The sequence below is a fragment of the Amblyomma mixtum genome, chromosome 1 (genome assembly GCF_055824585.1).
Source record: "Amblyomma mixtum isolate Tamu chromosome 1, ASM5582458v1, whole genome shotgun sequence".
In the NCBI taxonomy this organism is placed as follows: Eukaryota; Metazoa; Arthropoda; class Arachnida; order Ixodida; family Ixodidae; genus Amblyomma; species Amblyomma mixtum.
Genome location: NC_143012.1, coordinates 33764797 through 33836885, shown reverse-complemented (window position 1 = coordinate 33836885; position 72089 = coordinate 33764797). Strand labels below are relative to the sequence as shown.

The 72089-nt window shown below is 46.8% G+C and overlaps 1 protein-coding gene across 1 annotated transcript; it reads right to left on the bottom strand.

The window, feature by feature from the left end:
* Nucleotides 1-33599: 33599 nt before the first annotated feature.
* Nucleotides 33600-71189, bottom strand: LOC149365977 (uncharacterized). Its single transcript, XM_089569513.1, has 7 exons — nucleotides 71172-71189; nucleotides 69310-69382; nucleotides 68400-68450; nucleotides 63220-63325; nucleotides 57793-57865; nucleotides 55366-55545; nucleotides 33600-33785 (listed from the first exon to the last, which is right to left on the bottom strand). The coding sequence occupies exons 1-7, from the start codon at nucleotides 71187-71189 to the stop codon at nucleotides 33600-33602; spliced, it is 687 nt and encodes a 228-aa protein (XP_089425639.1).
* Nucleotides 71190-72089: the final 900 nt, after the last annotated feature.

Below are 72089 nucleotides of genomic sequence, written 5' to 3'. Positions count from 1 at the left end.
TGAGGGCGAGTGGACGAGAGTGTGAGTGCGAGTGAATGGATACGAGTATGGGTCGTCATAAGTGTGAGTGAGTGGTTGTGAGGGCGAGTGGACGAGAGTGTGAGTGCTAGTAAATGGATATGAGTATGGGTGGCCATAAGTGTGACTGAGTGGTTGTGAGTGCGAGTGGATGAGAGTGTGAGTGCTAGCGAATGGATACGAGTATGGGTGGCCATAAGTGTGAGTGAGTGGACGAGAGTGTGAGTGCGAGTGAATGGATACGAGTATGGGTGGTCATAAGTGTAGTGAGTGGTTGTGAGTGCGAGTGGACGAGGGTGTGGCTGCGAGTGAATGGATACGAGTATGGGTGGTCATAAGTGTGAGTGAGTGGTTGTTTGTGCGAGTGGACGAGAGTGTGAGTGCTAGTGAATGGATATGAGTATGGGTGGTCATGAGTCTGAGTGGTTGTGAGTGTGAGTGGATGTGAGTGTGAGTACGAGTGAATAGATACGAGTATGGGTGGTCATAAGTGTTAGTGGTTGTGTGTGCGAGTGGTTGACAGTGTGAGTGCGAGTGAATGGATACAAATATGGGTGGTCATAAGTGTGAGAGTGAATGGATGTGAGTGTGAGTGGACGAGAGTGTGAGTGCGAATGAATGGATATGAGTATGGGTGGTCATGAGTGTGAGTTGTTGTGAGTGTGAGTGGTTGTGAGTGTGAGTGGACGTGAGTGCGAGTGAATGGATGTTTGTATGGGTTGACACAAGTGTGATTGAGTGACTGTGACTGCGAGTGGACTTGAGTGTGAGAGCTAGGGAATGGATATGAGTGTTGTGTTGAGGTCTCGTGGACTTCTGCGGAGCTCGTCACTCCCTTGAGTCCTCGCTGCTGCCTTGACGCACTTTTTGATGGCAGGGCCAGGTTCAAAGCACGCTTCTGGTGGCGTCGATGTTGCAGACGTTGTCGTCAGCACTCCAGAGTTGCAGTCGGCTGTCAAACTTCTGAGGCTGCGACGTAGCTGCTGATCGAGTGGGTTTCTGTCGGCTGCGTCGATGTTGCAGACGTTGTCGTCAGCACTCCAGGGTTGCAGTCGGCTGTCAAACTTCTGAGGCTGCGACGTAGCTGCTGATCGAGTGGCTTTCTGTCGGCTGCGTCGATGTTGCAGACGTTGTCGTCAGCACTCCAGGGTTGCAGTCGGCTGTTAAACTTCTGAGGGCTGCGACGTAGCTGCTGATCGACTGCTTTCTGTCGGCGTCGTCGATGTTGCAGGCGTTGTCGTCAGCACTCCCGGGTTGCAGTCGGCTGTCAAACTTTTGAGGCTGCGACGTAGCTGCTGATCGAGTTACGGCAGTTGGTCACGTCGCTGGAAACGTTACGGCTGTACAGCTCGGATGGTAAAGTGTACCGGCTGTACAGCTCGGATGGTCTGCCATCGACGTGCTTCAGGAGAAGTGTGACTATAGGTATCCATAGCTGACTTCTCCGGGAGTCTTCGGTGTGACCAGCACGCGAGCAGTCTCGAAGGTGTCGGTCCGCATAGCGTCAGGAGGAGCGCGTGCTTCTTTTCTTCGTCGGAGACATCGTTTGCCACGAGGTAGAGTGTGAGGCGCTGAATCCACGATCCACGAAAAGGCTCGATGACACAGTGCAGTCCTCCAGTAGCCATCGGCGACACCTCGAACTGCGTACGCTCTACATCCCATCCTCGTCGCCAGTGTTAATGGCGCGTGTTAGTTCGGGGCGTGGGAGCCCCGCATGCGAGGAACCTCTCAAGGCGGTTGCTGATCGGAGACTGGGGTTTATTTCTTTAGAGGGAGAGAGAGAGAGAGGGCGAGTGTACAAGAATGCACTTTCGCTGCTGTAGGAATGCAGACGGTCACGGTAAGGGAATTGGGAATGCGTCAGTCGACGGGGCCGTGGGGACCAGATGCCGTCGGGGGAGACGCCTGCTAGCTTTTGTGGGTGCTAGCTTTTGTTGGAGCGGCCGGCCCGCGCTTGTTTCTGGGAAGCGGGCGGCGAGTATGCGCGGAGGAGGCAAGGGTTGCTGGAGCGGCCTGGCGTCGCTTGGTCGACGAACACAACATCCCTTCCTCCTTAGTTGTGGTCACCGTATCGGTCGGGCGGGCGCCTTTCACGCTGGGGTCTTAGCGCTTGCTGTTGCGTGGAACCGTTGAGCTGGTCTCCGCCAGGTTCTGTCGCACTGTCGTCCAGACTGGCCGCCGGTTCTCCATGTTTGGAGGGGGGCGCTGTAGACAGGTCGAGCACAGGCGAAGTCTCCGCTGGTAGCGTGATCACGAACGTAGCTGGCACAGTGTATTGTTTACTTGCTGCTGGTCCGTTCGTCCGATCGTGTGGCGGCGGATCTTCCGTCGGGTAGGCTGCTGCACCTGGTTTAATGTGACCAAGGTGCCTACGAACCGTTCCGTTTCTGTGTTGAGGTCTCGTGGACTTCTGCGGAGCTCGTCACTCCCTTGAGTCCTCGCTGCTGCCTTGACGCACTTTTTGATGGCAGGGCCAGGTCCAAAGCACGCTTCTGGTGGCGTCGATGTTGCAGACGTTGTCGTCAGCACTCCAGAGTTGCAGTCGGCTGTCAAACTTCTGAGGCTGCGACGTAGCTGCTGATCGAGTGGCTTTCTGTCGGCTGCGTCGATGTTGCAGACGTTGTCGTCAGCACACCAGGGTTGCAGTCGGCTGTCAAACTTCTGAGGGCTGCGACGTAGCTGCTGATCGACTGCTTTCTGTCGGCGTCGTCGATGTTGCAGGCGTTGTCGTCAGCACTCCAGGGTTGCAGTCGGCTGTCAAACTTTTGAGGCTGCGACGTAGCTGCTGATCGACTTGCTTTCTGCCGGCGTCGTCGATGTTGCAGGCGTTGTCGTCAGCACTCCCGGGTTGCAGTCGGCTGTCAAACGTTTGAGGCTGCGACGCAGCTGCTGATCGAGTTACGGCAGTTGGTCACGTCGCTGGAAACGTTACGGCTGTACAGCTCGGATGGTCAAGCGTACCGGCTGTACAGCTCGGATGGTCTGCCATCGACGTGCTTCAGGAGAAGTGTGACTATAGGTATCCATAGCTGACTTCTCCGGGAGTCTTCGGTGTGACCAGCACGCGAGCAGTCTCGAAGGTGTCGGTCCGCATAGCGTCAGGAGGAGCGCGTGCTTCTTTTCTTCGTCGGAGACATCGTTTGCCACGAGGTAGAGTGTGAGGCGCTGAATCCACGATCCACGAAAAGGCTCGATGACACCGTGCAGTCCTCCAGTAGCTATCGGCGACACCTCGAACTGCGTACGCTCTACATCCCACTTCTCGTCGCCAGTGTTAATGGCGGCGTTGGTGCGGGGCGTGGGAGCACCGCGTGCGATGAACCTCTCAAGGCAGTGGCTGGGTAGAGACTGGGGTTTATTTCTTTAGAGGGAGAGAGAGAGAGAGAGAGGGCGAGTGTACAAGAATGCACTTTCGCTGCTGTAGGAATGCAGACGGTCACGGTAAGGGAATTGGGAATGCGTCAGTCGACGGGGCCGTGGGGACCAGATGCCGTCGGGGGAGACGCCTGCTAGCTTTTGTGGGTGCTAGCTTTTGTTGGAGCGGCCGGCCCGCGCTTGTTTCTGGGAAGCGGGCGGCGAGTATGCGCGGAGGAGGCAAGGGTTGCTGGAGCGGCCTGGCGTCGCTTGGTCGACGAACACAACAATGAGTATGGGTGGTCATGAGTGGTGAGTGTGAGTGAGTGGTTGTGGGTGCGAGGGGAGGTCAGTGTGAGTGCGTGTGAATGGATTTAAAGGTGACAGAAGTGTGAGTGTGAGTGAGTGAATGTGACTGCGAAGGGACGTGAGTGTTAGTTCGATTGAATGGATATGAGTATAGGTGGTCATGAGTGTGAGTGGTTGTGAGTGTAGTAGACGTGAGTGCGAATGAATGGATGTGAGTGCGGGTGGTCATGAGTGTGAATTTGAGTGAGTGGATGTGGGTGAGAGTAGAGATGAGTTTTGACTGGACGTGAGTGGCGAGTGAATGTGAGTGTTGGGTGGACGCGACCGCGAAGTTGGTCGCGTATATTTCACGACGACAGTGTCTGCTTAGCTATTTTAAAGTTGGTGACAGCCGTGAGAAGCAAATATTCACTACCGAGGGCGCTCGAGGCAGCATAAGGCATCATGCTGGTGCCTTAAGACAACCGAGGCAGACGGTTCCGCTGACGCAGGAACGCCAATCTTGCGTTGCTGTTCGGTTTTGCAGTTCACCGCTGGTACGGGCGCTGACCCTTCTCGGGTGCGATGCGCCGATATGAGTTTTATCAGATACTTTGGTCGAATTTTCGCATTGCCGCTGTTAGGATGGTAGATGTGTCTTGTCCCGCTTCTCACACGGCTCGAGCTCATATACGCAAAGGTACGTTGCTTGCTGCTGAAACAACAACTGTCCGCTTCTTGGCAATAACTAGCGTAAGGTGGGATTTCCAGTACTGCAATGGACGCTTAGGTTTTTTTCGGTTGCCCGGGTGTGCGCAATGTAGAGCTCTGCTCTGGCCGTAATTTTCTGATTGGGCCGGACCCACGGCAAACCTGACTGACTTGGTCCACCCCTTGAACTACCACAACTCGGCTCAATTCCGGATAAAAGCGACGGCCAAGTGCGCATTTAAGTAACTCCAGAGGATTCTCGTTTCTATCATGTGCTTGAAGGAGCCCTGCGTCGCAAACCAACCATGTGGTTTTTTATTTTTTGTATCTATATCATAAGACATGGTGATGATGCCTTTGACGCCCAAGGAGATATCCAAAATGGTAACATTTAATATTTTAATTGCTCCAGAAATGATTTTTTGGTGCCGACGATGATGAAATGTTGCGGCGATTATCGGCAGCGGGTATGAGGTGCCAACCAAATTGGCCGCACCCTTTTTGATCGTCTGGACGTACAGTTACAACTTGAACGACGGAAGCCAACAGTAACTGAAAGCAGGGGGCTTTGGGGATGTCTTTTTAATTTTGTTGTTTTTATCAATAGGAGATTAATAACAGCCGAAGAAACAACAACCTCGTGCCCCCGTTGGTGATCCTAGCCCACGACCTTCGAATTTCGCATGCGGTGCTCTACCAACTGAACTACGGCGACGGCTGTCTAACCTGCTGCTTCCCCTTCCCCCAGGTTCACCCTGCGCCTCATCCCCTTCCCCCAGGTTCACCCAGCGCCTCATCCCCTTCCCCCAGGTTCACCCAGCGCCTCATCCCCTTCCCCCGTCGCAGCCCCTTCAAAGCCTTTTGTTCATTATACACCCCCCGGATATAAGTTGTTCCACTATTGCAGCCTATTGCAACGAATCATGATTCACCTCCCTCCCCTTCCTGACACGCATCCCCTCCCACACCACTTTTCTTCCCCACCCCCGGGGCCTTCCTCCTCGGAGCGAAGGCCCTATTTAATCCCTGCCGATGATGAACGCTTTGCCCAGACGAAGACAAGTCCCCTTGTCGAAACGTTGGCTCTAGCAAACTGAGGTTTTCCCCTCCCTTGTTCATTTTGTGATCGCCAAGGACCATCTACCGCACCCTCTCTCTACCATGGACTGCTGCTTAAGCGGTATTTATGGGCAGTGTAAGCGAACCTTGAGAGTGTTCACCAGCGCCACCCTCGGCCATAGCGACGGATGTAAAACGTACTGTATTACAGCGAGTGCTACGTAAGAACGTGGTCGAAAACTCAGGGCGGAAGCTGTGTGATGCTATCTACGACATCAAGACTGCTAGATTCGAGGCCCCGTCGCCGTAGCTCAGTTAGTAGAGCTCCAGACGCGAAATTATGAGGTCGTGGGTTCGGATCCCGTTGGCGGCATCTGGTTGTTTTTACTGCGAAAGCAATACTACGCCAGGTCTAACCGCTCGGCGCGTGGTCCGTGGCCCGTGGACCCCCCTGCTCCTTTTGCTCCTTTCGCTACGAGAGCAACACTACTGAAGCCCAGCTCGGGCCGTCGCGTATGCTCGTGGCGGTGCGGCTACCAAACGATCTTGTGCCGTTGCCTAGCAACCCGAGTTACTACCCGAGCTTACACGAGTTACTCGGGTAAGCTCGGGTAGTAACTCGGGTAAGTTCGGACGAGCGTCGTGGCATCTGCGCGAGAGGTTCCTCGGGAAGAGCAACATGGGTCGCAAAATCCCGACGGGTGGCAGGGATACAAACAGCTACCTGCCACTGCAGTGGCGCATCACTCAACCGCTGCGCCACTGCGCTAGTATTTCTTATGCATGTATTAATCTCCCATTGATAAAAACCACAAACAAAAAAAGACATCCCCAATGCTCCTTGGTTTGTTGTTGACTTGCGTCATTTATGTCATAACGAGCACCTCTTTCATTGCTCTTGTCTGCTGAATAGTTCATCGAGCCCCTCGAATCTGGGGCAGTCTTGATGCCGTCTAAGGTATCAAGAATTTAACGGATCTTAAATAGAATGTCGTTGAGCATTGCTACCTTTTCGTTGGGGAAAACAACTACAAAAGAAAAGGGTTACGAGCGAATAAAAGCTAATAAGAATCAAGCTAGGCGACAGTTTTCGTTTCGCCTGAAAGTGTCGTACAAGCGAGTGCTGCAGTTCAACCTCAAACTAAAGAAGGCAGAGAAGTAAAAACCGTCTGACGGACATGATAACCAAAAAAAATTGGCAGTGGTTTAGCTCTGGTTGAACCTGGAGGATTGCGAAAGCTACGAGGAGAGAGAGAGAGAGGGGATGGAGAGCGCGCGGCAGCGGCCCCGGCATGCTAGCGCGGCAACGGCGGCGGCACGCCAGCTGTGCGCCGTGTGACGTCACTGCTCCTCGCGCATGCGCAGTATAGCCTTTCCTCAGCTCCTCGAAATGGCTCGGCGACTCGCGTAGTGTTGCTTTCGCAACAAAACGTGACTAGGAAAGAACAGGAAATTGAGGACGGGGGGTGAGGGGGGAGGGGAGCGATGTGACAAGTTTTCGTCTGGGTGAAGACAACACCGCTTGTTGAAATGTTGGCAAACACATCGAGGCTTTCCCCTCCCTTGCTCACTTTGTGAGTGTCAAGAAACCATCCGCTTACCCTCTCTCTACCCCATATTCCTCTTCCGATGTTACACATGACTATAGAAACTACACCTTTATAATATCTCGTATATTTTGCAATTCCATCACATTGAAATGAATGTTTTACTCATTCCTCATCTTCGGGCTCCGTTTCGGCTGTAGAGGCCTATGTGAGAGAAGGTTTGGGGTGGGAGGTGGGTGCGCTGCGCTGAAACTTGGTTCCCCTTCATGGAGAACCCTACGCACGTCTATAGACACCATTAAAAAACGCGTCTAAACATCTTATCTTCTGACGCTGAACAGGCACTCATTGTCTCAGCAGCAAGCGCGGGAGCACACGTGCGTAACGTTGGTTCGGGACATGGAATATGCGTGAAAAGTGACGTTTCTTTTACCATTTAAACTGTGAGAACTGGCCAAAGAGCCTGGCAGAGTCCCGCGCGGCTCGCCACCACATCTGTGCGACCAAGACTATGCCAGAGGAGCCACGAGCGTTGTCGGCCGCGGCAGTAAATCTCTCATTCCCTCCGTTGTCAGCAGACAAGGAAACTGAATAAGCGTGAATGAGAGTGAGTGGTGGTGAGTGCGAATGAGTGGTTATGAGAGCGAGTGGTCACGAGTGTGAGTGAGAGGATGTGATTGGAGTGCATATGGGAGCGAGTGCGAGTGGTTATGAGCGTGAGTGGTCATGAGTGTGAGTGAGTGGTTATGAGTGCGAGTGGTCATGGGTGGGAATGTGAGTGAGTGGTTGTGTGGTTATCAGTGCGAGTGGACATGAGTGCTAGTGTGAGTGAGTGAATGTGAGTGCGAGTCGCCGTGAATGTGATTGAGCCACCTCTCATGGTGCTGAGGTATGCATGCAAGCCAACCGAAGAAAATAATAACCGTTGCTGAAAGCGTTATAGAGCTTTGTCCGTGTCGAAGCTTAGGAAATGGAATACTTAGCAGTAGGCGCAATTAAAAGAGCCACATCAAAATGGAAGGAAAAACGTGTAATGACAAAGAAAAGGGTGTTGACTGAGCTGGTGGCTGGAGCTCTCAGTCCCAGTCGCAGGTCTTCCAGTGTGCTTACCCGTTTGAGGATCTCTCTGTTCGCCGCAGTGGTCTGGAGGCTGATCTTCTGTGATGTGAGGACTGCGTCATGTGATTCGCCACACACATTACGCTGTTCTAAGGCTAATAAGAGCGTTTCATTAGAAGTGATGATTGGGAAGCCTCGGGTCATCCAATACGGAGACGGAATGATTGGATCAGTTTGCTTCGCTTCTCTTCGCTTCTCTTCGCTTTTTTGTAGGGTTTGATATGGGAGACCATTGGTGATCAGGGGATTATGAGTGCATTCATCAGCCTAAGTGTGTCTTGTTCTCTCATCCCTTCGCACTGTCTGGTGATGCGTCTGATCATGCGACGGATTTGGTTCATCGCTGTTTTGAGGTTTTTGATTGTGTTAGAAGCTCACCTGCTGCTCTGAATCCATAGGTCCAGGATGCGGGTGGTGTTCACCTCTTTGATTTCGTAATCCTCCATTAGGGGCGTAGCCACGGGTTGGGAGGGGGGGGGGGGGGCTTATGGGGGTACAGCCCTCCCCCCCCCCCCCTCCCGAAATTTTTTCGAACTCTCGCCGACCGCAACATGGCCCAAGTACATATCGCGACTTCTGATAACATAGTTTTGTTCTTGCCGGGATCGTCTGCCTTTCCGTGTGTAAAGTTTACTATCTGTGATTGCGCAAGATATTTATTTGCCTTGTTTGACGCATTATATAGAGACACTCTTGCTTAGATACTTAGTTTTAATGGAGACATACTAGTATTTAAATATCTTGTTGCGAGGTTTTGTGTACACATAGGTGTACACTTTGTTTCCAGTGACACTTCTTTGTTCTTTATTAAGCTGTACCTTCGCATTTCTAATACTCCATTTTATCTTCGCACTTCTAATGTATATTTTGCAGAACTCCTCCTTTATACATGAGCTCGTTGTTGTGACTAAAATTTCGGTGCAATTACTCGCAATACATGACCGGTGACAGCTGCTGGTGCGCAGTACACTGGAGCGAATGACAGCGTCACTGATATTTTTCCCTGGCCGTTGCATATGTAAACAAATGTAAAGGTTCTCGAACGGCAAAGATTCATTAAAATATTGGTACTCTACTTGCTCATTTCATCGGCTTTCTGTTTTTCATATCAGCGGCATGCACTGCTTTGCTGGTTTCGGACTGATATAGTTCTAGGCTTCGTGTGATATTTTCTTTACTTATTAAATGCACCATAACATGAAAGCATTGATATCAGTTATGTCTGCCACAATTTTTAAGACAAACGAATGCATTATTTTATTTGAAAAAATGCATATTTCACTTGTCTAGAGAGTACGTATCGTTATCTAATACACAATGGCATTGTCAATGGCAATGCAGTTATTATTTTTGCGTTTGATCCCTCCATCCACAAATTCCATCAGGAGGCCGCGCTGCAACATGAACCCGCCCACCCTTCGGAATAAAATTTCTGGCTACGCCACTGCCCTCCTTGTAGATGTCCACCGAGCCAGGGCACGTGTAACGTCTTCCATGGACTCGAATAATTTCGGATTCTTCTGGAGCTCCACGCATACCGCTACGATGGGCGCAATGTTCAACCACCATCACTGCTGCATGTAGCGTTGTTTCTTTTTGGGTGAGGCAACCCTTGGTTGTCCAGATTGTTATATCGTCGGCATAGAGTGTATAACCAGTGCCAGATAGGATGTGAGGTTCCCGGACCAGGGGGAGCATATCGATTTCGTATAGCAGGAGGAGATAGTGGCTCCCTGCGGAGGTGCCATTGTTGTGGATGCCGACGGGGTCGGAGCGGGTGTTCCCGATTCCGATGGCGACGTTTCTGTCAGACACGAAATGCTTGACGTATCGAATTGTTTGTTCGCCGCAGCCGAGGGTACTGAGTCCGGAAATAATGGCTTCCTGCGAGATGTTAGCAAACTCACAGCAGTTCACAATTGGTAGCGAGCTGCCGGAAGTGGTAAGGGCAGGTAGTACTTAGGTGTTACTTAGGTACTTAGGTAGTACTTAGGTACTTAGGGCAGGTAGTGACTGCTGATCTGATCATGAGAGGGAAATAACGAAGAATAAGAATGGGATGGAGCGCGTATGACAGATTCTCTCTGATCATGAATGACAATTTACCAATATCCGTCAAGATAAAAGTATACAACACTTGTATCTTACCGGTAGTCACCTATGGCGCAGAAGCGCCAACGCTAACAAAGAGGGTTCAGCTTAGGTTAAGGACTACGCAGCGAGCTATAGAATGAAAAATGATAGGCGTAACGTTAAGAGACATATATTAGCGTGGAAAGAAGAAAAATAAAAAAATGTTGCCCAGCCCGAAGGTTAAGAGACAGGAGGAGGGCAGAGTGGGTAAGGGAGCAAACGCGGGATGATAAGATCCTAGCCGAAATCAAGAGGAAGAAATGCGCTTGGGCAGGGCATGTAATGCGAAGGCATCTTAACCGGTGGTCCTTAAGCGTAATGGAGCGGATTCCAGCAGAAGGCAAGCGTAGCAGGGGGCGACAGAAAGTTAGGTGTGCAGATGAGATTAAGAAGTTTGCGGGGATACGGTGGCCGCAGCTGGCAAAGGACAGGGTTAATTGTATAGAGGCATGGGAGAGGCCTTTGCCTTGCACTGGGTGTAGTCAGGCTTATGATGATGATGATGATGAGGTGTATAGGCATCTCCCTATCGAAAATATAGGCATCAATTTAGGCTCTACGCTCCCACTGTTGGTATGTGATAAAGAGTGGTGACGTGGTAACTGTTTTGGTCAATTTTGCCCCCATTGCAGACAGACGCGTCGCTGACAAACGTAAGACCTAACGCTCTTAAAACGTAAAGAAAAATAGCCTCGGTTTTTTGTACTATAGCCCGTTGCATGAACCTTCACGGCTGCTCAAAAATCGCTCCATTGCCGGGCAGCTCCGCTTTAGCCACCGCATTTACTCGCACAACACGTTATCTCGCGGCGGCCGTGAGACAAGCAGTCAGCCGGCAGAACGAACGTACTATATTTTCACGGGCGCTGTTATCAAGGGACGCCCGAGAGTGAAGAGCAGGCTTTCTTCGCCCTCAATATTCTCGTAGCAAGCGAGCTGCGGAGTGCATAGGCAGTAACTGTACCGCAGTAGCGCAACGCATCTGCTCCTGACCCATTCAAGCGCGGTCTGAAGTTTTTTGACCAAGACTGTACGTGTACGATATGGTAATACAAGTGAGGTACCGCCAGACACGTGATAGAACCACCCGAATGTAGCTACGATTTCGACTCTCGTAATTAATTGCCGAAGCATTAAAAACACGCTGGCTGTAGCTGGTAGAGGACAGCGTTAATTGTAGAGACGTGGGAGATGCCTTTGCCCTGCAGTGAGCGTAGTCAGGTTCATAATGGCGATGATGAATTTGGAACACTGGTTGATATGGTTAAGCCGTCCGTTATTGTCGCCACCGGATCATGGTTAGCTAATGCAGTATACTCAGATCGCTTTGAACGCTTAAAAGAGGACAGAAACATGCATCGAAGAGGTGCTTTCATTGTAATAAGGGAGTAATTACTCATTGGCATCCACCCAAGCGCAGCCATACGGCTACAAAGGAAAGCTATACAGCTTTCTCAGAAACTTCGTAGTTAAAGAAAAATTCTTCCTGGTCCGAGGTTCGAACTGCTCCGGTGAAGCGGTGGTCCCGGGTTCGAACCCCGGACCAGGACGAATTTTTCTTTAACTACGAAGTTTCTGAGAAAGCTGCATAGCTTTCCTCTGTAGCCGTATGGCGGCGCTTGGGTAGATGTCAATGAGTAATTACTCCCTTATTACAAATTTACTCCACCTTGGGGGATTCCCCTAAACATTTGACCAGGTACTTTCATTCTTGTGAATAACAGGATTTCTTCCCACCACGTAGATAAAAAATTGTAAGCTGTGGAGTTTAACTTCCCTAAGCGAAACATGGGCAATGAGGAACTTCGTAGGGGAGGACTCCTGGTTAATTTTGGCGACCTTGAGTACATTAACGTGCGTTGACATCGCTCAGTACACGGGCGTATTTGTATTTCGTCTTCATCGAGATACTGCCAAAGCGGCCGGTATCGATTTCGAGATATTGGGATCCATAGCCTAACGCCAAAGCCGCTGACCCATCGTGGCAAGTTCACACCAGATAAATGCTGACGCCGGCCACCGTGAAACTACGTATGTGGTGCGAACTGACGCTTCCTCATAACAAAGGTTTAAGTATTTGTGTTATTGTTACCGCTCGCCTGATTCTTGAGTCGATGTGCTGACGCAGCTGGCAGAGACAGTTGTGGCGATGCAAACAGACTTCATGATGATTGCAGGGAATATTGATTAGCTTCATCAGCGTCGTTTTCTTTCTGCGACGTGCCAGTGCAGCCAAGGGCTGATTACCATCTTTGTGTTTTTTTTTGCATAACGTCACACTTTTGGAGCCAATATTTGGGAATGGAATTTTAGTTCTGTTTTTCGCAAATAGACCTGAAATTGTTTTCCTCGTGATACACGGAATAAGGGATCATAGGTGTAATGCTTTGTGAAATGCAGGTTGAACATTTGAGGAGCATATGAACTGTAAGGAGACTAGCGTATACCCGCGAAAAGCTTGTGTAAGCGAGAAAAATAATGGGCTGAACGCGAACCCAATGGCTTTTGAACCACGACGAAAGCAGAGGAAGTGATTCAGTGGTGGTCAACATTGAAGAAGCTTTTTCAACTGTGGCATTGCTTTGTTGTTTGATAGAGAATAAAGTAAACAAGTAAAAGTAACCCTTTACTTACTCAGAAGGTGCATACTCTTACACGAAAAAGGCAATACATTGCTGGCACATTTATTTATCTGATTACTCGAGTGAGTGAGAGAGTGAGTGAGTGAGAGTGAGTGAGCAAGTGAGTGAGTGGGCACTGCAAGCAAACACAATAAAAATCATGATGACCTGTAATCGATGTGCCACTTGAATGATGGTGGCAATTTCGACGGGCAGGCCATCCCAGTCCAGTTGTGTGCGCAGAAAAAAATGACTGCTGAAAAGTCGTGTTATGGGATCGTGGGGGATACACTGCATAGGGTGGCTGGAGCGGGCGATGCGGTGGCCTCTATTTATGTACTGGTTATCCGAAGGCAAAGAATAGAAAAAAATTATGAAGAAGGCTGAGACGGGCTGTCTTACGGCGTGAGGCTAGAAAGGGTAAGTTTAGAGAGGGTAAGTTTATTTGCGCTTTTAGTGCTCAAACTGCTGGAATCTGGATAAGAATCCTTGATAAGGAATGCGGTGGTAGCAATTAGATTTTAGGGTTAATAGCAGTTTTACTGATACGCATGGGGTATAGTAGTAAGAGAATATGTCTACTTATGGCAAGTAGCGACCGCTGATCCGGATCATGAATTCTGAGAGGGAAATAACAAGAATAAGAATGGGGTGGAGTGCATATGGCAGGTTCTCGGAGATCTTGAATGGCAGTTTACCAATATCCGTGAAGAGGAAAGTATACAACAGCTATATCTTACCGGCACTCACTTATGGGGCAGAAACATGGAGACTTACGAAAAGGGTTCAGCTTAAGCTAAGGACAACGCAGCGAGCTATGAAAAGAAAAATGATAGGGCGTAACGTTGAGATTGGAAGAGGGCAGAGTGGGTGAGGGAACAAACTCGTGTTAATGACATCCTAGTCGAAATCAAGACGAAGAATGGGGCTTGGGCAGAGCCTGTAATGCTGTAATGCGAAGGTGAGGTAACCACGGGTTCTGAAATCTGACGAAGTGGATTCCAAGAGAAGGCAAGCGTAGCAGGGGGCGTTAGAAAGCTAGGTCGGCGGAGTAGATTAAGAAGTTTGCGGCGATACGGTGGCCGGAGCTGGCACAGGACAGGGTTAATTGGAGACGCCTTTGCTATGCAGGGGCAGTAGTTTGGCTGATGATGATGAGCCAAGTGTTACACCAATACTGTAGGCGAGTAAGGTCATTTTGTAATGCGAAATGGTCGGTGAGGTTGTTTACATTGCTCGGTAAACGACACAGTCATCGGCAAATAGGCGGATATGGGGAGCAATGTTATAAGGCTCACATTAATGTATATCAAGAAAAGGTGAGGCCCAGGCACACGGATGCATGTTAAGGAGTCACAGCTTTAGCAACAGACGACCATGGGGAACCTTAGCGAATGATTTTCGAAATCCAATATTATTGTGTCACTCGGGATGTTGCTTTCTAATAAGGGAGTAATTACTCATTGACGTCCACCCGAGCGCAGCCATACGGCTACAAAGGAAAGCTAAACAGCTTTCTCAGAAACTTCGTAGTTAAAGGAAAATTCGTCCTGGTGCGGGGCTTGAACCCGGGACCACCGCTTCATCGGAGCAGTCGCTCTACCAATTGAGCTAACAGGGACGGCAAGCTTATGGTAGGGCGAGAGCAAATTGATCAATAACTCGAAGTGGGAACTATGTTGGTCATGTGTTTAGGGGAATCCCCCAAGGTGGAGTAGATTTGTAATAAGGGAGTCATTACTCCTTGACATCCACCCGAGCGCAGCCATACGGCTACAAAGAAAAGCTATACAGCTTTATCAGAAACTTCGAGTGGTGTGGGAGCGGTGGGAGTGGGAGTTAAGCGGTGGTCCCGGGTTCGAATCCCGAACCAGGATGGATTTTTCTTTAACTACGATGTTTCTGAGAAAGCTGTATAGCTTTCCTTTGTAGCCGTATGGCTGCGCTCGGGTGGACGTCAGTGAGTAATTACTCCCTTATTACAAATCTACTCCACCACGGGCGATTCCCCTAAACATTTGGTCAACAGCGATGTTGCTTTCTATTCTGAAATGTAAGTCGAGCAGAAAAAGGGCAAGTTGAGTGTCACAAGAACGATTTTTCCAAAACCTGGGCTGATTTGGATGAAAAAAAAATCTCACATGTTATGAAGTTGGGAACATGAGAGTATAAAATATGTTACATTATTATACAAGAGACGCTTGTTACCGGAATTGGGTGATAGTTACTCGGTGAAGAAAGGCTTCCTTTCTTGAAGACTGATATGACTTTTCCCAACTACCAGTCATGCGACACTGAACCAGTGTTGAGCGACTCGTGGAAAATGAGTGATAAAAACAGGCTACGCACAGGTTTAGCATTTTTGAGCGCTTTGGCGTTTATAACGTCCGCACCGGTGGATGACGAGTTCTTCGATGATTAAATTACTTTGACAATGCCGATGGGATGAAATGTTATATTGTGCATAAGTGGATGCGCAAGCTATGGTGGATCTGGAAAACGGTGTAGGGGTTTATCAGTAAAAACTGAACTAAATTCCGTGTTTAGAACGTCTGCAGCCTCAACACCGGGAATCGGAAGATCGGAGCTATTACGAAGTGAAGTCAGAGTTAACTGTTCAGGTTAATGGTTTTCCAAAAACGCTTTTTTTTTATTTGCATCATGTGGGATGAATTAGTAGGAAAAAAATGGCGCTTAGTTTAAACAGCTGTCCTTTCATATTCTTTGACGACGGCGTAATACATCTATGACGGGGAAGAAGAGTTTGGCTGATTGAAAAAAAAAAACATTTTTTTCCTTATTATTCGGGTGTTTGAGGAATGCATTAAACTATGGTGATGTTAATCTTTCTGTTATTATTATGGCGAGAATGCAAAGACTTATAAGCCAATCCATCTCTGCGTTGAAAAGCAACCAATTCGACTCGAGCGAATTTAGTGGAAAATTAGCGGTGAAGGAAATGAAGTAGTCTCATAGCTATCGCTTCATGCTGACATAGGCCCCTTTATCGTAAAGTTTAAGTGGTTTTTATTATTTTATTTCTTCAGTACTTTGCAATAAGATGAAGTGTGTACTGCTAAATGATCGCTCATCTGGCGAACAGGGTGATAGGAGTAACGTTGTGATTATGAGATGTTAATACAAGATCTAAAATGTCGGAAGAGGGATCAGTAACGCGTGTGGGATCAGTGACAAGCTGCGTAAAGGCAAATGTTACGCAGGTATTCATGAAATCGCCGGCCGAGCTGCTTTTAGATAACGAGGAGGCAGGATGAAACCAATCTATGAAGAGAAAATTAAAATCACCAAAGAGAAGGCGAGGACTTTTTTTGATACATTCGTGTTAACGCGCTTAAGGCATCGTGAAGCAATGGTGTGGAACTGTCAGCATTAGGGGGCCCATAGCAGGTATCAATGAGGATGTGCGGGTGGGCAGCAAATGGGCGAAGCCAAATCATTTACAGCTGTGACGATATGTTGACAAGTGAACAATTCAGATCCCGTTTAGGGACAATTAGCACACGCCCACCGCGCGAATCATGGGCAACAAATGCTACGTCATTCATTACCAACACTTCTAAGCAATCTCGAACATTACGGAATTGACATTAACCACATTAGTATTTAAAAAATCAGGTCTTTCCTGTCGGAGCAAGCATCAGAAAACCCATACTAATTAATGCACCTGAAATAATAACATGCCATTCTGTTGCAAAACCGTTTGCCTTTATGAATATGTACCTGTATGCACTTTTCATTCTGTTTGTAAACTACTACAGTTTATTTTTTTTTGTCTTCGTACTTGCTCTACATATAAAAAATTGTTTAAGTTCCACAAGAGAGCTTTGCAAAACCACTCTATATTGTTTAACCTTGTACGTTTTGTTTGCTTTGTTTCATATTTCCATATTCCACGAGTATGTTTTATATCATATCCACCTGTGTGTCGTCACTGCATGCCATGTAAAAGGGGGCTTGAGCGCAATCAAGTGAACATGTTTCACTTTTTGCTCGAGCCTCCTCCGTTGATTTCTTTCTGACAGAAAATAAACTGCATTTGATTTGGTTTGATTGGAATTATCAGGTCTATCAATGCGGAAAATGCGGTAATCTGAAAGGAACGTGAGGACCTCGGTACCATTAACGGATGTGTTAAGGCATGTTTCAGTTAGGAGCGAGACATCTCATGAGAATGAACCGACTAAATTGCACAAAGAATCACGCTTTCGAACAACACTTCGAATGTTATAGCGAACAGAAACGATAAAAGGTGATGCTTATGTGAACGCGGTTGATAATTTGGTCTTAGTGATGGCTATGGGCGTTCCTCAACGACCTGATTAGAAGTGTGATCAAAATGGTAGGCTTTGTCACTTCTGATAAATCTTCCTTGTCGCAACTTGTACAGCAATTTTCGGGCCTTTCCAAACTTGATGAGACGTTTCTGGGCAAGCCCTTATAAAAATGGTCTATAGACAGTCTATACACTTTTTACTGACTCTATTGACTTCCTATAGATATTGCTTTTTGACTATTCATAGTCTATAGACAAAAGTCTACTAAAAGTGTGTGGCCATAAATCTATAGATTGTCTATAGGCTGTCTATGGCCTTTGTATTGCCTATAGACTGTTCTCTAGGATTCGTCTGTAGACAGTCTATAGACCTTTTAGACAGAAGTCTATAGACACTCTATAGACTAAAATTTTGTTGTAAGGGAGGCGCGTGTTTGGAGCGAGATCTTGAGCGACGGCAGAGCCTGTATCTTTGAATTTCTGGGCCGAAGACAGTTTTTGCTCTTTGTCTTTAAAGCGAGCAAAGCTCGCAATAATGGGCCTGCATTTTTCAGTTTGGAAAGACCCAATACGATGTTCATGCTCAATATCACGTGGTTCTAGCTGAATGCGTAAACACTGTTTACGATGTGCAATGACGAAGTTTTCAGAATCAAGCCATGTTTCTTTCTCTTCAGCCTCTGTGCCACAGAAAACAATGTTATTTTTTCTAGATCTGTTTTCTGCATCATTTATCCGGGCAGACAGTGCATTTATCTATGCTGTGTTTTCAGTGCTTACCTCATGCAATTTCTTTCATTTTGGTCTGGATTAAACGGAAACAGACGCGTCAAAATTGGTTGCAGCTAAGAGAAACCATAGACACGAAAAATGGCTGCGGCCGACGCAGAACATTCGTTGGCATTTGTGCGGAGTTGAGCTTAAAACTTAACCCTCAGGATAAATTTATACAATTTACAAGTCACAAAAACAAAACATTCCTGTATTGCTTTTCTGAGAAAAACATTTCTCTTTAAAAAAGAGAAATTTCATATCATGCAGTGTAATTGGAGGGGGTTGTAGAGAGCGCTACAACAATACATAGAATCGCTAGACAGAACACCAAAAAAGGCACCTTTACAGGACGTAGGCACACAAGCTGAACTCGGGTCGTACCGTACCCACCACACGAGAACGTCCACCTGCCTCCGCGCGCAAGAAAGTACACGGCCGTAACGAAAGATTTCGGTTTGAGGGAAGAAATCGCGTACAATTTTTTCGTCATCATCACCAACATCCTGATTACGCCCACTGCAGGGAAAAGTCTCCCATGTCTCTCCAATTAACCCTTTCCTTTGCCGGCTGCGGCCACCGTATCCCCATAAACTTCTTAATCTCATCCGCCCAACTAACCTTCTGCCGCCCCCTGCTACGCTTGCCTTCTCTAGGAATCCACTCCGTCACTCTTAAGGACCAGCACCAGCCGCGGTGGCTCAGTGGTTATGGCGCTCGGCTGCTGACCCAAAAGGCATGGGTTTGATGCCGGCCGTGGGGGTCGAACTTCGATGGAGGCGAAAGTCTAAAGGCCCGTGTACTGTGCGCTGTCAGTGCACATTAAAGAACCCCATGTGGACGAAATTTCCGGAGCCCTTCACTACGGCTTCTCTCATAGCCTGAGTCGCGTTGGGATGTTAAACCCCCTTAAACTAACTCAAAGAACCCTTAAAGGTGCACTAAAGAGGAATCTGAACTTGTCTTTTTGCCGCGGGAACTCGATCTACACGTTCCTAGCATTCTTAGAAACTGCGACTTATTGCCCTGTATGGCCGATTTCCCAAATTAAATCGAATTAACGTGCGGCTCCAGCCCTTTTTTTTTAATTCTCCCTCGTACGGTGGGCGGAGTCGACAAACGCGTGGAGTGCCTTTCACCCAGTCCCGTGGCGGCTTGCCGCTCTGCCATCGGCGGAGTAATACGTAGTAGTCCGTAGTAGCAAATAGTCCGCGCGTATTTTTATTTCTGCGGGCTTATTTTGCGGCTATATTATCTGCGAATGAAACTATTTATTCATGGAAACCTAAAAAACAAAATAAAGCGAAAGCAAAGCCACCACGGAGCTGGCTGAAAGGAACTTCACGCGTTGGTCGACTCCGCCCATCGTACGAGGGAGAATTAAAAAAAAGGGGTGGGAGCCGGACGTTAATTCGATTTAATTAGAGGAATCGTCCATACAGGGCAATAAGTTGCAGTTTCTAAGAATGCTAGGAACGTGTAGATCGAGTTCCCGCAGCAAAAAGACAAGTTCAGAATCCTCCTCAGTGCACCTTTAGGGACCAGCGGTTATCTTGCCTTCGCTTATATGCCCTGCCCAGGCCCATTTCTTCCTCCTGATTTCGACTAGGATGTCATTTATCCGCGTTTGTTCCCTCACCTACTCTGCCCTCTTCCTGTCTCTTAACGTTGCACCTCTCATTTTTCGTTCCGTAGCTCGCTGCGTTGTCTATAACTTAAGCTGAACCCTCTTTGTTAGCCTCCGCGTTTCTGCCCCATAGATGAGTACCGGTAAGATACAGCTGTTGTATACTTTTCTCTTAAGGGATATCGGTTAACTGCCATTAATGATCTGAGATAACTTGCAAATTGCGCTCCACCCCATTCTCATTCCAGTTATTTCCCTCTCGTCATCCCGATCTCCGGTGACTACCTGCCCTAAGTAGACGTATTCCCTTGCCACTTGCGACACCTCGCTACCTATTGGGAACTGCTGTTCGCTTCCGAGACTGTTAAAATGACTTGGGTTTTCTGCATGTAAATATTTAGACCCACCGTTCTGCTTTGCAGTTCATCTCATGACCGACTTAGCTAGGCAATGTTATCATCGAATTGCAGATTTCCATGGTATTCTGTATTAACTTTTATCCCCAACTGTCCCTAGTCAAGGCCTTAATCGTATAGAACGCTGTGGACAAGTGCTACACCAGGGTGGCCCAATCCTGTTCTGGTGAGGGAGTGCGTTGTCGGTTGGTCACCGAGATCAGGCCGCACGCCAAGAGTGCTTACTCAATTCCATTGACTGCGGTGTTTGTTTAAATTTTTCTTATGTGGTGGAGAATTGCGCGGCACCGTGATTGAAAACCTGGTTCTCTTGTACGCGGGTTGGAAAAAACAATTACCGTCCATTAAATTGTTACAAAGAGGTGATTGATGTAGGGCCAATCCCCTCACAATACTAGGCGGAGACCGTACTGCGGGGCGAAATTGGCAAGCAACGCCGCCCGCATCCGTTGAACCAAGGCCTTTTGGGTCTTGACTGCCGAGCAAGGCTTGGGAGGCGGCCCTACATATGCTGTACCTATAAGCTATCCCTGTATATTAAAAAAAAAATGATGTCGCTAACAAAGTAGTAGGTTTTAACTAATGTAGGGTTTGTAAAAGATGTCTCTTATTCCAAGTAATCGCAGCCTCTCCTAACTGCTGAGGAGAAAGCTGAGCTTAGTCGTAGCTGCCAGATGACTTGCCCTTCTTGCTCAAGCAACGACTGTGGTCGAGGCTGCATGTCTTAGTCTCTTATATGTAACAACTGATCTCAATTTTTAGGCCCTATACATCACTTTAGGTCATTCCACTTGAATTATACACCCTCTTGACACACTATAATTATAAGCATACAATACTCTTAAGCCCTATATAGACACCTGGAGATGGTTTTTTTTTTCTTTCATGGTATTTATTTACATGGTTTTGTATACAAAGCATATATATACATATGTGTGTGTGCATATACACACACAAAAACAACTATTTACAGAGCACCTAGGTAGGCGCTAGGTGGCAGAAACATAATAGTAACATATTATAACTAAAAGGCCGGTAAAGATATACAGCGCATCAGGAGAGGAAACCAATCCGGTACAAAGTCCGATTTTTTGTAAATGTCCGTTACCTGCAGCAACATTCGGCTAAAGTGAATTCTGGGCGAAACAACAGGTTCAACGTTGCGATCTTGCATGCGTGTTTTCCAAAGACTATGAAGTCCAATCAGAAGAATCATATCATAAGGAGTCGAGTCAGGTTGGGAAACAACAAGGTAGCGCACACTGTAGGAATTTAGGAGAAAATCTTTCTGTAGCGTCCTTTAATATGGGCACATATTTTAGCCTGAGCCGGCTAAAAACCTTGTGACTGGCGCTCTTTGGCCCTAGATGCTCTTGCGCCAAAAAAAACAAACTCAGCTTCATAAAAAAAAATGGCTGAGGCTTAACTTGGTTAAGCCTGGAGAATGCGAAGCATCATCGTGTCGCGTAATTTGGAGGCGCACAACCACAGCGACGGCGCGAGGTGGGCCCCCGTTTCTCCACTGTCGTGACGTCATCGTGTCACGTGGTGTGACGTCATGTATCACGTGATTTGGAGGCGCATAACCACGGTGAAGGGCTGAAGTGGTAGCTAAAGTAGTATGCTTCGCATAAAAAACTAGCGACGCGCTAATGATAGAGTAAGTGGCGATTGCACTGGCCACTACCCACTACGACGGAGCGTACATAATGCTGGACTCGCAGCGGGCCTGCTGAAAATAACTTTTCGGTAGGATAGCGCCACTCGTCCGCAGAATGTTGTTGGCAAATGGGACCAATTCCTATTCGGTTGCTAGTAAGAAGAGTTTGTATGGGCGTCCCGTCGCCATGGGGTGGAGGGGAACGAGGCCACTCACGCGACCGACCGATGTTAATACCGTGGGGTTCCACGCGGCCGCTGTTCTGCCGCGGCACAAACCATTTACGCCTATGCAGGAGGGTACTCCAGGGACCTGCCAAGGGTCTTGACGGAATCGAGGAAGGCCACCCTTTCTTAAATCCGTCACACTAAAACAGGAGGACCTGATATTCATGGGCCGATGCAAGTTCCACGGGCAGTATGCTGACCTATACCACATGGTGCGGGCCTGTACAAATACAGACAGTAGAAGTCAGCTAACTAAGGAGGGCTGGGAGGCGGCCATGTTCAGCTCTGAGCTGGAGGCTCCGAGGGTCCTGGTCCAGAGAGCTTTGGCAGCGGCGGCGGCCAATGGCATCCCGGAATAGGGACTACCACCCAGCGCAACAACCACCTCCCTGTTCCAAATCAGTACAGTGTCTGATAACCATTTTCTCCTCCTCTTCATTAATTTAACTGGCGCAGTCATCTTAATTCGTGTTACTGCTAAAGCATGCAAAACAATTTGTCGGGAGATTCTATAGGAGACTTAGGTCGGCAGTCGATGAAGGCAAGCTGGGAAGGATGGAGAACCCTGACACTCGCTGCGTATGTGGCACACGTGCGGTGCAGTACGCGCACAGTGCACCATGTACGAAAGAAATGCTGAGAAGGTGGAGTTCGATGCCCAGCGTTAGCGGGTTTATGTTCACCGCTGCGAATGAGGACAGAGCCAGTATGTCGGTCAACAAAAACAACAAATATATTCTCAGGAATATACACGGGTGAATCGAACGCAAGCCTTTACAAGCATTTAACGACAACAAAGTGGAAATTTACTACAGAGTACTTTGTATATGTACACTATTGACTTACATACAGAGGTAACATAAATGGCGCACTAAAGATTATGAATACTCAGTAAAATTTACACTGTGACGGGTAACGTGGAGCTTGCACACAGAAATTTGCAATTACAGAAGGCAAGTTCGATGAAAAGTTCAAATTGAAGTCAAGTTGGGAGCGGCCATACAGTTCACCGGGAAGCGCGACGATGCACGAAGAGTGGCCGTAGAAAGCATGGTCCTTCCGGAGCCCTCGGGTGGCCTTCAGGGTGTTGTGCGTCGGCGACGAGGAGCGCACTGAAGCTGGGGGACTGAGTCGGCTTCTTTTAAAGCCATCGGTCGCCAACGGCCGAGAGACACGCGGACACTGGTTCACGCACAGAGTCGGAGTCTAAAATGCAAATACCAACAAGCGCACAAGTAGTTAATACACAGAGGAGAAATTGCGTAAGCTCGGCACTTTCGACACTAGATGGCCGCCATGTTGAAGTTAGTGTTATGTATACCCACAACAACAACTCTTCAGGGACTGGAACCTGATAGTAAGGCCGTGTTATGTATACCCACAACAACAACTCGGCTTCGCATCCTGTGGCGCCATCTCTACGTGGCCACCTCACTCCTAACAAGGCTCCACAGCCAGCGCCACCTACGTAACAGCAAACCAATCTCAAATCCTGAATAAACCTCAGTTCCTTTTCTGTTCACAACTGGGCTGGTCCGTGTCGTCAGTCTCTCCGACAATAACCAAACAAGGCAGAGAGGCTCATAGGGGACTGCATCGTTGTCGGAATTAGAGACACAGCATTGAGGGAGCGACTTTTCCGTGAACGGGACCCCACGCTTGACAAGATAAATTACAACATGCAAAGCAGCAGAGATTTCTAAGAAGCACGTAAAAGACCTGCAAGAGACCAAGCTTGAAGTGCAAGCCATAAACAATCAGAAAAGATGGAACTCGTCAAAACAACCAGCTTTGAGGACCCCGCATTCGATCCCGAAGCAGAAGCAGCAACGCGAATGCTCGCGCTGTGGAACAGTGCACAAGCCGCGAGCCTGCCCCGCTTACGGTCACAACTGTTACACCTGCGGCAAATTCGGGCATTTTTCGAGCATGTGTAAACAACGCCAACGAGGCAGCAACTCCTCAAGCCAGCGAATCGGGCTCCTTGAAAGTCCTCAGCAGCAGGATCAGCAACAAGAATTCTTCCTGGAGAGCCTCGACCTCCTCAACCTAAACAGTGCCACAGAATGGTTCGAAAAGTCTGCGTGAGTGGTCACAGCATCGGGTTCAAGTTAGACACCGGCTCCGACGTGAATATCATGCTCATACATCAAATCAGAAACTGGCGTATGCAACCAGACATGAAGCCGACGCATGCACGAGTGACGACGTACAGCGGGCAGGAACTTCCTATATATGCTGAATGCCAACTGCAATGCTCAGCGGGCGAAAACTCCTGCATCTTGAATTTCCTCGTCGTCAACCAGCCGCTAAATCCAATCTTAGGCGCCGACGCATCCAAGGCATTGCAGCTCATCAAAAGAGTACAGCCGCAGCGAACAACTGTAGCTGCATGCACAGCAACCCAGACCATAAGGAACGTGCTCAACGACTTTTCTGATGTATTTGAAGGCATTGGGAAATTGCCTGGGGTGTACTCCATACAACTGAAAGAAGGAGTGATTCCTACGGTGTCAGCTCCACGCCGAGTACCCTGCGCAATAGAGCACAAAGTGAAGGCCGAGCTGCAACGCATGGAAGAAAACGGCATCATATTGAAGGTGACAGAGCCATCCGAGTGGGGTCACCCAGTTGTCATTATTCACAAAAAAGATGGCTACGTAAGGCTGTGTTTGGACCCTCGCAACCTGAACGCAGCTGTGAAAAGACAGCACTATCAGGTTCCAGTCCCTGAAGAGTTGTTGTTGTGGGTATACATAACAGTTCGGAAAAGTAAGACGCAACCAAAAAAATAGAGGCACGTATGCCAACAACTTCTACCCTGTAATGGGGCACCTTGCAGGCGAAAAGAGAATAACAAATTACAATAGGTGCTCAAGGCTTTTGAGCCTCTGAGGGATGGCTTTGAGCTGCGAAAAAGCAAGACACAGAGTAAACAAGCAGCACGTACGCTCCCACTCGCGAACTGCGAGGAATCAGTCCAACTGGAAAGTAACGAACAGGCAAAGACAATCCGCACGTACAGAGGGCAAAACACTTGTCTGGAACCAGTTCTGGACGTGTTTCGGGCTGAACACGCGATATCGAGCGATAAAATTTGTTTAAAAATGGTTTGTATGTAAGCACGTGCAGTTGAAATGATACAGGCTTTCATCGCCATTTTTGCCTCCCTGGTCGCAGCGGCTTTGGGAGCTGCGGAACATACGATTCGTTCGTTCGTTCTAGACATGTGTTTTGCCCTCTGTACTAGTGCTCTTGCATTGACCGACCCACGCAGGTACATACTTGTCAAAAACTTCCGCCTTATGTAGCTTAAGAGGTGCGGATCTCCTCTACGGTTAACCGCCTGCCCACTACAAATCCCTGTGGCGCATTAATTTCATTAGGCCGGTCGACCTGCGCGGCCGGTGGACACAAAGAAGGAATTCGCAAAACTTTGGTTTGCACACAATTGCTGGGTACATATTTCGGAAATAAAAGTTTACAACAGGAACAAATACTAAGAAGAGTGCTACACGGCTACATAAAAGAGAAATCAACAAATTCAACAGGTCTAGGATAAGATGCCGCAAACAATTAGCTCAGTGTAGATACAAGATTAATTACATGGGTACAAAAAACAGATTAAGGCAGCAATAAAAGTGTACAGGCTATGTAGAATGAACGGGCATAAAACAACAACCAATAAAGAGCAGATGCGTGCGAATAGATCGTTCAATGCGACAGAGTTCTCACCTTCCGGAGGAGACGAGCAGGGTCGCGTTTGATGTACGGCGGACTCACGGTTCCGCGGGAGGAACCCGAGAAACTGAATCTCCCCAAAGCGTACTGCACGTCGGCGGGACGAGCCCGCCTTCTGTAGCGAGAGCAACACTACGCCAGCTCTTCGAGACTTCAGCGTGTCACCCCTTGAGCTCCGTGGCGGCGCCGTGGCCTTGAGCCGGTTGGTCACGTGGTGCGGAGCAGCTGCTGCTGCCGGCGGCGCGGCGCGCCGGCAAAACCGAGCTGCGACAGCTGTGTGTCGCAGCTGTATAAGTAGGTTGCTCGGCGGAGCTCTCGCGTCACTCCAGGTTTAACCAGAGCTTAACTGCAGCCAATCTTTTAACCATTCTCCAAGGTTGCGCGGCGCGATCGCTAAGGCCTCGAGCTGCCCGCTCACTGCTCCGAGGTTCCTGTCGCAACATGCCTGGCGTGTGGAGGGGCTCTCCCGTACATTGCGGTATTTAGGAGGCGGCTTGTGACAATACTACATCAACCAACCCGAAAAGCCTACTTATGTTTACTCGCACGAGATATTATACACGTACAAATGCTGCCACTTTTGTGGCAGCGTTGAACACGAAAAATATGTGCAACAAACTGTTCTCCAATCCATCTGCTTAGACCAGGATTTTAAGGTTAGAGAATTCCCCACGAAAACTGAATTGTGTAGGTCGTTTTTCTTTTCAAAGACCACACCAGGAAATGGACTAGATTACCAAGATATGTTGTGCGGTACATGAAACGAGGGTTTCTTGTCAATGTTGTGAAAGTGTACGTCTAAATAGCAATTTTTGTTTCCCACACCTTCCATTAAAACGCCTTTGACGCTGTGGGTTTCTCGGTGAATTTACGAATAAAAATATAAACGAAAACAAATAATATATTCTTGACTAAATGAATAAGACGGCGGACTATACAGCCATACGGTTAAGGACCCGCCGCCTTCTGCACCGATATAAGTAAAAAAAAAAGAAAACCATAGGCGCCCTTCTTACTACGTTGACGTGCTCGACCAGAAATAAGTGGCAAGTATGCATAACGCAATAAAACAACTTGCCGGGTGCCAAAGTTTCGTTCGCAGAATTAAAAAAAAAGTTTGGACACTGACATCGCCTTTATCGCTCCGCTTGCGCAGAAAACAGCCGTCGAGTTCGAATACACTGCAGTGAGTAAATCATGACAAAAAGAAAACATAAATGGGACTTTATATCGCGTAAAAAGCACCAGCAATTCATTCAGTGGACGGAGTCAGAAACCAGCCAACTTTCATGTGAACATGCGCAGCGCAAATATGCTACGTTTTATGTGCAACGGAACACTGTTATTGGCAATCCTGAAATGCGTTTGTGAGGAACTGTTTCAACGGAATTTTCTCTCGATTTCCTGATTTTGGCGGCCTTAGTAAATTTCAAACTGTTCTCTACGTAAATGTCACCACTTTTTCTTTGTCGGTCTTTAGCCAGCAGTTGGGAATCGTTTTCTCATTTTTACATTTTTTTCGCAGTGTATTAATTAACACGTTTTATTTCTTTGGCAGGTGTCAGTCTGGTGACGGGATCGGGGACATGCTCAATGAAGATGACAGCGTCTGCTGCAAAGACCAACCCAAAGTGCAGAGCGTCGCTAGAAGGTATGCACGCATCACAAAGCACGCTTCGTTCCTGTTGTACTGCCTGAATCGGGACACGCTGAAATTGAAGTATTATTGCCCCACAGCTTTGGCCAAGGGGGAAATGTACTCGTGTAATAACCGAAATAACGACGAAATATAACGCATGGTTCTATTTATACCTGCGCATGCTAACAGGAAAACACTTATTACACGGATGCAGGTACTGCTGCCTGGTTCATAGGGTCTTGCAACAGATGCTCAGCGGCTTGCATCCAAATAGAATGGACCGTCAGAAAGCTTCCGCGCAAAGCGACAAGATATACATGTTACAAAGCCATCATTTCTAAAAAAGTCTTGGTCCGTTATTCCTGGACCGAAGCCTAATTCTGTGATTGAAATCAACGTAGTGAATACAGCGTGTCAAAGCAGGTTTGATTTGTCCTTCCTTCAGTCCTACGGAAACTTTCCTGCAAACCCGATCTCCGTCATGAAATCGAATAAAATGCAAGGAAACCAGCTCGGAATGTCGTGAAAGTGCGCAGCGGGCAGGAAACTGCGCTCCCAATGTCTCCTGCGCTTCCTGCGATAGATAAACCAATGCTTGTTTACAGTGCTTTTGGCTTTTATTTATTTATTTATTTAGTAACACTGTAGGCCAATACTTTGGCCCAAGCAGGAGGGGCTTATCACAAACAAAAAAGAAAACACAGAAAAAAGTATAAAATGTACCATGAAATGAACATTATGCACAAAAACAATTTTGCATTGCAGCCATCAATTCGTTGGACTGAAATACACCAATGGGAAGTGAATTCGAATCGTTCAGCGTTCGAGGGGAAAAAAAACTGTACTTGTAAGCGTTTCTTTTCGCGATATCGGTGCAAGCAAATACTCATGACTGTGCTGTGTTCTCCTGGTAGAAGGCAGACATACGGAAGCTGGTAGCGTCATATTATTTTTTCCAGAAAGAGTAATATTAATTAGTACAAGACGATTAATTTTTCTGTGTATTTCGAGTGTCTGTATTCTATTTTGTAACATTATTGAGGACGGCGAATCCTTCCTGGCATATTTGCCGCATATAAATCTCACTGCTTTTCTCTGGACTCGCTCGAGTTCTTTAGTGTCTTTCATGGCATGCGGGTCCCAGAGTTCGGAAGTATATTCTAACTTAGATCTCACTATTGCATTGTAAGCTAACATTTTAGTTCTTACAGGCGCGTTTTTAAGCTTTTTCTTTATGAACCACAACTCTTATAGCGCAGCTGAGCAAACATCCGAGATATGTGTTGACCATATGAGCTACTGTTAAGAGTAACGCCAAGATATTTGTATTTTCGCAACTAAGGTCAGAAATAACACTCAATTCTTTCCATCTAGTATTCTGAAACGCACCAGTGGCCCTCTCCCGCTTGCATCTGCTTGAGAGCACGGATCAGGTTTGAGGCAGAGGCGTGTCAGTGGCATGCCGAGGGTCAGCAGCGGGGCGAGACTAGTATCGTAGCCGCTGTTGACGAAATGGCCCTAGCAAAGAAAATCTCTCTCGGATACTGTCCATGTTGATCGGGATATCTGCGACGCATGTACCTATGCCCTCTGGAGGTTGGTGTCCCTTCGAAAGGCTACCACATCTCGTTAGAGGCACACACTTACGCACTACTGCAAATGCTTTGATGGTCACGAAACTGCATGCGACAAATTCTTACGCAGCAGACTCAAGATGGGAGCAATCGTGCATACCAAGCGATGATGCTATCCCGACTTCCACTACTAGAAAGACGCGCACTAGCTGGTACCGGATGCTGTGGAAACGTGTGACGTCACAGGTACCAAGAGGCCGCTGTCTCAAGTCCCCGTAACGAATTTGTGCAGGTCACTACCGTGGGCGAGCGCGGCGTTGGATGACATGAGCGGCTGGACGTGTTCTCCAAGCTGCCCCAATGGAAGCTGCGGACGGCAGAGCTCACCGTCGATGAGAACAGGCACACGGTGAGCCCACCTCTCATTTCAGCTCGCATTCCCAAATGCTATGGATGTGACACCAATACGAGCACGGGCAGTTGGGCGAGTAGCAGCAGGGCTATGGAAATCGAACAGTTTTTGGATGCCTAGAAAGTTTATGCGCTCCCCATGCTGACACTGCTGTGTTGTTGCCAGGATGTTTATTATCTATCACAAGGTAACCATAATTGGTCTGTGAACAGACCAATCATGGGCCCAGCGTGAGCTGCGGACTGAATTTTTCATGACTGCTGCACCGTGCCTTTGGTGAAGGGTGAGCATTATTTAAAGTCGCGGCCGTACGACGCGAGATGGGAAAAGGAACTCTGAAAGAGAGGTCTCACTTAAGTTTCGATGGTTACAGTGCCTGAGAAATTGGTTCTACAAGACAAGACGAACCGCAGAATCGAAATTGTGCGCGGAAAGCGTACAAGAAGGCTACCCTCTAGCGACCAGATAGTGTGGCCATTAGGGTGCTGCGTGGAACCTGATTTCGGAGTGTCCGCGCTAGTGTGTCACCTAAAACTTGACACAATTTAAAAAAATAGGCATGCCTCCTCATGAAATGCAGTACGTTACCCTTAAGGAACAGCGGTTATCATGCCTTCGCGTTACATGCCCTGCGCAGGCGAATTCCTTCCTCTTGATTTCGACTAGGATGTTATTAACTCGTGTTTGTTCCCTCACCCATTCTTCCCGCTTCTGGTCTGTTAACGTTGCACTTGTAATTTTTGTTGAAAGCCTCTATGAAGACGTGGAATCGGCAATGCACAAAGAAAAAATCACAGTACACTGTACTGATGGGCGACTAATGCGAAGGTAGGCAAGAAGCAGGCTGGCGACCAGGCGGTCGGCGACTATGGGATAGGTTGTAGGAATAACATGGGAGAGTAATCAGTAGAGTTTGCAGATAGATATAATTTACGATACCTTCTGCCGCAAACGAGGAACGTGGAGGTGGAAGAGCCCCAATGGTCAGACTAACCATGAAGTAGACTTCATACTATGCGCTCACTCTGGCATCGTAGAGGATGCGGAGGTCCTCGGAAAGGTGCATTGTAGCCACCAGAGAATGGCAAGGTCTCTAATTATTCTACATTTGAAGAGGGAATGTAGAGGAATTTAGAATTTCGCTAAAGAACAGATATTCGGCTTTAATTGAGGAAGACTCTCTTAATGCTCCAACAATGAACGATAATCCCACGGTCAGCGTTACCGAGTGCGCCGCAGAAGTAGGCAGGATACCGGCAAGCTATCCCAGGAGACGAAATATCTGATTGAGAAACGCCAAAGTATGAGGACGTCTAACCCTACAGACAGAACAGAACTTGTAGAGCTGTCGAAGTTGATAAAGAGGCGCAAGGTAGCCGACGTAACGAATTTTAATATGGAGAGAATCGAGCATGCCCTAAAGAATGGAGGTAGCCTAAAAACGGTGAAGAGGTAACTAGGCAAAAAACCAGATGTATGCGTTATGAGACAAGGAGTGCAAAGTCATAAGCAATATGGACAGGATAGTTAAAGTAGCCAATGTGATCAGAACAACCTTGAACTTCAATTAACCAAATTATTAAGCAGGCCTTCGTAAAGGATCTTCCACAATATTAACACTATCAATCAGGTGATAGAGAAACGCGCAGAATATAACCAACCCCTATGTATAGCCTTCATTGATTACGAGAAACCTGTTGTCTCCGTGGAAATCTCAGTAGTCATGCAGGCATTGCGGAATCAGGGTGCATAACAGCCTTATATGAAAATACTGGAAGATATCTAGAATAGCTACAATAGTTTTTCATAAAGTCAGGAATAAAATTTCAATAAGGAAAGGCGTCAGGCAGAGAGACACGATCTCGCCAATGCTCTTCACCGCCTGCTTACAGGACGTTTTCAGAGGCCTGGATTGGGAACCGTTGGGGAGATGAGTCAAAGGAGAATAACTAAGTAATCTGCGATTCACTGATGGCATTGCCTTGCTAAGTCTCTCGCAAAACAGCTGCAAAACAGAACGGTAGGTCTTAAAATAAACATTGGAGGTAGTAAGAGAATATGTCTATTTAGGGCAGCTAGTGACAGCTGATCCGGATCATGAGAGGGAAACAACTAGAAGAATAAGAATGGGCTGGAGCGCATATGGCAGGTTACCAATATCCCTCAGGAAAAAAGTATATAACAGCTGTATCTTACCGGTACTCACCTATGGGGCAGAAACGGGGAGGCTAACGCCAAGGATTCAGTTTAAGTTAAGGACAGTGCAGCGAGCTATAGAAAGAAAAAATGATAGGTGTAACGTTAAGATACCGGAAGTGGGCGAAGTGGGTGAGGGAGGAAAACGCGGGTTAATTACATCCTAGTCAATGAGCTTGGGCAGGCCATGTAAAGCGAAGACAACATAACCGCTGGGCCTTATGGGCAATGGAGCGGATTCCAAGAGAAGGCAAGCGCAGCAGAGCGCGGCAGAAAGTTATTTGGGTGGATGAGATTAAGAAGTTTGCGGATATAGGGTGGGCGCAGTCAGGCTGCTGATGATGATTATGAAGACAATTTTCCACCATGGTATAGCCTCCCCACAGTATGTGACCTCACACTGGTATATTAAGACAAAAAGCAAAAGCCAAACCAGCCCATACTACACACAAAGAGAAGTTATTGCGCACTCACAGACATGTACAATACGAAGATATCAACCCTAAGGTATACTTCAAACCAGAAGAAAGAATACTGTGCGCTCTACAAGCAAAGAACTCTAAGTAAAACAGCTTGGGGGGGGGGGGGGGGGGGCACTAAGTCTCCCCTACAACATTAACACCGAGGAAACAAAGCCTAGTGCGCGGCGTTAACCATTCCTAAAAGAGGACAGGGCGGGTAGGCATAGAAAGGGGGGGGGGGGGGGGGGGGGAACAGACTGAAAGGCTCAAATCAGGCAAGTGACGAGACCGACAAAAGAAAAAAGAGCACATGCTACAAGAATTTTTTGCACCTCAAGAAAAATATGACACGTGCTAACACATTCACACTGATGGCTTCCAAAACAGGAACGCATGTTGGAAGACTAGTAATTCAAGAAAAAGGGAAAGAATGATACGACTGCCGCGGTTTACGTCGGTTTTCACTGCCGAGTGTAGCGCGATCTTCGTAGCTGTAGAGAAAATTGTAAAGGGGAACATTAAAAACAGCATCATCTACAGTGATTCCCTGAGTATGCTTAAAGCACTGCACTCTCGAAATGTTCTTGAACTTATAATAGGAAACATCATACATAACATAGCTAAAATCACAAAACAAAAACATAACTTTAAATTCTGCTGGGTTCCTAGCCATGTCGGTATTGTGGGTTTGAAGTTATTGCAAGGAAGAACAGGTAAACAACCAACTGCGTTCCATAAAGGTCATTTTAGAAGAACGGAAATCGTGTAGACATAAGGAACGCTTTACAGAAGTTGTGTCGACTATGCATGGGACACACACACAATTTCTTGTTAAGAAAAAAGACAAACTTTTCTGCGAAATGCGTGCTGATGAACTCATCATAAACCAAATTTTAATTTTACAATGAATACATTCTCTTACACTCTATGCCACTTTTGGATTTCTCATATATTTGTAAGCTTTCCAAGGAAGCCAGAGAGGTCGGCCGGTGGTAACATGGCCCTGGCCTGCTACTCCGCACTAAGGAAAAGGAAAGTGCGAACGAAGGTTGATGATGGCAAAATACAACGAGTTTCATGGGTGATGTCCACACACAGATACACACACTGGCTGGCACTCGCATCGCGGTGAGTAGAGGCACATGAAATTCTTGTCTTGAACACACACTGGAGTAGGGGCTCCATGAAAACAGAAATGTGCACAGACGGATATCTAGGCCTGTTTCACATAAAAGCTGGAGCACGTTTCGCCCTGGCGCCTAGAAGAGTTTATTCAGAGAGATGGCGAGAGTCCAGTCTTCGCACGGTCGCTTCCAATGTTCTCCTCTCATCAGTGTAGTTCGGGCACTCGCAAAGAAGGTGTCCAATCGTCTCTGGAGTGTGGCACTGTACGCAATTTGCGTTAGTTTCTATTCCGATCTTGTGAAGGAAGTGTTTGGTGCAGGCAACGCCAAGCTGTAACCGGTGGAACAGAGTCCCTTGACGTCGCATTATCGTAGATGGCAGGTGAAATCCTGAGCCGGCGTGAAGCTTACAGATGCGGTCCTTTTGATGGTTGGAATCGTTCCAGTGCAACTACGTTGCGGCTTGCATTAAATGCGCCAACAAGGCTCCAGCCTCAGATCTGGAAAAGGCTATTTCAATAAAAGCGCCATCATCATGTACTAGCCGAGCCTCGGCATCAGCAAGGAGGCTAGCATTTTAAACCAGCTATAGGTATTAAAAACTTCACCTTGCTCGCAAGACACTGTAACCCTGTGTTTGGTGCACCACAGCCGTAGCTGCTTTTGCGCCATTGAACTCGAAATATCTAAGTACTGCAGGCACTGTTGTTTCTTCCGTTGCCAAGTACACAGTCTTGCAGCAGCTGCTGAACAGCTTGCACCCCAAATAGAATGGACTGTCACAAAGTTCCTGCGCAAAGAGATAAGATACACATATTAAAAAGCCACTATTTCTAAAAAAAAGAAAGAACATTTTGTTCCTGGCCCCAAACCTAATTCTAGCATTGAAATGAACGTAGAGAATATAGCATGTGAAAGCAGATATGAGTTGTGATTCCTTCAGGCCTTCCATCTATTAATCTGAAATGCACCACTGGTCCTCTCTCGCTTGCACCTTCTTGAGAACACGGACCATGTGTGAGGCGCTGTCGTGTGAGTGGCATGCCGAGACTACTATTGTAGCCACTGTTGACGAAAATCGCTTTCGGATACTGTCCATGTTGGACTCCCCGTAGCTGGCATCAAGCTAAGGGGGTGTTCAAACATGTGGAGTCGCGGCTGCTAAGAGGCTGTTGTTTCTGAATCTGTGCAGGACACGACGGTACGCGATGACTTGAGGTGCTGGACGGGTTCTCCACGCAGCCGCAAGTGAAGCTGGGGACAGCAGAGCACACCACTTATTCCAGCTCGCGAGGGAATGCCGCAGCGTGAACAAAATGGTTTGTAGCATATGTGCGCTCTCCATACTGTCACTGTCGCGTTGTGGCCATGTTTGATATATTGTCATACTCCTCAGTGCTCCCATACTGCCACTGTTGTGTTCTAGCCAGGGTATTTACGATCCATCACGAGGTAGTCATGCTCCGCAGTGTACAGCTGAACTGTGCCTTTGGTGAAGGGTGAGCATTATTAAAAGTCGCGGCGGTAACAGTGCCTGAGAAATTGGCTCTGCAAGACAGCATGAACTGCAGAACTGATATTGTGCGCGGCACCTGCTTTCTCAAGATGTTTCACTTGAGACAGTGTACATTCTTTTTTTTTTAAATAGGCTTTTTCAACAAGGCATTGTCAGCGGTGTAGTTCATCTAGATACGACGTGTGAACTCGCAGAATGGTTAACTAATATTAAATAGTGAACTTTGTAGCAATTACCGAGGTGCTTGTAGCCCACCATATCAGTTTTTAGAATTTCGAAAACGTAGTTACCCTAGAGACTGTGGCCCAACAAATTTTGGATTTATCGACGCGTTACGTGCTCTGGAGAGGTAGCTTTGCATGCAAGCTTCTCGAAAGCGCATGTATTTTGGGGCGATGTAGCCAGAATTTCTTGGATCACAGCGGCGAGGGTAACCACGTCTGCATAATTCTAAAAACCGACATGAATAATACTTACGATGGGCTATACACGTCTCTCAGTAAGTAAGGATCTTAACAGTAATTGCGGTTTTGGAGTCGCTCATTATGAGTGCGGCAGTGGAAGATGCTATGGCCGCCTCTCCCGCTCCGAAGGATGTGGTTGCCGTTATCGAACCCGAAGCCTTGTGTTTGAGGTCGTGTGACACCACGCTTAGGGCGTGCGCTGGGTTGCATGGCTATTCTGCCGCGTCTGCATAGAGTGCGTCTTCAATGTCCGCGTGTTTTTTATACAGGGCTTTGGAGCGTGCTTCGCGTCATTCCCGGCGGTGGGTTGGGTGTACGTTCTTGGGTTGTGGGTGGACGATTAGCTTTTCTTTGATTTCTTTAGGAACGCTGTGGGTGTTGTCCGGAGGGGGACCCGTTGGTTGAATGTTTAATGCGGCTAGAATGTGTCTGCCCGTGTTTGTGGAGGATAGTCAGTCCCACTGTGCTGTGCGGTGGGCATCAGTCAGCTCTTGTAGAGTGTTTGGACCCCCTTGTGGGAGATTTAGGGCCGATTTGTAGCCTGTCTTATTAGCGAGTTTACTCTATCCGCTTCTATCTTTGTGAGGTGAAGATAGGGGAGTGTGTATACCATTCTGCTAATCACGAATGCTTGCACTAACCGCCTGAGGTCATGCTCTCGCGTGCCTCGGGGCTTGTTTGCCATTGTTTTGATTAGCCTGATGGTTTGATGTGTCATGATCGTGAGTTTGACGGATGGGCTGCTCACATATTCATCCGTCAGTGCTGTCAATGGGACACGCACGAAGGTATACGTGGTCCAGACAGCTTTCAACACCCCCACCCAGGAGTCCAACAATGCATTCAGACAGAAGAATTCCACACCGAAAGCAGTTATGATGGAACAAGCAACGTGAACATTAAAGGGGTCATGACATGATCTACCAACAAATCGGGGGGTTATAGCCACGACCGTTGTTATGCATACTTAAAAAGAAGCAGGGCTCTACGTGCGCATTTTAGCTAAAAATTGAAACTTGAAGTTATTGGGTCTAAGCCCCTCCCCCGACAGCGCCGCCGTCTGGTGGAAAACCGCTGCAAGACCACCTTGACACATTACGGTGTAGTCGCCGAGATTGGCAGTAGACAGAAAAGGGAAGGACACAGACCTTTGTTGCCTTTGTTAACCTGTCGTGACTCCCCCCCCCCCCCCCCCCCTTACCCTTCGACACCCCTATCCCGAATAGCGAGCTACCCACTACCCTACGCTCATTACGCGGAGTGCGCAGTTCACTGTTGAGCGAAAGCTCGGCGTCATGAATCGCGAGCGCGTTAGTGTTACCTGACTACCACATGGTACAGCAGAAGTTTTAAACATTTAATTATAGATTACTAGCTGCACCATATCAGCTCAAATTTTGCCCAGTTGTTCTGAGGTGCATAGCGAACAAAATGTAATGAACAACTTGAGTCTGAAAAATGGTGTCATAACCCATTTAAAGGTTATCCGGTGACAGCTCCCACATGCCGCAAAGCCATCCTCACTCCTTAAACCTAAACACACTCGCAAGAATCGGCGCAACGGTTACATGAGGCCCCACCACAGACATTGCTTATATATTCAAGCCCACACGTCTTTACCAAACCGCAGGGTGTCCTAGCAGATTATTTCGGCAGCAACCTCCCCATCTTTAACACTACTCTTACATTCAAAACCAAAATATTTCTTCCCCACAGTTTTCTCTTCTGTGCAATGTAAGTGCACATTAAAGAACCCCAAGTGGTCGACGTTTTCGGAGCCTTCCACTACGGCGTCCCTCATAGCCTGAGTCGCTTTGGCACGTTAAACCCCTGTAACCCAATGCATTCAACTCCTCTGGCAGCGAGACAAACTTGGCTCTCATCTTGCGCCAGAACCAGTAGGATTGACCAAGCTTTGCACACCCGAAGCAAACGAGTCAAAAAAGATACCCAGGACATCACAGGTAGACTCACACATTTTACATATCTGGGAAGCCGCCAACGCCTCCTTGGACGCTGGCGTCGACAACGCCTCAAGAGCAAACTCCGCCTCCGAATTTCCATCTACACACAGGCCGACAAATTTACGCAACCACCCTCGCTTGAAACAGCTGGGCTTCCTTCTACACCATCATCATCAGCCTGACTACGCCCACTGCAGGGCAAAGGCCTCTCCCATTTCTTTCCAATTAACCCTGTCTTTTGCCGCCTAATTTTCTGCCGCCCCCTGCTACGCTTGCCTTCGCATTACAAGCGCTGCCCAAGCCCATTTCTTCCTCTTGGTTTCGACCAGGATCCCCCATAGGATCCATCACCCTATATGTGGGTACCAGTAAACTGCCATTCATGATCTGAGAGAACCTGCCCATGCGCTCCACCCGGTTCTTATTCTTCTAGTTATTTCCCCCTCATGATCCGGATCAGCGGTCACTACCTGACCTAAATAGACATATTCTCTTACTAGACAGTTGAATATTACTTTGGTTTTCTACATGTTGATTTTTAGTATCACCGTTCTGGTCGGCAGTTCATGTCCTGAGCGACATAGCAAGGCAATGTCATCAGCGAATCGCGGATCACTTAGGTATTCTCTTATTCTCAATCCAGGTTTGGGAATACCTCCTGTAAACAGGCGGTGAATAGCATAGGCGGGCGAGATCATGTCTCCCTGCCTGACACCTTTCCTTATTGGGATTTTATTGCTGACTTTATGGAAAACTAGGGTAGCTGTGCAATCGTTGTAATTATCTTCCAATATTTTCCCATAACATTCTTCTGCACCCTGATTTCACAATGCCTGCATGACTTTTGAGGTTTCTACTAAGTCGAATGCTTTGTCGTAATCAATGAACGCTATATATAGGCGCTGGTTGTATTCTGGGCATTTCTCTATCACCTGTCTGATAGAGTGAATATGGTTTATTGTCGAGTATTTTTTACGACAGCCTGCCGGATCATTCGGTTAATTGGAGTCCTAAGTTTGTCCTGACCCTATTAGCGATTACCTTAGTAAATACCGTGTTGGCAACACACAATAAGCTGATCGGTTCATAATTCTTCAAGTCCTTGACGTCTCATTTCTTATGAATTAAGATAATGTTTGCGTTTTTCCAAGCTCAAGGTACGCTCGAGGTCACAAGGCATTGCGTATCTCCCCTCCATCCTTCAACAAATCTGCTGTTATCTGATCCTCACCAGCTGCTTTCTACTTCCTCCTCCGTTACTGATGGGATGTCCCATTGGTGTGCTCTACTGCCTCTCTCAGTAACATTCTGATTACAATCGCTACTGTATTGGTTTGTGTAAAACTCTTCGGCTATTTTAACTGTCTCATCCATATTGCTAATGACATTGCCCTATCTTTCTCTTATCGCATACGTCTGGTTTTTGCCTATGCCTACTTTTATCTTCACTGCTTTTAGGTTACCTCCGCTCTTTAAAGCATGCTCGATTTTCTTCATGTTAAACTTCCTGATGTCGGCTACATTGCGCTTATTTAGTAACTTCGACAGCTCTACTAGTTCTATTCTGTCTGTGGAGTTAGACGTCCACATGCTTTGGCGTTTCTTAATCAGATTTTTATTCTCCTCAGAAAGCTTGCCGGTATCCTGTCGAACCATCCTACCGCCTGCGTCTATGGCGCACACCATAATTACAGCTGTGAGATGATCGTTCAATGTTTCAACATTACGGTCGTCTACTTCAGTTAAAGCACAAAATATTCTCTGCAGCAAAATCCTGAATTCCTCTACTTTCCCTCTTAATGCTAACTCAGTAATAGATTTCCGCTTCACTAATCTCCTCCGTTCCCTTTTCAAATCTAAGCTAATACGAGACCTTACCATTCTTTGGTCGCTACGACGGACCTTTCCGAGGACCTCCATATCCTCTGCGATACCAGGGTGAGCGCATAGTGTGAAGTCTATTTCATTTTTAGTCTCACAATTGGGGATCTTCCAAGTCAACTTCCTGTTGGCTCGTTTGCGGAAGAAGGTATTCATGATCCGTAAATTGTTTCTATCCGCGAACTCTACTAATAACTCTCCCCTGCTATTCTGAGAACCTATGCCATAGTCACCTACCGCCTGGTCTCCCGCTTGCTTTTTGTCTACCTTCGCATTGAAGTCGCCCATCAGTACAGTGTACTGTGATTTTACTTTGGTCATTGCCGATTCAACGTCTTCATATAATGCTATAAAACTCCTCTGTTGCCAGCTATACCCTGATTGATAAGGAATACCACACCTAGTTCTCGTCTATCTGCTGATCCACGATAGCACAGTACATGCGCCCAACCCCCCCCCCCCCCCCACCAATGGCATCTCACTTTATACCCGCCAATTCCTACAACAGCACTGCTAAGCTAGCCTCACTGGATCGAGTTCTTGCGTTAAACGTTGCTAGGTTCAGTTTCCAATGGAGGCCTGTCCGCCGCCTTGGTCAGTTGCTCCGCAGGCGCTGGGGACTGAGGGCCGAGGGTTAATTGGGTTGTTCATGGAAGGTTGCGGCCAAGTACTACACCAGGGTGGCCAAATCCTGCTCTGGTGAGGAAGTGCGTTGTCGGTTCTGGCCACCGAGATCAGGCCGCACACCAGGCCCTTTTTTGCAGTTCCATCGACACACGGAGTGTCCTTATTTCTAAAAAAAAAACCCCGATCGAGAATTGCGAGCACGAAGGGCCTAGGCCTTTCTAGGGCTAAGCCAAGAAACCCAGCGTCGCGAAAAACACGGCCGAAAAAGGCCAGCTGCCCAGAAAAGAAAGCCGGCGAGGACTGCGCCCGGAAGGGCGATAGAACGAACCACCTTTGTCTCCCAGCGCCGCAGACGCCGACCACAGCTCGGCAATGGGTAGACAAGTCCCAAGCTGAATAAACGGCGGAAAACCGCCAACCGGTCGCAGGGCAAACACAAAGACACATTAGACACAAAACGCACCTGGAGCACTCTCTGAGCCCTCCTAGACCGCACCACCGCCAATACCGAAACTCACAACACGCAGCGTTTTTATCAATTCGGTCTACAAAAGACACAAAGTGAACAAGGAAGGGCCTTAGGGGCCTTGACAGCGTTTCGACAAAAGGATTTGTGTTCACCTGGGCCATGCCTTCTTGTCGAAACGCCGGCAAGCACCCTGAGGGTTTTCTCTCCCTTGTTCACTTTGTGGTTACAAGAACGGCACTGACATCACCCTTGATGAAGTCTAGCGATCTCTGATTATCATACGCCGCCCTATAGCCCCCGGACCAGACCACATGACGTGCAGGTTCCTCCGCAACTTTGACGACACCCAACTTTAGGAACTGATGGATCCACCTGCAAACATGCACACATCATTCAAAACCTTTGCCCCATCTCCCTTATCAGTTGCGTTGGAACACTCTTTGAAGATATCATGCTCAACAGACTGCAGCCCTTTCCAGAAGCCTCACGATTCCTATCCGAAAACCTGTCTGGCTTTCATCCCACTCCGTCGGCACTATCCGATAAGGAAACTATATTCCATACTAAGAAGCACACAGCCAGCGCACATGCTATTCTCGCCCTGGATGTTCAAAAAGCGTTCGACGCTGCTAGCCACGACCACATCCTTCGCACCATGACCACCACTGGCTGTGCGTCGCGCATATGGCGCTGCATCCAGGCCGGCACTGTACCATCACCCTTATCATCCCTCCCCATCCAGGTCAGGTATGTTAGTGAGTTGTTTGGCCAGTATAGGGTTACGGCTATTTTCAGTAGGAGGGAGGTGAGAACTGCACCTTATGGAGTGTTGTGGATGGAGTGTTATGGAGTTGTCTGGCCCACTGGCCAGACAACTCACTAGCATGCCTGACCTCCACGCGGCACTTTACACCGATGGCACCACTTCATGGACGACAAAAGTCTCCATAGGAAAGACACAAGATGTTTTACAACAGACAATTGATAATATCACTTTGAAACGGACCACTATTAGCAGCGTAGTGGAAATGCGAATGAGGACACAACACAGAGCAGGTCGATTTGCCCAGAGCCAAATGTTTATTGGGTTCTCCCAAATTGCTGGCTGCTGGAGGGGCAAGATGGAAGATATTCACCTGACATCCTCTCGCTGATCTCGGCCAATCAGCGACCGCTTTCCCTCGCCTCCACTGCGCGCCTCGCCGGCCAGGGAAGGATACGGCGTTCCAAGATTTCCACAATATACAAGACAAAGAAACCAAAATTACAAGCAGGCTTTATTCGCAGATTTGCTGTATGCAACCACGGCCTGTCAGAGAGGGGAAACCCTTAACACGACAGAGACCCTAATCGCCAGCCGATTCAGTTATCACCTTTCCTACCACTTGCTCATCGAAACGCAACAAGATTAAGGTGATGTTCTGGTCAGAAATGCGACCACCTGGACACTCCGCCTGCAACTGTCAGTTTGGTACGTTCCTCATGAGATTATGGGTTCATTGTGTACGGTTCAGGAGGTCTGTCATACCCTGAAAAATTGGATCGAGTACATACCTGAGGCCTAGGGCTCTCATGTGGTATACTGGACACCTCCCGTAGTCAACCTCTATGCAGAAACAAATGAACCCTGCCTTGAATACAGAAGAAAAGCTTTAACCGGTGCATATGTCTTTAAAGTAAGATCTGTACCAAAAAATATAATATCCACTGACCAGTTGTCGCGAATATTATTCCCCAACAAACCGCTTGCTACCTGGCCCTGGTATTGCGATTTGTAGAGATATGCCAGAATCTCACTACACATTACATGACATTGCCCAAAGATGAGATACACACCTCCATGTTACAGCTTTCCTCCAATTCGCAGTTTCACTCTGTAGAAAAGAAACTCCGCAACAACATACTATGTAAGAATTGCTTGCACTCCAAGAAAAAATACAGTAGCCTTTATACTCATGGTTCAAACACGGGTGTTTACATAGAAAGCGCAGTGGTACGAGGGAATTGGAAAGAAACTGTCCGTAAGACTTCCGGAACAGTATTATTTACACAGACTGTCTAAAGTGAAATCCCTCCGTTACTTGGTGACACCATTCACAACATAGCAAAAGACACAGCTCGAGGGCAAAACATAAAACTCTTCTGGGTCCACAGTCATGTCAGAATGAAAGGCAACGACAGAGCAGATTTATGCGCTGCTGAAGCTCGTGGGAAAAAATAAACGATGTATACCGTTTAAAGATTGCGTGAGTTTAGTACAACGTAAAATATGGAAAAAAAGGGAGTCGGCTTGGAAAAACTAAGTGAATAAGAAAGTACACTGGGTAAAGTCAGTTTTAAGGTGAATGTTAGTCATGTGTGCACCAGGAACGTTTCAAGGAAGTGGAGATGAACTTACAGTTAACCACATCTTATCCTCTTGTGCAAAACTGGAAAAACTGAAAAAAAAATGTTGATTCAATTTTACAACGAATTCATTCTTTTTCATTCAAAACTGCTTTTAGGAGATAATACATTCATTGACATGTCTCGTATATTTATCCTTTTAAGAGAAGCAATATTTCTGGACAAACTCTAAATTCTCACCTACTGCTTTGCTGCTTTCTTATTTGGTTCGTTGGGAGCTTCGAGATTCTTGCCCAGCCAAGGATAGCTGCTGAGGTTACCAACCGCCTTTAAAGGTTTTAAGATTAGTCATTTCTAGACAATCTTTCCTATGTGATCACTAGGTAGTACTGCCGCCGCGGTGGCTCAGTGGCTATGGTGCTCGGCTGCTGGCCCGAAAGACGCGGGTTCGATCCCGGCCGCGGCGGCTGAATTTCTTTGGAGGAGAAATTCGAGGCCCGTGTACTGTGCGATGTCAGTGCACGTTAAAGAACCCCAGGTGGTCGAAATTTCCGGAGCCCTCCACTACGGCGTCTCTCATAGCCTTAGTCGCTTTGGGACGTTAAACCCCATAAACCAACCAACCAACTAGGTAGTACTAACTGTTTAGGCCCCCTACAACACCAAATATTACAAAAACAGACGCCTCATCCTCCCTCCACCTCAACGTACGCTGGATTCAAAATACAGCGAGGTCTGATGGCAACACCAGACAAACCGCTGCATCTTCCCTTCCGTCCTTGATAGAGCCCCTTCCTCGCGGTCAAGATCCGCTACTAATCCGAGGAGATTGTAACGCAAGACACGTAATATGGGGTTACAAGTGCAGAAAGGAATCGCGACTCTTGAACATAAATACAAAATGAGGGCCTAACACGTTAACGATACGCAACAGCACACGCAGGCCTCCCTAGGCAGCGACCACTACATCATTCAAACAGCCTTCGCACTGTAGTCAATCTCCCCCTCTGTAAAAAGGCAACTAAAAATCGCAGACCGGGATAAATTCTGTAATCTCCGCAAGAAATCCCCTACTGAGATAAAGAACCTTGCAAACTGGGTGAATGCACTCACGAAGGACGTCGAAAGTGCCACATCTTGAGTCCAGAACAATCGGGAAGCGGAAATAGTACACAACGGACCTCTCAAACTAAGGATAGCGGCGTTAGTAAAAAAGATCGAAACACATGCAGCACACCTAACCCGTCAACAGTGGGGCTAGATTTGCAACCGCACGAAAGGAAACATTTAAGTTTCCTATTAAAACCAGAAAACACTAAAGTCTCCCAACAACGTAACGTAAACCGCATAATCCACAAACTAAATGTGGAAGACAGCAGTGTGATCGAAAATTTAATAGATAGGTATCTCACAATCACAACTAGAACCCCACCCTCAAATACTCAAGCCCTCTGAGCCACGTGTTCGACGAAGACATGGCGAGAAGGGTAGTGAGAGCAGCTATGCACAAGCTGCGCACCGTGCCGGCGCCGGGCGCGGATAAAATCACTAACCAAACAGTACGGAACCTGGACGAAAATTCGGTTCAAGCCGTAACCAAACTTTTCAATAAACAGTGGAGGGGAGCACCCTCTCCCGGAATGCACCCACGCTAAGGTCATTTTTATTTTAAAACCAGGTAAACCACTTCAACTGGCGAACACTTTAGCCTCGGCCGTCTTCCCCTATACGATGTTGGGATTTAGAAGCAACGTGTCCACGCAGCGCGTGAGGCTTCAAATCTCAGAAGAAATTGTACACCCGAGGCGTGGAGAGCACTTCTAGTTGTAGACCCCCGACACCATACTAAACGCCCTATTTGACTGAGGCGTAGGAACTAGAACACACGCATATATAACTGCCTTTCTGGATGACAGGACGGCGGAGATATAGTTTGGGACCACGGAATGCCCCTCGTTAGCCCTAGAAAGCAGGGGCGCACCTCAAGGCTCAGTTTGATCTCGACTACTCTTCGACATCACCCTCATACCTGTGGGCGACCTGAATAGACCTTGCCTGCTCGCTGTCCGTGACAAAAAGGAAAACCCCTCTATACAAGTGACGGTAGACGGCCATGACACATCAAACCATCAGGCTAATCAAAAGAACAGCAAACAAGCATCGAGGCATGTGAGAACACGACCTGACGCGGTTAGTGGAAGTATTCGTGATTAGCAAACTGGTATACTCACTGCATTAATTTTCACCTCACAAAGATAGAAGAAGAAAGAGTAAACGTGCTAATATTGTCACCGACAAACGCAGCAGAAAAGCGGGAAGCACAGCGTTTCCTAGGACGAAGCCCGCCGAACCGCCGAGCTCCTGCAGAATAACGACGACGCGTGGCCACGCGCTGGGAGCCAAGGTTCAGCCACCAGGTGGCGCCGGCAGAGTGCCAGAGCATTAAACGACAGGTTAAAAACGCGGAAGTTAAAAATTGGATGAATTCAATGGAAAAGAAACATAGTGTAGAACTATATCGATTCTGGAAAAGGCAGATCAGGAAAGAATTTTTCTATGATAACTCAAGAGGCAGTGCCCTACTTTTTGAAGCTAGATCAGGGTGTCTTAGAACGCGCAGCTACAAAAAGAAATTTAACGAAGATGACACATGTGCAGTGTGTGGTAGATCTGTGGAAACAATTGAACACCTCATAATCAAATGTGATGGTATCCATCCGGATGTCGATGCAGGCACAGTCACTCTTTCTGAGGCCCTAGGGTTTAAAGATAACAATGGTCATGTAAATAAATCTGCAGTGGAAGTCAGCAAAAAGCGATTGGAGGATTGGTGGTTGAAAAGCAGAGATGTGGCATAAGGTTAGAATAGTAGGAAACCGTAGGCAAAGTTGATGGAGAATCTTAATGAGAATTGCCAACACAGTAAACAAAAAAAATAATAAATAAAGAAAAGCTGAGCATGGTGGCAATTGCCACCACCCCGTTTCAAAGGGGGCGCTCCTATCCATCCATCCATCCATCCATTCATCCAGCCCCCCCCCCCTCTTTCAAGAGGCATGAACCCGATGCCGCACGGGCGGAAAGTGAACGGCGCGAGTGTCTGCGTGAAAAAGGGCTAACGGGAGTAATACGGCTTCAGCCGCGCCCCGTGGACTACTTCGGACGGCGGTTGTCGTGAGGACCGGACAGCTCCTTGAGGGAGCACCTCGTAGGGACCGAAGTAACGGCGAAGAAGCTTCTCAGAGCGCCCCCGCAAGCGGATCGGGCTCCACACCCAGACTTGGTCACCGGGGGGGTAAATCACTTCCCTACGGCGGAGGTTGTAACGCTCGGCGTCCAGCATGGTTAAGACTTCGCGACCGTGATGTAAGGCAGTATCCGGTCCCAGTTCCCATGGTCATCGTCTACATACATCGAAATCATGTCGGCAATTGTCTTGTTAAGCCGCTCAGGCAGTCCTTTCGCTTGCGGATGGTAAGCTGTAGTCCTTCGATGGCTGGTGCCACTGAGTCGAAGTACCTCGCTCATAAGTGCCGACGTGAAGGCGGTACCCCTGTCAGTTAATACGACTGTAGGGGCTCCGTGAGGAAGTACAATGTTGTGAATGAAGAAATGTGCAACTTCGGTACCACGGGGAAGGACCTTGGTCTCACAGTAGCGGCTAAGATAGTCAGTGGCAACAGCAATATACCGGTTGCCCATGGAAGACGCCGGAAACGGGATGCGTGGGGGATCGATCGGCTGCAATATGACAGGCCTACAAATCGGCTCTAAAGCTCCCTCAAGGGAGTCGATAATGCTCTAGAAGAACTGATGAAGTGTATACTGAGCCCACCGCACGGCACAGTTGGACTGACTATCCTCCACAAACACGGGCAGACACATCCAACCATGCAGAAACTGCAAAATCGAAGCGGCGGTGTATGCAGGGAACTACTAATTGCGACTGTACATCCGGAAACGCAACGTACGGGTCTAGTTTTTTGGCATGCTCGTATATCCTGATGTCTCGTAAAAAAACAAAAAAGGTAAACATGTAGTGTCTTTCGGATGTGTGCTTGCTGGGATCAATTATGGTATCTGTAGCGGCATTCCTATACGTATAACGATATAAAAGCATGTGCATAAAAGAAAAATTCCTTACAGTGGCTGCGGTCCTCATCGTCTCTCTCTGCACTTTGCACAGTGTTGCTTTAGCACTACGTAGCGCAACCAAGACTGTGGCCAGCCACTAGAGAAGACTTACTATGTGTGAACGGTTCCATATACCTGATTGTCGCAGACCTTTGCGGCAACTGGTCATCAATTCGGCAGTGGTAAACCATTTGCACAAGGGGATTCATTTGGAATAGATGTGCGGGTGCTAATACAGCAACAATACAAAACACGAAGATGTTCACAGTGCAGAAAGAGACAATGAGGAGCGCAGCCACTGTATATTCCGTACTTTCATGAAGTCTAGATATTGTTATACGAAAGGGCACGCTGCTGCAGGCGCCGTAACAGACAGCAGCAAGCACACACGCGAAATACAGTGCGTACGTCCTTTCTATCTCTTTTATTTTATGGAACATCAGGATATGACAGCATTAAAAAAAATAAAAGCGCGTATGTTGCGTTTTCGGATGTATTTCTGCATTAATCGGCATGCTGCTGCAGGTACCGTTGATGTCCGCAGCCGCAACCAAACACCGTCAAGGCATCCGAAAGGCACCACGTACGCTTTTTTTTTACTGGACGTTTTGTTTTACATGACCGTTCATGGAACGAAACGTCCAGTAAAAAAAAAAGAGCGTGTGTACGTGGTGTCTCTCGGACGTCTCGTCGGTGTGTGGTTGCTGCGGACTTCTGCGGTGCCTGCAGCAGCGTGCGCACTCCTCCCGCGAACTCAGAACGATGATAATGAAAAAAAAGAAACTGCCTCCCCCGGGAACACGTCCGCAGGAGCAACGGGCATCCGCCCTCTGGATGCCCGGGGGACAGCGAGAAGAAGAGCTGTGCTTTAAAGCACAAGCCCTCCTACTTGTCCTCCACACTCCGCGGCCGAGCGTACAGCCGGGCAAGCTGTGCTGCCCGGAATGACACGTGTCCGAACCACAGCGTCTGCATCACTTCGATCCGAGCGATCGGTTGTGCCGGCGATGGGATTCGAACACGCATCCCCGAAGTGCGAGCTCGGCACTTTACCCACTCGGCCACGGAGCGGCTCGAATGCGGAAGTCCTTGTACGAGTGCCGATTCGAGCGGAACAAAGTAGCAGCTTAGCAGATAAGGATATCTCGCGTGCAAGCAGTGACGTCATTTCGTGGACTATGTACAGCCGCTGTCAATAGCAAAAGAGCACACTTGTGTTGATGCTGGGGGGGTACTACTACTACTACTACTACTGCTGGTCAAATGTTTAGGAGAAGGCGCGAAGGTGGATTAGACCACCAGTAAGGGAGTAATTGCTCATTGACGTCAATGAGTTTACTACTGCTGCTGCTACTAGTTACACGGTCTGATTTCTACTTTGGGAAACCATTAGTGCACACTGTTTGAATGAGACCAGTTCCTAACTCGGGGAAATGATACTGTATACAGATTGAAAGACCCATTCGTCTGTCCAGGACCTGAATTTCAAATTGTATATTGAATAAACGAAGCCCATCGCACTGTCTCCTTCCTGAACTGAAAGGTACTGGTCAAATGTTTGAGAGAAGCCGCCAAGGTGGATTAGATCTCTAATAAGGGAGTAATTACTCACTGACGCCCACATGAACGCAGCCAACTACTACAGTTACATTGTCTGGCCACCACCACCACCACCACCACCACCACCACCACCACCACCACCACCACCACCACCACTACTACTACTACTACTACTACTACTACTACTACTACTACTACTACTACTACTACTACTACTACTACTACTACTACTACTACTACTACTACTACTACTACTACTACTACTACTACTACTACTACTACTACTACTACTACTACTACTACTACTACTACTACTACTACTACTACTACTACTACTACTACTACTACTACTACTACTACTACTACTACTACTACTACTACTACTACTACTACTACTACTACTACTACTACTACTACTACTACTACTACTACTACTACTACTACTACTACTACTACTACTACTACTACTACTACTACTACTACTACTACTACTACTACTACTACTACTACTACTACTACTACTACTACTACTACTACTACTACTACTACTACTACTACTACTACTACTACTACTACTACTACTACTACTACTACTACTACTACTACTACTACTACTACTACTACTACTACTACTACTACTACTACTACTACTACTACTACTACTACTACTACTACTACTACTACTACTACTACTACTACTACTACTACTACTACTACTACTACTACTACTACTACTACTACTACTACTACTACTACTACTACTACTACTACTACTACTACTACTACTACTACTACTACTACTACTACTACTACTACTACTACTACTACTACTACTACTACTACTACTACTACTACTACTACTACTACTACTACTACTACTACTACTACTACTACTACTACTACTACTACTACTACTACTACTACTACTACTACTACTACTACTACTACTACTACTACTACTACTACTACTACTACTACTACTACTACTACTACTACTACTACTACTACTACTACTACTACTACTACTACTACTACTACTACTACTACTACTACTACTACTACTACTACTACTACTACTACTACTACTACTACTACTACTACTACTACTACTACTACTACTACTACTACTACTACTACTACTACTACTACTACTACTACTACTACTACTACTACTACTACTACTACTACTACTACTACTACTACTACTACTACTACTACTACTACTACTACTACTACTACTACTACTACTACTACTACTACTACTACTACTACTACTACTACTACTACTACTACTACTACTACTACTACTACTACTACTACTACTACTACTACTACTACTACTACTACTACTACTACTACTACTACTACTACTACTACTACTACTACTACTACTACTACTACTACTACTACTACTACTACTACTACTACTACTACTACTACTACTACTACTACTACTACTACTACTACTACTACTACTACTACTACTACTACTACTACTACTACTACTACTACTACTACTACTACTACTACTACTACTACTACTACTACTACTACTACTACTACTAGTTACACGGTCTGATTTCTACTTTGGGAAATGGATGGTGTATACAGATTGAAAGACCCATTCCTTTGTCTAATACCCCAATTTGAGAGTGTATAATGAATAAGCGGAACCCATTCCTCTTTCTGGTTCATTAAATGTAGAACGATTAGTGTACACTGTTTGAAAGAGACCAGTTCCTCAGTGTAGTACCTGAATATAAGTGTGTATTGTATACTGAATAAATGACACCTATCTTTGGGAAACCATTAGGTTACACTGGTTGAGAGAGACCAACTACATTGTCTCGTTCATGAAACGTAGAATGAATAATGTAGTCTAGTACCTGAACTACAAAATGAACAATGTATACAGATTGAAGGAGACCATTTCTAGTTCCTGAAATGTAAATTGAATAGTGTATACTGAACAAACGAAACCCATCTCAGTGTCTACTTCCTGAACTCTAAAACGAATAATGTATACTGGTTCAAAGAGTCCAGTTCCACTGTCAGGTACCTGAACTTGAAAACGTATAGTGTGTACAGATTGAATGAACTTCCTGCGTTCAACGATAGCAAGAGACCAGTTACATTGTCTCGTGTCTGGAATGTGAATTGAGTAGTGTATACTGAATAAATGACACCCATATTTGGGAAACCATTAATGTGCACTGTTTGAATGAGACCAGTTCCTAAATTAGGAACTGAATAGTGTATGAAAGACCCATTCCTCTGTCTAGTACCTGAAATGTGAATTGAATAGTGTATACTGAATACATGACACCCATCTTTGGGAAACCATTAGTGTACACTGGTTGAATGAGACCAGTTCCTGAACTGGGAAATGGTGTATACAGATTGAAAGACCCATTCTTCTGTCTAGTGCCCGAACTACGAAATGTATAGTGTGTACTGAACGAATGAAACCGATCACACTGTCTACTGCCTGAATTGGAAGAGATCAGTTACATTGTCTGGTTCACTGCATACTGGTTGTAAGGCTGTGAGAGTCCGGTTCCACTGTCTACTACCTAAACTACGAAATGTGTAATGTATGCTGAACATATGAAACCTACCACGCTGTCTGGTTCCTGAAATGTAAAATGAGTAGTGTATATAGGTTGACCAGTTCTTAAGTTCGGAAATAGAATACTGTATACTGGTTGAAAGAGTCCGGTTCTACTGCACACTACTTCAACTACGAAATGTACGCCGAATAAATCAAGCCCATGACAGTGTCTGGTTCCTGAACTACGAAATGAACAGTGTATACTGAATACATGAAACCCACTGCACTCTTTGAAAGAGACCAGTTCCACTGCGTAGTGCCTGAATATCAAAACGTATACTGTGTACTGCATAAATGAAACATGTTCCACTGTCTCGTTCCTGGACTACGAAATCGACACTGTATATTGGATAAACGAAACCCATCGTAATATCTACTTCCTGAAACGTAAATTGAATTGAAAACCATCTCACTGTCTACTTCGTGAAGTGTAAAACGAATAGTGTGTACTGAATGAATGACACATGTTGCACCGTCTACTTCCTGAGTTGAAAGAGACCAGTTACATTGTCTGCCTTCTGGAATGTAAATTGAGTAGTGTATACTGAATAAATGACACCCATCTTCGCGAAACCATTAGTTTACACTGTATGAATGAGACCAGTTCCTAAATTGGGAAATTGATGGTGTATACAGATTGACAGGCGCATTCCTTTGTCTAGTACCTGAATTTCAAAGTGTATACTGTACACTGAATAAACGAAACCCATCTCGGTGTCTACTTCCTGAACTGAAAGAGACCAGTTGCATTGTCGCGTTCCTGAAGTGTAAAACGAATAATGTATACTGGTTCAAAGAGTCCAGTTCCACTGTCAGGTACCTGAACTTGAAAACGTATAGTGTGTACTGAATGAATGAAACATGTTGCACTCTCTACTTACTGAGTTGAAAGAGACCGGTTACATTATCTGCCTTCTGGAATGTGAATTGCGAGTGTACACCGAAGAAATGAGACCCATTCGTCTTTCTGGATCATGAAATGTGGAACAATTAGTGTACACTTTTTGAAAGAGACCAGTTGCTCTGTGTAGTACTTGAATATAAAAGTGTGTACTGTATGCTGAATAAATGACACCCATCTTTGGGAAACCTTTAGTGTACACTGTTTGAATGAGACCGGTTACTAAATTGGGAAATTAATAGTGTATACAGATTGAAAGGCCCATTCCTCTGTCTAGTACCTGAATTTCAAAGTGCAGACTGGATATAAAAAAAAAACGATCTCACTGTATACTTCCTGAACTGAAAGAGACTAGTTACATTGTCTCGTTCCTAAAGTGTAAAATGAATCATGTATACCTGTTGAAAGAGTCGAGTTCCACTGTGTAGTACCTGAATTTCAAAACGTATAGTGTGTACTGAAGAAAGGAAACATATTTCACTGCCTGGTTTCTCAATTTAAAGAGACCAGTTACATTTGTCTCGCTCCTGAAATGTAAATTGAATAGAGTATACTGAATAAATGAAACCCATTCGTTTGTCCGGTTCATGGAATTTAGAATGAATACAGCAGTTACATTCTCTCTTTCCTGAATTGAAAGGCCCATTCCGCTGGCTTGATTGAAAAACCCATACCACCACCACCACCACAGTCTGAATGCTACTTTGGGAAACCATTAGTGCACACTGTTTGAATGAGACCAGTTCCTACATTAGGAAATTAATGGTGCATATGGGTTAAAAGACCCATTCCTCTGTCTAGTACCTGAATTTCGAAGTGTATACTGTACACTGAATAAACGAAACACATCTCAGTGTCTACTTCCTCAACTGAAAGAGACTAGTTCAAAAGTTTCATTGTCTCTTTCCTGATTTCAAAGTGACCAGTTCCTAAATTGGGAACTGAATAGTGTATGAAAGACGTATTCCTGTACAGTGTATGTACAGTGTATACTGGTTGAAAAAGACCAGTTACAATACATCTTTCCTAAATAAATGAAACCCATCCCACTCTCTGCTTCCTAAATTGGGAAATGAATATTGTGTACAGATTGAAAGAGACCATTGTCTCGTTCCTAAAATGTAATATGAATATTGTATAATTAATAAATGACACCCATCTTTGGGAAACCATTCGTGTATACTGGTTGAATGAGACCAGTTACATTGTGTAGTACCTGAATTTCAAAGTGTATACTGTATACTGAATAAACGAAACCCATCTCACTGTCTACTTCATGAACTGAAAGAGACCAGTTGCATTGTCTCGTTCCTGAAGTGTAAATTGAATAATGTATACCTGTTGAAAGAGTCTAGTACCTCAACTAGGAACAGTATAGTGTATGCTGAATAAATGAAACCCATCACACTGCCTGGTTCCTGAGTTCGAAAATGAATAGTGTATAATGGTTCAAAGAGACCAGTTACATTGTCTATTTCCTGCAATCTATAATTATCAGTGTATATTAACAAAGGAGACCCACTACAGCGGTTGAAAGGAGGAAGTTCCAATGTGTAGTACCTGAATTTCAAAACGTGTAGTGTGTACTGAATGAATGAAACATGTTCCACTCTCCAGGGATATCAGTGTCTGGTGTTATTTCATATATTTCATTTCCGCCGACATGTCACCACGTTGACTTCTCTTGGCGCAGATGTCCAACAGTAGAACGGGCTCATCAGTGCTCCTGCCGCGATCGATGGCCTCGAACACAGCTTTCCGCCCATTGCTTCCGTGATGGCGGTGCGCAGCGTCTGCGAGGGTAGACATTGCATTGCATACGGTGGTTACAACTCCCTCCTTCACCACTAATCTGATCCGTTCACAAAATGTTCGAACATCATTAAATATCCGTTTCGCTCACATCAGCACAATGCAAGAACTGTGCTCGTCTGTGGGACAGTGGGCGCGTAACCCGCTCTACTGTTCCTACCGTCTCAAGGACTACGACATTTCCTATTTCTGAAAAGAAGCATGTATTACATACGCTTCTACGCGCCCTTCCCGACCACTGCCCCACAGGCGTGCACAGTTCTTGTATTCTCTGCTTGCAACAATAATCACTCCCTCGATACCCGTATTCGGGCAATTTCATTCATTCATTTTATTTCTACTTTTACTGACACTTTTGACACTGACTGAACCCATAGCCAGAGGCTAGTGTGGGGTTCAGAAACAAAATGTATGAAGGCAATGACGCAGCACTTGTGCACAATGAAAAGCACAAATCATGGCGAAAGACCCAAATACATCGTACAACAAGGAAAAAATAAAATCATGTGCATTTTACAGCAGAATGGAAAAATCTGTCATGAACAACATGGTACAACTGTCACATATGTCAAATAAGGCGCATAAAGTATGTTCGCAATTCTCTATTTGTTTCATGGGACTGTTTTATTTCTGGGGGTAAAGCATTCCAAACCTTGGCTCCTGAAAACTGCACCAATCTTTCGCTGTAAATTGTATAATTCGGTGGTAGATTAAAGTATGTGTAATGTTTCTTGTGAGTCGAGGTGATGAGCGAAACAGGGAGGCATTCAAAGGTTGATGATATTTGACTATGTTGTTTACACACTCCGCTATCTTTAAAGAGCGCAAAAGGTCAAAAGGAAGGATATTTAATAACTGGAAAAGTGGTTTACTTGGCTCGGTATACTTGCTTTGTGTTACAATTTGGATAGCCCGTTTTTGTAATCGCCGGATAGCATCAAGGTAAGTATTGTATGTCAAACCCCATGATTCTATACAGTATGTTAAATGACTATAAATAAGTGCAAAATAAAGGGTACGCAGTGTTTGTGTGTTAAAACAATCGCGGGCCTGTAGTAAGGCGTAGCAGCCTGAGGCCAACTTCGAACAGACGGCGTTAATCTGATTTTTCCAGTGAAGATGTTCATCTAGAATGACTCCAAGATACTTAAATGAGTGTGTTCGTTCCAGTGAGTGGCCATTAATAAAAATGTTAATTTGGTTGCTATGGATGACTTTTCCTCTTGAGCTAAATACTATATATTTGGTTTTGCGTGAATTAATTGTTAGCTCGTTGGTAAAAACCAGCTTGAAATTTTTTCCAATTCAGTGTCTGTTTTTTCTTCTAGATCCTCATGGTTGTCAGCTGTAACTATGATCGCAGTGTCATCTGCATACATTAAAATATCCGAGCAACTTAGGACCTACTACAGCATACTTTAGTATTACAGCTTGGTGCCGGGCTAGTTCGTTAGACATTCTTTGAAATCGGTTAGCGCCATAAAAGACGACGACAAGACACAGGTCAGCGCTCTTCTGTGTCCTGTGTCACTCTCTCGCCTTCTATCAGTCATTTTTGGCCGCTAACCTATACCAAAGAATTTCCTAGGCACTTCTCCCATGCAATAGACTGCGTATCTGACGGAAGCATTCAATGCGATATACGTCGGCATCGTACGATCACCCCCCCCCCCCCCCCCCCCCCTTACAAAGGAAGCAAATCACATCTTGTGTTTGATTTCGCTCACGTGTTCGACCCACTAGTTCGAATGGAGTCTGTTTCCGCAAATTCACCGGAAATCGCCGCCTAACACGGCACCGATCGTATTTAAAGTTGCGTCTTTCGCATTCCCAACGCCTTCGCCTACACAGACGAACAACCATGACGTGATACCTCGCGTTATCGCGCTATAGCGGCCGCTCCACGCTCGTTTCTGCGTCGCACGCCCGATCGCCAGATAACCACATCCCCCGCGCATGCTCAGTTTCGGTCCGCTTCGCTTCCCTTCTATCAGCACTCGCCGACGCCGTTCAAAACCAGAGCCGCACGGTAGCCGAGTGGTTAGCGCGCCAGTTGGCAATGCTTGGGCGAATATCCCCACCGACCTTGGTTCGATTCCCAGCGCCGGCACAGCGGATGGCTGTAGAAAAACGGTGCCTGGTGATCCCACCAGAGTCAACAGCTCGGCCGCCGTGTGTGGAGGACAAGGGGAGGACCTGTGCTTTTTCGCACAGCACCTCTTCTCGCTGTCCCCCGGGTATCCAGTGGGCGGATGCCCGTTGCTCCTGCGGAGGTGTTCCCGGGGGAGGAAGTTTCTTTTTGTTCATTATCATCGTTCCGAATGCTCGGGCGCTGTGCGCACGCTGCTGCAGGCACCGCAGAAGTCCGCAGCAACCAAACACCGACGAGACGTCCGAGAGACACCACATACGCTCTTTTTTTTTTTACTGGACGTTTTGTTTCATGACCGCTCATGAAACAAAACGTCCAGTAAAAAAAAAAAGCGTACGTGGTGCCTTTCGGGTGTCTTGTCGGTGTGTGTTTGCTGTGGCCTTCTACGGTACCTGCTGCAACATGCCGACTGTTATAAAAATGCATACGCACCTTCATTAACAGAAATATTCTTTATACGAGGGGGTACCCAAAAGAAACCGGACTAATTTTTTGAATCGGCACAGCTTCTGTGGTACCACGTTTTACCGCTAGGAGCGCATAGAATGAACATTCCAGAGTCAGTAAGCCGAGTGCCGTCGTTGAAGGAGGTCAGACTAGTTTAGGCAGAGTTTAAGAGTGACGACTGTTTTGTGTGAGTGTCGTTTTTGCAATGGCTGATGTTTGTGAACAGCATGCGCCGCTGAAATTCTGATGTTTTCTCGGAAACAGTGGAACGGAAACTCTTGAAATATTCAGAAAGACGTTCAAGGGCGATGCTATGGGGACAACTCAAGTGTTCCTGAATCGAATCCTGAACAAAGCAACAGTCATGCCAATGGAAAACTTCAAATTCATCTCGCCTCAAGAAAGCTCGTCAGGTGAAACCAAATCTCGAAACAATGCTGATTTGTTTTTACGGAGTGAGAGGAGTCGTCCATTCAGAATTTGTTCCGCAGGGTCAGACAGTTAACCAGGCTTTCTGCTTGGATGTTTTGAAAAGATTGGGCAACAGTGTTCGGTGGAAGCGGCCTGATTTGTGGCAGACGGGTGACTGGTTTTTCCACCATGGCAATGCCCCTGCTCACACAGCCCTGTCTCTACGACAAATTCGGACTAAAAATGGCATGACCTCTGTTCCTCAACCCTCATACTCACCCGATCTTGCGACGTGCTACTTTCTTTGTTTCGTAAAATGAAAAGACAGGTGAATGGAAAGCGTTTCGCTGATGTTGCTGAGGTGAAGAAAAAAACGACGGAGGGACTGTCAAGCATCACAAAAGATGAATTTAAAAAATGTTTTGAAAAATGGAATGAAAGATTCGACAAACGTATTATTGTAAGTGGAGAGTACTTTGAAGGTCTGTGCTGAAAATGTGAACAAATAAGTTCAAACAAAAATAAGTCCGGTTTCTTTTGGGTACCCCCTCGTATTGGCTGCAGTAGCGCTTGAACTGCACAATGTACACGCTTCCCCCGGGTATCCATACATTTCTACACGACATTTTTCTTTAGTTAAGGGTGCTGTATTTCCCCATGTCCAGCAAGAAAAAACTACCTACGTAGCGTTTTTCGGATATCTGGTCCGTGCGTGCTTATTGATATAGCATACGGAAGCACCTTCAATAATAAAACACAGCTTAGGCTGCCTGGTTTCCTCAAGTTCTTCTCAATTCGCGCTCTCTAAAAAGATACATGGATTGGCGACTGAAACCCGACCTCCTACCCCCCGCTCACAAAAAATACCGCAATCCCTGCATATCTTGCACTGCTGCCATCAGAAGCGCGTCTTAATGTTCAGCCTGCAAGCGTACGCAAATGGCGTCACACCAGTACAAACCTAAGCGAAGGAATATCGCGCATTAAAATTTTTTATCCAGGAAGACGTGTCGCACGGTAAGCCGCCAATTCCCCAATTTCATTAGGAAAGGCTCACGACACTTTCGCAGCAAAATTCGAACCTCGAGACACACGCACACTACATGGTGCGCTACGGATGGTCTGAAAGAGACCGCTGCTTTTCTAGAGCAAGCATATTCGTGCACTCTTTTTCTCATCTGTTAGCGTACTGTGCAGTCTTTTCGCGTTCCTTTCCATTTTCTTTTCCCGCTCGTATCTGCTCCTTGCCTCATATTGCAGATATTTCGCTACCCAATAGATGGAACTTGGATAGGGAACTTCCTTATAGCACTCGCAAAACGTATTTCATTTCCTCTCGATCAACGAACCTAGTTCTCTTCATGAACACATGCGACACATTAGGGAGTAGATCGCCGCACCTCTTTCGGCTGTCCAAGGCCATCTCCGCGAGCCCTGTGTCACTACTCTGAACGTTTCTGGGATTACCTCGCACTTCTGGTTGCCATAACAGGTTCCCTTACCGTACGGCCGGTCGGACTCCGCAGGGAGGGAGGATGGGGAGTGTAGTGCCTCTCTTGTGCGGGGGGCCGGCATCTGAAAGAATGAGGGCGTTAGTACAGCAGGCGTCAGCACAGGGCGCGTACGCGTGGTTTGCGCGAGCTTGACAGATATATTTCATGTACTAACTTCTCCCTCTCTTCCCGAGGCATTGACCCCTCCTTTAGCGGCAGCTGCCCGCATTGTAGAGCACTGTCTTCGAATACCTATCACGTGGTGTGGGTCTGCACCTCCGGACTGGGTGGCGATCCTGCTCGGCTGCCGCGACTTACAGAACCAACAAGCATTAGTCGGGTGAGCACGGACAGCGGACACCTTCAGCTAGTGCTTTTAAGGACCGGTCTTTCACGGGCTGATCGCAGCACTTTTCCTGTTCCTTCCTAATACAGGTTTTCACCATCCCTTGTCTCCCGCGGACAAAGTCAGACTGCCTTTGACGCAGCCGCCGTTACGCCGACGCGTTTTTGGACAGCTCACGGAAGTTCTGGCCGAGGAGGGATGGGCTTTGTTTCTTCATGGGAACAATGTCCCAGGCCTCGTCTCAATGGTCCACACCAACCACAGCGCCTGAGCAGTGCAAGAAACCAGTTCGAGAGCCGCCAAGCTGTTATGCAATACAAATTCATTGCAAGCATAACATAGACTCCCAAAATTTGCAGCTGACAACAATAGCCGCGGCCACTAAAGCGAGCCTAAATGCAACATGAACGATTAAGGGGTGGTCTCTCATAGCATATCATACCACTACAATTTCCCAAAAATGCGCAAAGCATGGATCCCCCTCATTATTCTAAACAAATATTACTTGGTTCAAAATCTTGCTCAGCTTGACCTTACATGCAGGCTCTTTCTGAAGAAATATCGCCCAGAAGCTTGCCATCGACACCTCGGTTTGCCAAAAATCTCACACTGTGTCCTCAGAACACACTTCACTACACTTTCCAGAGCGGCATGATCTCTTGGTAGCTTCAGCTAACTTTCATTTACACTACGTGTCTGTTTCTCTTCTCAAGTCATAATTATCGAGAAGTAAAAATATCCCCTTTATTCTTAATGATGCCATCACAGGACAGAGCGGAGGTTTTCAGGTGACAAGGCGAAGTTTCCACGCTCGTTCCCACAAAATACACAACGTATTCAGGATGCTCACACATAAACGATAAGCCTAGGTTCCCTCTCTTTTGTTCAGGGATTTAGCGTGTCAGCCGCGGCCGTCTCGGTGGAGACCACAAATGTGACAAAAACATGTGTCGAGTTACACAAGTGCAAACAGTGTAGCAGCCACCGCGGCGGTCGAATTTCGGTGGAGCCCAAATGATGCTGATGCTAGTTTTTTTCTTTTTTTTTTGGCGCAAGGGCATTTATTTTTAGTTTGGTTTGCTTTATTGGGGCTTAATGTCCCGAAGCAACCCAGACTATCAGGGAAGCCGTAGTGAAGGTCTCCAGAAATTTCGACCACCTGGGGTTCTTTCACGTGCACTGACATCGCACAGCACACTGGCCTCTGGAATTTCGCCTCCATCAAAATTCAGCCGCCGCGGCCGGGATCGAATCCGCGTCTTTCGGGTCAGCAGCCAAGCGCCGTAGCCACTGAGCCACCGCGGCGGGGCATTTATTTTTAGTCGACCCAAGGTAAGATACGTGAACATGTTAAAATCAACATCGCGCGTATAGGGGCGAAGAGCAGTTAGTGTGTGCAAGATTGTAGTGAGTCAGGAGGGTGCATAAGTCAGGTGGTGTGCTGCGCCTGAAAAGCGTCGTAAGAGTTGTTACATGCAAAAAACCAAGCCAGGTAGCCTCAACCACTGTCCTTGCTTAATCAGGAACGGTGTGGCATCTGGCGCTATGGTTAAGCTCATCTTTCTCCTCAGCAATGACGAGGACCTGAGGCTACTTAGAATACAAGACCTCTTCTAACTATCCAATGACCACATGCAGTCATCACCTCAAAATAAAAAAGGGGTGCATTGGTATCTGAAATATGTATAGCTGCGGGAAGTGCTGTATTCTCTCTGTCTCCAGTCTCAGCCCCAGGATTAATATGTGGACGACTGAGATGTCGGCTCCACGTCCTGCGCATTGTAGGGCAGGTTTATCCTTCAATAGATGTGTGTGATGTATGTATGTCCTATCCTCAGTCTGCAGAGAGCAACTTCTCTGAATCTATTTTGTTTTTCTGAGGCATACTTCCAATCCTTGGTTTTATTATGTGCAGTTTGTTCTCTGTTTCTTCTTTCCAAACCTCCTGCCAGCAAACCCATCAGATTCCCCATTTCCGTCTATTCTGCAGTGACCTGGCACCTAACATACAGTAATTTGAAGGTTGAATGTGCGTGCACACATAAAGCATTTAAAGGTGGAATCGCTTAGAGTGATTTTATATGGTTTCCCAAAGGACAGGACCATAACCGCACTTCAGGAATCTGAGTAAATAGCAGAGGTTGGAATTTTCTTTTCCACGATGGATCTAACAGCCAACAGGGTACCATCAAAGTCTGCAGTAAATATGCCTATGCGTCTATTCATTGTTTCTGTTTCGGAAAAGTTCAGCTATGAAATGCACACGAATCTGAGGAAGTCTTGGACACATCAGTGTAAAACTCTGTGCACTGATACTTTGCTTGTAGAGACATGAAGTGCTGTTCTATGCCAAATGGCGACCCATGCTTGCCAACCTCCAAAAAACGTGTCGCAGTGAACTGGAAGCCCTTCCCAGGTGGCAATAATGTCTTTGGAAGAAGTCACCAGAAAACTGGAGAATGATATGTTCGTGTCTTGGACAAGTGTGGCGAATCTAACGGGTGAAGGTGGGCTTTGAGACAGTCTGTTCGTAAACAGCAACGAACTGATTGGGTTTCGCAAAATCGCATTGCGTGGTTGCTCAGCATGAGATAATACCTTCGTAGCGTATGTTGCGTTTGTAAACTTCCGCCGTCGTTCAAGTGACTATCGGTCCGCCTCAGCTACAAACATCTCCAAGAGTGGGCTCTAAAGAACCCAATTTGTTGTTTACAAGTCCTTCCCACGCAGCCTGCCACTTATTTCTGAGTTTGCTGTGCTTTAATTTCAAGCAATTCATACGCGGTATGTTCACGTATTGTATCTGACCTAATCGTGCTTGTGCAGCGCAGGCATCTGCTTTTTCATTGCCCACAATTCAGACATCGCTAGGGACCCAACAGATTTTATTGTTATGCTTTTTTTTTGCTATGACTACCTATATTATGCACAATGTGCAATCCATTATTCCACCTGTGGGGTTCAGCAACATTTCTACAGTGCAGTCCTTTGAGCATACTGAGGGAATACGTGTAGCTGTCGTTATTTTTTATGTTATCTTTCACTATTTGCTGTACAGCTACAAAGATAGCACACCACTTAGTAGAAAAAACTGATGCGCACTGTGGAAGTGGCATCATTTTTTTCTTTCACTTTTTCCTTGAATTACTGCACTTCCAACACCACTTTTTGTTTTTGAGCCATCAGTGTAAAATCAACTGTACGTGTCATATTTTTCTTGCAGTATGTGCTCATGTGCCGTTTGCTTTTTGTGTAAATGTGTCAGTGTGAAGTAGATGCAGCTCTTCATGGCTGTGATCAATAGAGATTAGTCCGGTCGCTTCTCGTGTCACGAACAAACATGATAACACCCCTTTCCTGCGGCCTTGCGCGGACGAACGGACACTACAGTGATACGTGACAGTACGGAAGGGGGGCTGTACCATGGTGGCAAATATTCATGCTTTGTGCAATGTTCGCTAGGGCATCTATAATTGCTAACTGTTCGCATTGATCTTCAATGCGGAATATTTAAGGCCTGATAAAGTGTGGTTTGTTGTTGAACAATTTACAGATGCACACTTGGTGACAATATAATGACACAGGTGTTTCGGAAGGGAACGGAGTTTTATGACGCATGTGCAATGAGACTGTTCTATCCTCTAGAGTGGGCTCATTAGCTTCGACGCGAAGGCTGGCGAGCGACGTTGTTCTGTGTGCTCCAGATAAATTGGCGCAATCCAACACTACGAACATCTAATAGTTGCAGGTAGTATTTTATGGCAGAACCATATACTATGCATCCATATTGTATTTAAACTTCTACATCCCGCACTGGGTCCCCTATGCTGGTGTCGCAGAGGTCTCTCTACAGTTCTGGCATTTATTTTCCATCCGTACTGATTTCTCCTTTGCGGGCATTCTCTGGACAGAGGCCGCATCGTCGCACTTAACTGGTTACTTCACTCTGCCAGAGAAGCGCCTGTTGCCATTAAGGCAAGCATTCCTAACTCTTACTCGTATATGCCGAAATAGAGCTCTCTTCAGAGTTCTCCAGTGATCCATATCTGGTAGGCTCAGCACGACATCAGCAGCCTCCGGCGCAAAAAAAGCACTAACATGTAGCTCCAAGTGTGTGTGCCTAATTCTGGTCTCACAGATGCATTCAGTATGGTCCTTAAATTTTACAGTGTTTTCGCCTCTTTTCAACACTTGTAGCTGAGTGTGTGTACATCAAAATTTCTTTCGCGAACTGTCCGGTCAACTTTTGCCGATCTACGCTCGTGCTATGCCTGTTGCGCTTCTTCTCGTGATTGTAATTTGTACTCTACTTCAGCAAAACACTCTCCGGGGCATGTTGGTTCCTAGCTGGCAAGAATAAAAGCGCAACAAGACGACACACAGAAAGAAGGAGGAAAAAAGACGTCGTTTTTCCTGCTTCTTTGTGTCGTCTTGTTGCGCTTTTATTCTTGCCAGTACTCTACTTCCTTTGCGCCGCCGCGACGGCTCAGTGGCTATGGTGCTCGGCTGCTGACCCGAAAGACGCGGGTTCGATCCCGGCCGTGGCGGTTGAATGTCTTTGGAGGAGAAATTCTAGAGGCCCGTGTACTGTACAATGTCAGTGCACGTTAAAGAACCCCAGGTGGTCGAAATTTCCGGATCCCTCCACTACGGCGTCTCTCGCAGCCTTAGTCGCTTTGGGACGTTAAACCCCATAAACCAACCATCTACTTTCCCGCTCGTTCCTTTTTCTGAGGTTCCGCCTCTCCAATACTGGACCGTGCCTCGTAGCGTCTCAACTTCAAGCTGCATTTTTTCCAGTTACTGCTCCTCTGTGACTGCCGCCAGCTTCCTTTACTGCTAAGGTTTCAGGAGTTCGCACACAAAACTGATACTTTCTTCGCCAGCAGTTTCCAAGAGAGATTTACGAATATCAGACTTCTCCATCTTATCCTGTACTACCACACAAGTCTGCCTCGGCTCTGCTGTCAAACTGTTCTCGTGAAGTTACCACACACGCCTCACCGAACAACTACTGGTTCAGCACTTCAAATTTAATAACTCAAAATTTGAAGCGCAGCGAATCTCAAGAAAAACTTAAAAGCACTCACCCAAATGAGCAGCGCCATGTCGCAGTCGATCCAACCCCTGGAAACCAGTTGGTTGATGTGGGTCCTGATTTCTCCTTGCTTGCCTTGTCAGCGAACTTCACGTCCCCTGCAAATATGTACAATCACACTTTCTACTGAACTAAAATCGGTGGCTCTATCTGTGATGCTTTTTTTTTAAAGAAAGCACCGTTACCAGATGAAACTTCACCTAACACCTTTCGAACAAGCTCTGCATGTCGCCCTTGCAAGCTCTGGCTGATTTTAATGGAACCAGAAGCTTTGGCATTTCCCGAACACGGACTGGCTTGCCGACGAATAGACGGCGTTGTTTTCTTTCTTTCTTCCGTATGTCGAGCGATCGAATTCGGTTTTTCTTGATCGGGACGGAGGGAGCAAGTTTTTCATTATGGTTCTTTGATTTCGTTTTTACTTTCCTGATATTCGTCAAGACCTGCACTATGTGCCTTTGGGTTCCTCTTGTTTTATTTTTGTTTTTGTTTCTTACTGTCCTGCTTTTCCCTTTAAATTTTTTTTTCCCTTTCGTGCATTTAGACCTTTTTCAATACTCTTGAATTGATGTTAAGCCTGGCAAAGCGTTGCTGGTACTGGTACCCTCTCTCTTTCCTTTATGTTTTTTTTATACAATTCTGAGAGGACCACTAAAAAGGTAAACGAGTAGAAGGCGACAGTTACCGTGCCTCGACTTCTTTACAGCCACCCGTGCCCCGAAAATTGTTAGCATCATTTCAAGCAAGAGGCCCAAGAAACACTTATTAAACCAAGAAGAAGCAATGCATCTTGCATGCATGCAAAAGGTGTCAGCCATAAGTGAACTAGATGCGCTAGCACTTCGCGTTTCACTTTCTTTTTTTTTTTTTTTGGGGGGGGGGGGGGGGGGGGGTTCGAGGCTACGTTTTCAAGGCCCAAGCAGGCTTCCGACAAAGGTCCGTGAAATCAGACTTCCGCTCCGCCTTAAGGGTATTGCGCGATAGCCCGTGTGAGCTGAATTGGTCATTGTCTACTTTACATTCATAAATCGCAGGGAGTCCACATACCACTCCTGGTGCTGCCACTGGTGTGGCTTGTGCTTCCCGAGCAACCTCTGGCGATCAGTTAACCGCCACCTGCCACGGAGGGCAGTTCGCTTACACTCCGATAGGCACGTTGGGTTGACCTAAGTGGTCCACCTGCCAACTTAGAGCCGACCTAGGAAGAGTTTTCGGACAAACATCGGCGAAAACTAAGATTGCACATTATAGGGGCCAGCGTGCAATGAAGCGTCGTTCCGAAGACGTTGATGAGTTTTGATCCATTCTGACTAATGCCGAGGGGTTGGACTTCTCATTTTATTGCGAAAGCAATACTACTTGCACTTTCACGCCTTTGCCGTGCCGCGGCGGTGACCACCATTGACCTTCATTTGACCTTGATTGCATTACATTGGATTGGATTGTATAACCGATGTACCACCACCAGCTACACTACCAGCTGTACCATGGCGTAGGTACGGATATTGCTTTCGCAATTGCTGGGCTTAACCAAGCTAAGCCACAGCGAATTTTTTTATTCTAATTTCCTTCACGGTGACGTGCGAGTGAGGCCCTTTCGTGTTCAAGACTTCCGAGCGCCCTGGCCACAATGCTTTCTGCGTGACTGCGACGCTTTTTTTTTTCTGGCTCTATGATGACCGAATAAAGGCTTCGTCTCGACTGGCTTTCAACTGTCTGCATATCGCTTAACATAGCGGTGAGTGGTGAACGCTTTAAATGTTCCGGACGAAGGCACGGAGCTACTTTCAGGCCGAAGTTGACAGAGGCGTGCGCGTTTTGTACGTTCAAAGCAGGGTCGAGGGCGCTAGAACTCGTTGACGCGTTCGTTTGTTTCTTCAATTTTCGCGGGCTTTCTTTGAATGCCGGGAAAATGGACCACGCAGAAGGTGCCGTCTTTGCCAACAAAAAAACACACAAAAAACTGGGTTTGTTTTTTGGCCGCGTAGCGGAGCACTTTTGTTGCTTCTCGATCTCTTATTTTGAGAAAACAGCGGTTACGCCCAAAATGACAGTTAAGATTTGGCATAAATAATACGATCTGACTGAGTGTTTATGCGCAATATAACGCGATACTCTGAGCTGGGCCACACGATGGCAAACAGTATGTCTTTGGTTTGACGCGTCTGCGGCGCAACACTTGTGCTGTTTCAACGCGATAGCGTTAGGACTCCCGTTGTGCAGACAGTCCGGCGCTGTCGGCGTTGCAAGCGATGCATAGCGTGGCCCAGGCGGCCACCCCCGGAGAAGCAACCTAGGTCACGTGACCTTCTGGCGTCATCACAACCTGCTCACCGGATTGTGAGCAAACCGACCACCCTGGAAGGTGGTGTTAAACTAAGGATCTATCGCGAGAGGTTGCACGAGAGGAGCAACCGGTGGTAGCACCTGCCATCGCAGGGCAGTGGCGCATTGCCTAACCACTGCACCAGGAGAGATATGAAGACTCCGATGGACATATGAATGTAAAGTTGGGAATGACCAATTTTGATTACATGGGCATGAACTCATTAACGTTATTCTGCCCTACCCTTGTATAGCCTCCTATATTCTCCATGCCCGGTCATCCACTCCAAATCCTCTGTTCCACTTTTCCTGTCTACCATTCTAAGATGCGAGGTATGTACGTGCAGGCTAGGAGGGAGCGCCTCGCCGCGCACCTATGGTCGCGTACTGCACGGTTCGTGAACATGCGTGGGTTAAATGCATTATTGCAGGCGAACAAGTACTACCAAGAGCAGTGTACTTGTGGATGGGAAGCAACAGGAAGGCGAGGAACGAAGCTTGGGTCAAATGTCTATTGGACTATATCAAACCAATGCGCTTAGAAGGAGAGGTTCTTTACTTGTGTATATGCAGGCTCATGTAGAAGACCTAGATGCCCAAACTGTACCGGATAGATGATGTTGGCCATGTGTGAGCAGCATGAGCTTATTATAGTAAATATGGAAGTGCGATGTGGCAGCACAATCACTTGGGAATCACGCGCTTCCAACTCCAGGATTGACTACTGCACAATGACGGGAGATTTATGTAAAAGGCTGAATGTAACAATAATAGACGAGGAAGGAATAAATTGTTTCGCAGACTATAATACGAGATTAATCGTAGGGGAGGTTTTTTGACGTAGCCATAGACAAGTTACGCTGCAAAAAAGCGCCGAAAAGGGCCGCTTCGCACACAGCAACAGGCTTGGGCAAAATGCAAATCAGACTAATTCCATTGCATGGTAAAGAAACAAAAAACGCTTTGTCATCATCACCACTATTATCATCCTGATTACGCCTACTACAGAGCAAACACCTCTCCAATTCTAGTGTCCTGAGCTGCGGCTATCTTTCATTGCAGCTTTAACTGACGTATTGAGAACTAAAGAAATACCAGCAAGCTGTCGAGACAATAGGATGAGCCTGATATACAAGAGCAATGGTGAATATCACAGCGAGTATTACAGATCTCTAACAGTGACGTCGGTATTGTATGGAATAGCGATGCAAGCCTTCTAGGATACACAGAAGATGCCGAGGGTTTGGGAGGACTGCAGAAGGGACTCGCGTTCGCAGCCACCGAACGCATCGAAATTGCTTCAACTGTAGAACGACCACTGCGGATTGCATTTCAGACAACTTAAATTACGCTCTGTTGTGGCAGATTTTGAAGTAAGAGAGTAGGTATGTTTATTAACAACGAGAACAACCTAGCTTTCAGTTGACAGGAAATGGAAGGTGCAGAAAGAGTTGCAGTTAAAAAGGGACTTAAGCAAGGATGTCTTTTATCGCCACATTTATTTATGCTCCACACCAGGGAGATCGAACGGAAGATGGAAATAAGCGGATTAGTGTTTACTGAGTCACGGCGGCGAAGAGGCGACTGGAGCCAAGTGGCATGCCGGGGATGATATATGCTGAGGACATCGTTCCTCTAGAAGACGGCGCGAGAGGCCTTCAGGAATTGACAGACATTTGTGGAAAGAGGAGGAGGCTCTAGGGCAGATTTAGTGCTGAACAATCGGAGGTCATGCTTTATAATGACAAACCTGGTAAGATCACGTTACCAAACTTAGAGTGGCCTATAGTTAAGGCGTACAAGTACCTTGGTATATGGATAAATTATGGCAGAGACTACATGCGAGACCAAGAAAGAAAGCAGAAAGAAACGCAGCTTCCACGAGGAACCGCGCGCTATGTAAGTATATCAAATAAAGTTATTCGGGGAAAGGCGCAATGGTGCCGGGCTGCAGGTTTGAAAACGCTGTGGTGTGCTTGGGATCTGCCACAAATTCGGCACTTGAAATAAAGCCGAGAAGAATAGGTAGGCCTGTCTAGAGGGCACACGGAAACGCTACTCATGAAACAGTTCAAGCTGATATGGGGCGGTCAACATTCGAAGCTCGTGAGGCAAAAAGTAAGGCGCAGTGTAAAGCACAGTTGAGGCCCAAGAATGAAAAGAGATGGGTGACAAAAATTTTCAGGTGCTTATACCGATGCAGAATCGATACTACATGGAGACGAAGAACTAGTTAGTTGGCTAATGAATACAAATGACAAAGGGAAGAAACCGATATAAGACAACCTTGATACAGAAAGTATGATACTCACTGGCAAAAGAAAACGCTGGATAAAATAACGTTGGAGCTTTATAGGACGACTAAATCTAAGATAAAAGCCAAAACTTTTTTTGATAATTCAATAGGGATTAGTTTGATCTTCGAGGCCAGGGCTGAGTGCTTGAGGACGAAGGGCTACCGGCAAACTTCGACACTATCGATGACGTTTGCTGCTGCTTTATGCAAGACAAGGAAACGATAGAACATATTCTTGTCTAGTGTAAGACCTTCCAAACCTCAGTGCACGATGCCGCCGCAGGAATCCCAGCGAAGCACTTGGTATAGGAATAATATATGCTCAATGTTCAAAGCGTAGAAACAAGTAAGCAACGACTAGAGGAGTAGTGGAGAAGTTCAAGAGAGTAGTTTAAAAATTGGAAGCAAATAGGCTGTTAACCCTAAGTTCAGATAAAAAATGGACACATGGCTCATACGTCGGATGAAAAAACAGAACTCACTGCGTTCGCGCACGTTATGTCCGGTAATATCAAGCTAACAAAACGTAATGTGCAACGAACAACGCTCACCTACTGCGCCTTCCTGAAACCTGGCAGCGTCTATGAACGGTAGGTCGAAACCTGAAAGGAGTGCATAGGATGTCACAGGTGTTTGTGAGGCATTGCTGAGCCGCGAATTGTGCAGACGGGTCAGCGTGAATACACACCTAGTATTTTTTCTCACGCCGGCCCCAGCTATGCGATGGGTACAGTGCCTATTAGCTGAATTCAAGCAGACTACGCGCAATTTTTTTTAATGCAGTCGGTAACTTCTCCTGCACAACTCTTTATAAAGCTGGCCATTTCAATTCTGGGGTTACATGCATTAACGAGTACAACACGGACTGCATAAGCGACTAAAACTGGACCTCCTACCCCCCGCTCGTAACATCACACCAGTACAGAACTAAGCGAAGGCATATCGCGCATTATAATAATTTAGCCTGGAAGACGTGTCACGCGGTAAGCCGGCACTTCACCAAGATCACCGATTTCATTAGGAAAGGCTCACGACAATTTGGAAGGAAAATTCGGATATCGACACCGCTGCTTTTCCAGAGGAAGCATATTCGTGGACTCTTTTTCCTTTCTGCTGGCGTACTGTGTAGTCTTTTCGTGTTCATTCCATTTTCTTTTCCTGCTAGTATTTGCTTCTTGCCTCATCTTGCAGATATTTCGCTACCCATTAGGTGAAACTTGAATAGGGAACTTTATTATAGCGCTCGTAGACTATTTGCTCTCGACCTTCGAACCCGGAGGTGTTCGTTCTGCTGGAACAGCGAACACAGTTCGTTTCATGAACCCATTGGACACATTAGGAAATAGATAGCCGCACCTCTTTAGGCTTTTGTCCAAGGCCATCTCCGCGAGCCCTGTATCGCTACTCTGTACGTTTCTCGTGTTACCTCGCACTTCTGGTTGAAATAAAAGGTTCCCTTACCGTACGGCCAGTCGGGCTGCTCAGGGAGGGAGGATGGAGGGTGTCGTGCCTCTCTTGTGCGGGGGCCCGTGATCTGAAAGAATAAGGTCGTTAGTACAGCAGGCGTCGTCACAGGGCGCGTACGCGTGGTTTGACGCGAGCTTGACAGAGATATTCCATGTACTAACTTCTCCCTCTCTTCCCGAGGCATTGACCCCTCCTTTAGCGGCAGCTGCCCTCATTGTAGAGCACTGTCTTCGAATACCTATCACGCGGTGTGGGTCTGTACCTTCAGACCGGGAGGACTGGGAGGCGATCCTGCTCGGCTGCCACGACTTACAGACACAACAAGCCTTAGTCGGGCGAGCCCGGTCGGCGGCCACCTTCATCTAGTGCCTTTAATGACCGGGTCCCCTACGGGCTGATCCAAACATACCTTCTGTTCCTTCCTAATAAATGTTTTCACCATCCCTTGTCTCCCGCGGACAAAGTAACACTCTGCCCTTTACGCAGCCTCCGTTACGCCGGCGTGTTTTTGGACAGCTCACGGGAGTTCTCGCGTGACAGTGCCTCTCCGGTTGGCCGCCGCCGTTCTTAGTAGCTCTTCAGCGGCCAGGAGAATGTCGACCGGCCAGTGGTCGCTATCACTGGCCGATGAGAGGTGGGCTTCGTTTCGTCGGGGGATACCTTGCTCTTCTCTGCGAGCACGAAACAATTTCCCAGGCCTTTTCACAATGGTCGACACCAACCACACCACACAGCGCCTGAGCAGTGCAAGAAACTAGTCATAGAGCCACCAAGCTATTATACAATACAAATTCGTTGCAAGCATAACACTGACTCCAAAATTTTGCAGCTGACAACAGTAGCCGCGGCCACTAAAGCGAGCCTACATGCAACGGGTACGATTAAGGGGTGGTCTCTCATAGCTTATCATTCAACTAAAATTTCCCAAAAATGTGCAAAGCATGGATCCCCCTGCATACCCTAAAGAAATATTACTCGGTTCAAAATCTTGTTCAGGCTGACCATACAGGCTCGTTCTGAAGAAATATCGCCCAGAAGCTTGCCATCGACACCTCGGATGGCCAAAAAGCTCACACTGTGTCCTCGGAAGACATTTCACTACAATTCTGAGAGTGGCATAATATCTTGGCAGCTTCACGTAACTCTCATTTACACTACGTGTCTGTTTCTGTTCTCAAACCATAATTATCGACAAGTATAAATATCCCCTTTGGTATTATTCATCCCGTCGCCAGGACAGAGCCCAAGTTTTCAGATAACGTAGTTTCCTCGCCAAGTTCCCACAAAATACACAACGTATCCAGGATGGTGACAGCCAAACGGTAAGCCTAGGTTCCCTCTCTTGTGTTCAGGGATTTAGCGTTTCAGCCGCGGCCGTCTCGGTAGAGACCACAAATGTGTCTAAAACGTGTGTCGAGTCTCAGAAGTGAGACCAATGTAGCCGCCACCGCGGTGGTCGCATTTCGATGGAGCAGAAATGATGATGATGCTGAGTTTTTTTTTTTTGGCCGCCCAAAGGTAAAACACGTGTACATGTTAAAATCAACGTCGGGTGTATAGGGGCCAAGAGTAGTTCGTTTGTGCAAGATTGTAGTGAGTCAAGAGGGCGTATAAATCAGGTGGTGTGTAGCACCTAAAAATCGTGGTAAGATTTGTTACATGTTACAGCGCTATAGCAAACCTGCCTCTGGCCATCTCATGGGATCAATGCTTGCTGCTCCTAGCTTCAGCTCTGCTGTGAAACTGTTGTCGTGAGGTTAACCCACACGCCTAATTGAAACTGGTTCCCACCAGTTCAAATTTAATACCTCAAAATTTGAAGTGCGGCGAATCTCAAGCAAATTTGGACCACTCACCAAAAGAAGCGGCACCATGTCGCATGGTCGATCCAATCCCTGGCAACCAGTTGTTAGATGCGGGTCCTTCTGATTTCTGCTTGCTTGTCTTGCTAGCGAATTTCACGTACTCCTGTAAATATGTAAAATAATCTTCTTGTACTCTCCTTCCGTCGATCCCGCCCCTGCTTGTCACATTATAGCAGCAGCAGCCTTTCGAGACGGGACCCCTGGACTTCGACCTGGTCGAGACGACCCAGGCAAAGCAAAGCTAGGCCCACAACTAACAGATGACGACGACACTGGGGATGGTCCGAACTGCATAAATTTTTTACCACGCGTGAAGGGCGTAACCTTCTGATGACCCTTCTTGTTAAAAACAGCCGCAAGTTCAGTGGCGCCAGTTGAGAAAGGATAACACTCTCCAGTGAACTAAAATCGGTGGCTCTATCCGTGATGTTTTTTAACACTGTTATCAGGTGAAACTTCACCTAACACCTTCCAAACAATCTATGGATGTCGCCCTTGCAAGCGCCGGCTGATTTTGATGGGACCAGAAGGCCTGGCATTCCCGAACACGGACTGGCTTGTCGATGAATAGATGGCGTTCTTTTTTCTTTTTCTCCCTTACTACATGCGACGGAATTCGGTTGGTGTTGATCGAGACGGAGGCAGCAAGGTTTTGATTGAGATTGTTTTCATTTTGTTTTTACCTCCCTGATTTTCGTCAGGGCCTGCACTCTGTGCTTTGACTGTCTGCCTGGGATTGTGACTGACTGCGTTGTGCCTTTGGGTTCCTCTTGTTCTATAAGCATTAAATGCTATTATCTCCCGTTGTCGGCAGTGTGGTGACGTCACGCCGAGAGCCAACATCCGGGCACCGAATTCCACACATCCGAGAGCTGAAACAAGTGCATCCGGGCACCGCACAAGATTTAA

What these genes read in the sequence shown, in the direction of transcription:
- LOC149365977 (XM_089569513.1), bottom strand. An exon ending in GCAGCCCGACTGGCCGTACG is followed by an intron (nt 68,451 to 69,309) that starts GTAAGGGAACCT and finishes CACTCCTTTCAG; the next exon opens with GTTTCGACCTACCGTTCATA. An exon ending in GTTTCAGGAAGGCGCAGTAG is followed by an intron (nt 63,326 to 68,399) that starts GTGAGCGTTGTT and finishes ACATATTTGCAG; the next exon opens with GGGACGTGAAGTTCGCTGAC.